General features: G+C 42.7%; 2 protein-coding genes across 2 annotated transcripts; both read right to left on the bottom strand.

The window, feature by feature from the left end:
* Positions 1 to 6,483: 6,483 nt before the first annotated feature.
* Positions 6,484 to 7,556, bottom strand: MAGEB17 (MAGE family member B17). Its single transcript, XM_014864239.3, has one exon. The coding sequence runs from the start codon at positions 7,506 to 7,508 to the stop codon at positions 6,489 to 6,491; it is 1,020 nt and encodes a 339-aa protein (XP_014719725.2). The 5' UTR covers positions 7,509 to 7,556; the 3' UTR covers positions 6,484 to 6,488.
* Positions 7,557 to 17,630: 10,074 nt separating this feature from the next.
* On the bottom strand, positions 17,631 to 67,560 carry GRPR (gastrin releasing peptide receptor). The gene is made up of 4 exons (XM_014864256.3): positions 64,001 to 67,560; positions 54,750 to 63,349; positions 27,054 to 27,405; positions 17,631 to 25,192 (listed from the first exon to the last, which is right to left on the bottom strand). The coding sequence occupies exons 2-4, from the start codon at positions 55,160 to 55,162 to the stop codon at positions 24,803 to 24,805; spliced, it is 1,155 nt and encodes a 384-aa protein (XP_014719742.1). The 5' UTR covers positions 55,163 to 63,349; positions 64,001 to 67,560; the 3' UTR covers positions 17,631 to 24,802.
* Positions 67,561 to 72,089: the final 4,529 nt, after the last annotated feature.

Below are 72,089 nucleotides of genomic sequence, written 5' to 3'. Positions count from 1 at the left end.
ATCACATAGTAAAGTTGAACACGTGCGTGCCCTATAACCCAGTAATTCCACTCCTAGATATGAAACTTGGGAAATCTCTTTCACAGGTGAACCAGGAGATATCCACAAAAATTTTCATAGCAGCACTAAACAATTCAAATATTAACCAAAGTAAAGTGGATGAAGGCACTGCGGTATATTAATAAATTAGAATGCTGTACAGCAATGAGAATGAACAGACTAGAACCACACGCTTTGACATGCGTGAATATCACAAACATAATAGAGAGCAAAGAAAACAAGTCACAGATGATTACCTACAATGTAGTTCCATTTTTATAAAGTGCAAGAACAGGCAAAACTGGACAAAGGATTAGATTGTTTGGGAATACATTCAAAGTTGGGGAAAAAATTAAGAAAACAAGTAACCCAAAATTTAGAATAGTGGTTACCTCTGGGGTAGTGTCTTAGCTCGGGCTGCTATAACGCATTACCATAGATTGGATGGCTTAAACAGCAAACATTTATTTCTCACAATTCTGGAGACTGAGGAGTCCAAGATCAAGGTGCTGGCAGATTCAATTCTTGGCAAGGGTTCTCTTCTTCACTTGTTGACAACTGTCTTCTGGTTATGTTCTCACAAGGCAGAGAGAGAGGACTAGCTCTCTTCCTCTTCTTAGAAGGACACTAATCCCGTCCTTGGGGCTCTACCCTCATGACCTAATTACCTCCCAAAGGCCCCACCTCCGAATACCATGACATTGGGGCTTCGACATATGAATTTTGGGGGGACACAATCATTCAGTCCATAGCAGGTAGGAAGGGGTATACCAGTGGGGAAAGACCACTGGGGGTTGTTGAGATATTGGCAACATTCTATTTCTTAACCTACATGTGAGTACTTAGGTGTTCGTGTAATTATTCTTTAAACACATATTTTATATGCTTTTCTGTATGCAATACAGATTTCAGAGTTAAAAAAAAAGGAGGGGCAATATCAAAATCTCTCTGGATAATCATCTCAATGCATTGATGTCCTGCAATTTCTAATTCTGTTTATTGTAAAAGAAACAAAATTAACCTTAACCCAGAAAAGAAAGACACGCCTGATTTTGTCAAGCTCCTAACTGTCTTCCCTGTTAGTGTTGTGATTAAGGGTTCTCATTCCCTGGAGAATCTAAATGCCAAAGGATACTAACGCATTTTATCCCTAACCGATTAGCCCACAAAAGAGGAGGACTGTCTTGTTCCCCAGTCTATCGCCCATGCACAAAGCCACTCTGCCTGGAGCCCACTGGCTCTCCAGTAAACGCACAGACAACAGACTGAAAGGGCCCAAGGAGCAAGTGTGGAGAGAGTTCCTTCTGCCCTAGAGGTCCTTATCGCTCCTCCCCTGCCTCCAGGTCACAGATCTGCCCATCCTTCAGAGTTCTTGCTCATAGCTCCGCCCTTCTCCAAGTTCTTCTCCCATCTCGGTTTGAAGCAGTCTTCCTCCTCTGTTCTCCTCCCAGTCTTATTCCTCAGTTTTCATTCTGCCCATTCTTGAGTATTCGTGGCTATGTTGATCAAGCCCATTTATCTCTGCCACTTTTTGGTGCACATTGAGTTGATTTAAAGAGTGATATGATGAGTGTCTCATTGGAAAAGAAAAACATTTCATAGTGTGTCTGCTTTACCTGGCCCCATACAGCTGACTTAAAGGGGACTTCATTCCAGCAAAAACTGATATAAAAATATCCATATCAGCCTGGGAGGCACGTGATCTTTCCTCATCACGGTCTCAGCACCTTTGTTAAGATCTTGTGTGTGAAACACCTACAGAAAGCACTGGTGGTTAGAGCTCTCTGAGACCCTGGGAGCGCTGTGTGACCTGATATCACACTTGCTCTGGGGACTATACATGAAAGCAAAGGTGACTCTTCTTCCACTGCAACAGTGGCCTGAGCATCCCTGAGACCTTAGGACTCATCTCAGGCCTGGCAGCATTTCTCACAGTTGTGGGGCTTACTCTTCTGACCTGGAGACATGATCTGTGGTTAGGGACAGCAGGTAGGAGTGTGGCAGGAGGGCGTGTGATGCAGGCGCCTGGAGGAGCAGGATGAGAGGGTGTGAGCCCCTTCACCAGGGCACTGCTCTAGGACTCCACAGGGCTCCTGTTCTCCTGGTCATCCTGGCCCCTGAGGACCCTGTGGAGGAAATTATGTACCTTGTGGAGGAAAATGTACCTTGGGCTGCATCCTGTCAGCCCTGCGTGGGGCTGCCTGGGGTGACAGCAGAGGCTGGTAGTGGGGATGCTCTCTTCTGGGGTGGGGGCCTCTCAGTTTAGAGTCAGCACCATCATATCAACTGTTGGCAGGGCCTGGGCCCCTCCCCTCTGCTGTGCTAAAACCCGGCCCTCGGCTTCCTGAATCCCTAAGAGGAAGAGAAGGGACATCTTAGCCCACCACCCCTTCCAGGGGGCACCCAGGGCTGACAGCTCAGACAGGGCCTTCTCTGCCCTGGGCTCCTTTGGAGTCCCTCTACTGACCTGAGTCCACCACCCTCGGAACAAAGCCCTCACCTCTCTGCCTCCCTAGAGGGGGAGTTTGGGGTGCACCACATCTGACGACTACTTCCTGGGGCTCCCAGTGCTGACATCAGGGGCTCTGGACAGCCCGTTCTTTTGGAGAGAGGTCCCCTGGTTAGCACTCGAGTCCCTCACCTGGACTCTGGTTAGGACCCAGGGCTCCTCTCTCGGCAGAATTGGGACCAACCCCTTAGATCAAGGCCCTCCCCTCCCTGAAACCCTCTGGGTAGAAGTCAGCGCACAGCTCTGTCCACCTTCCCAGGGCTGAGAGGAGGAGTGGAGCACTGGGCAGTCCCCTCGATTACGGGCAGAGTGATCTCTTCAGTCGACATTCAGGGTCCCCCTAGAAACCTGACCAGTCTTGCAACTCCACCCGTCAGTTTCCTGAGTCTGTGCCCCTCAGACCAGGGTGCTCACGTCCCAGGTTCCTGGAGGCGAATGTCAGGGTGAGCCACAGCCAGCCTTGGACATAAGGGGCCTCCCAGGGCTGACAGCAGGGGCGGGACTGTATGGAACCCCACTGATGGGTATCAAAGCCTGAGACTCCTCCCTCTACTGATCTGGGCCCATCAGACATCAGTCCTCATATGCCTGAGTCTCTAGGATGTCGGGTATGTCACATCAGGCTACCCCTGCCTCAGGCCTCCTAAGGCCGAGAGCAGGGACGGCACTCTGGGAAGTCCCCTGTCTTGGGGTGAGGTCCCCCTATTAGTACTCAAGGTCTTCACCTGGACACCAGTTAGAGCCCAAACTCCTCCCTTTGCATAACGGAGACTCCTCCCTTATTGCAAGGCCCTCCCATCTCTGTGACTCTCCGAGCAAAAATGAAGGGCTGCTGAGCTAAGGGCTCTGCCCTAGGCATTCCGGGGACCAGAACAGGCGGGGCTCTGTGCAAACCTCTTTGCTTCTGGGGGTCCCCACATATCACTCAGAGTCCTAACCTTAATTCCTGTTAGTACCTGTGTCCCCACCTCTGCAGAACTGAGGGCCACCCCCACTAGACCAAAGCCCTGCCGCCCCCCTCCCCCACGACGACCCTCCAGACAGAAATGAGGGGGCTCCTCTACCTGACAACTCTTCCCTGGGCCTCCCAGGTGCCAGCTGGGGAGATAGTTGGGAGAGATTTGTGGGACCTCCTATCTTCTGGGGTAGGTGGTTCCCTCACTGCTCATTCACTCTCCTCACCCTGACGCTGCGGTCCTGGGATGCCACCCTCAGCTGACCTGGGCTGCTCCCCTCAGATGAAGAGCCTCACCTTCCTGGAACTACCAAGTTGGAAGTCAGGGTGAGCCAAATCTAGCTACAACTGCTCCAGCCTGCCAAGGGCTGACAGCCAAGGCAGGACTCTACCAGACCCCACTGTTCTGGCTGAGTCCTCCCCTCATTCGTCATTCTGGGTCTTCACCTTGATGTTTATCAGAGGCTAGCACTCCTCCCTCTAGTGACCTGAAGTTGCCCTCCTTAGACCAAGGCTCTCTTGTTCCTGAGAACCCTGAAGGACAAGTGGAAGATCAGCCCTGCCTGGAGCCCTGTAGGTCCGAGGGCCGCTGTGGGTTAGTCAGGGTGAGCCCACCTACATCCTGAGGTGTTAATCCCCCAGCCCTCCTACGTGGGGATGCACATCTTGGCTCCTGCCTCCTAGATTAAAGGCTTCCTGGGAAATGATACATCCCTGAAGACTCTTGAGCAGTTTCCTACTGCAAACCTTGCAGATAGTATCAGTGTCACGAGCCATGTGAGATGGGGAAGCTGTAGCTCAAGGCAGCGTGCCCAGGCCAGGTGGTGGGCTATCAGAGAAAAAGCCGGTCCATCTACTCTTTCTCTTCACCAACCAGACTAGCCTCTTATGTAACTTTGGTTCTAATAGATTGACTTTCTACAAGGCAGGAGTGGAGCTGCATGATGTTGTGAGCCCCTATCTATTGAGGTGATCTTACATTGCATATATAGATGATCATACTGGCACCGAATTGGTTTTTTCTTTATTCATACTACTCACTTATTTTGATATTCTATTGCTCTGGCTATGGATTCCAAACCAGTAGTTTGTGACAGAGCTCTCTTTATTGCCTGAGGGACATCTCAGAGTAGTGAAAAGAAATGTGAATTATGACACACAGTATCTTCGTCAGGCTGGGAGGAGTGGGATAGTCTGGGCTCTAAACAAATTCCGACCCTAGGTCTAGGACTGGCCCGGCCACTTACCAGCAGTGTGAACTCAGGCCCACTAGCAGTCTATGAGCCTCAGGTTCTTCATCTGTGAAGCAGGTCTGACAAGGCCTGTCTTCTAGGACTGACTGATGTATGGATGGAATGTATATTGCAAACCCAGCACTGTGCCTGGCAAGTAGTGAGACTTTTTTAAAAAATGGCAGTTATTACTATGATTACTTTGACCGCAGACAATGCAATGTACCACACAGGGATTTTTTTTTTCAATCGAGGAGGAGTCAGAGAATATGCAATATTCTAGGACCAAAAATACCCAAATCAGCCAAAATTCTGCTTAGTAAATAAAACTAAATAATATTTCCCATTAGATAATCAGTCATTTGATGTGGGCATGAGGTCAACTCCTCCAGTAGATGCACCCTGAAGCTACTAAAGGTGTGCAAAGGACCACGGACTTCCTCCCACCCGACTGCCCTTGCACTGAACCCATCCTTATTTTCATTCATTTCACCACCACCGAAAAGCTAGACCTCGCTTAGAGTTTGCCATATTACACAGAGAAATGCCCGATTTGGGTTCCCTTCGAATGGAGTGGTCTAGGTTCCCCCTCCACTTCCCTAGCTCAAGGCAAAGTGAGCCAGCCTAGCGGTTGCTGAATATCACCCTTATTCTCAGAAACTCCCTGGACACAAATGCACAAAACACCTAGTTAGTGCACTGTGTTCACCTGCCCAGGACAGAGGACAGGGGTCCTTCCGATTCCACCCCAGGTGGGCAGGACTTCCCTCCGCTTCACCACATCCCTAAGGAAATGTTAAAAGCAATTTTCCATTGCAGGTGTAGTCTCTCCACTCTGAGACCCACCATCTGAGGGTCTGGTCCCTGCTCCCTATTTTAACAGCCTCACCTAACCCCTGGGGCAGGGTGCAGCCGAACTTAAAGTTCCCGCCCACAGAGGGACTGGAAATTTCCCAAGCTCCCAACCTGCCTGGTCTCAGGGCTTTTTCACTGGCCCGTTCCTGTCTGGAATCTCCTCCCTCCTTACCATCCTTCGGGGTTGGGAGCGTATCTCGTCCGGTTCCCTGTAGGATAGCTTCTCTCGGGCTCTCAAATGTTATTGGCAGGGGCTGGACCTTCTTTGTCTACGCACTCCCAGAACTAGCAGGAAGCCTTCCAAAGGGGAGACGCTCAATTCATGTGTGGGGGACAAATGAGACCGTGAACTACGTTCTAATTTATGACAATTTATTTTCTCCTACATTCTTGAATAAGCTAAGCAAATCCAGGTATATATCTTTTAATTTTACCAAAAGAAAGAGTAAAATGGATAAAGAAAACTAAGAATGAAGCACCTTGTACTCCCCCTCCCACTGTCTCATTATCCCAACTATTTCACTGTGGGGTTCTTTCACATTTTAAAGAAAATACCTATTCCAATGCTATGTTTTCTGGTGCTGGATCACAATAAGAGATGCAAGGATTTTCAATTTGTTTCACAAAATACAGAACTATTACTCTCAAACTTGATAAACAGCAATAGATGTGTGAGCCATGTTATTCATAAACTTAGATTCTGAATCTAAATAAACCTTTTTAACGAGAACACAATGGAAAAATAAGGGAAAAAAGGTAAATCTATAAGTTACTTATAAATAACAAGAACACAAAGAAGAGCTATACTGTGCTCTCTCCATCCCCACCTCGCCCCCCATTACTTAGAGGGTTGACAGCCCTTTGCAACTTCAAGGTGAAGACTTTGCTTCAGACTTCACTAAGGCTGGGAGGATCTGCCTGCCATGGCCCTGGAGCGGATCCTGGCACTAGCAGCAGCCCTGGCTGCAGCTCTGGCTCGAGCTCGCTCTTCCTCATCTCTCAAAGCCTCCTCGTACTGGGCCTGGAAGGAACTGGGGGCACTATGATTGACTTTGGCCCAAAACTCCAGGACTTTCATCTTACTGGTTTCATCATGGGCTCTTGGACCCCACAGGAATTCGTAGCATGGAGGATCACTGTTGGGCACCAGCCGGTACTCCAGGTACTTCTGCTCCACCAAATCTTGGGTGATGAGCTTCCTGGGCTCCCCAAAGATGAAGTGCCTCCTCCCTTCATAGACTCCTAAGAGATTCAGGAATTTCCACATCTCCTCCTCGGTGGTGCGGTTGCCATTCATGAAGATCATGCCCAGGAGAGGCAACAGGAGCCCATTCTTGGGGAAGCCCGTGGAACCACTCAGATCCCCTTCATCAGAAAGGTCTAGTTTGCTGACAAGGGCGTAACAGCGACCACTGGGGTTGACTTCCTTCAGGTCAAGGCCAAAGACCAGCTCCAAGTGCTCGGTGGTTCTCTGGAGGATTTCTGGGAAGTGCTTCTTGTACTTGTTGTTGACAATCTTCAGCATCTCTGCCTTTGTAATGGGCTCTTTAATTTTATACTTGTACAGCAGAAACTTCACCAACTCGCCTGTCTTCCTGATCAGAGGATCTTTGCACGAGCTCTCAGAGGAGGGTGGGGCCTGGGAGGAACTTGCATTTTCCTCGTGGGCCCTTTCATCAGAACTTGTGCAGAAAGTGGCTGCAGCAGAAGAGCTGGCGGTTTGGGCTCTCTGAGACTTCTGGGGAGTGCCTGCAGCAGGGGAGCTCGAGGGAGTACCCCCAGAAACAGGCAAGGAGGAAGAGGAGGACTCTTCTTCCACTGCTGCAGTGGCCTGAGCACCCCCGAAACCCTGGTCCTCAGCCCGGGCCTGGCGGCGTCTCTCACGGGCACGGAGCTTACTCTTCTGACCACGAGGCATGACCGTGGTTAGGAATAGCAGGCAAGATGTGACTGGAAGGCACGTGATGCAGGCACCTGGAGGAGGAGGATGAGAGGGTGTGAGACCCTACAACAGGGAGTGCCCTTGTGGCTTTAAGAATGCCCCTCTGTAGGTGTCCTGGAGGGCACTGCTCTAGGATGCCACAGGGCTCCTGTTCTCTTGGTTAGCCTGTCCCCTGAAGACCCTGTGGAGGAAGTCAGAGTGTGCCTTTGGCTGCCGCCTGCCAGCCCTGCCTGGGACCACTCTCCTTACATCAAGACCCTTGCTCCTTTGTTCCTCTCTTTTTTTTTTTTCTGGGTTTTTTTTTTTTTTTTGGTGAAGAAGATTGGCCCTAACATCTGTTGCCAATCTTCATCTTTTTTTTTTCCTCCCCAAAGCCCCAGTTCATAGTTATATATCACAGTTGTAAGTCCTTCTAGTTCTTCTATGTGGGATGTCACCACAGCATGGCTTGATGAGTGGTATGTAGGTCTGCACCCAGGACCTGAACCCGTGAACCCCAGGCTGCTGAAGTGGAGCATGCAAACTTAACCGCTAGCCACCAGGCCAGCCCCTCTGTTCCTTTCTAAGACAACTCCTCGCCCCCAGGGAAATGAAGAGTCACCTGGCCCTAACAGCTCTGTCCACGGCTTTCCAGGTCAATAACAGAGGTGAGACTTCATGCAGCCTCCTCTCATCTGAAGTAGCTGTCTTCCTTATTTTATTCCTCATACAGGATTTTTACCTATATTCCCAACAGGGCCTGGGACTCCTCTCTCTGCTGAACTAGGGCAGCCAGTCCTTAAACCAAGGCCCTCATCTACTGAAACCATGCAAGCTGAAGTCAGGGGGCACCTGAATCTGTCAGCTCTGCCCTGGACCTCCGTTGGGGGTTAACTGGTCCCCATATCCTCACACGAGATCTTCGTCTTGACACCTGACCGGTCCTGAGACTCCACCTGAGACGATGCCCTTCACACCAAGGTCCTTGTTTAAATGGAACCTCGGAGTTGAAAGTTCAGGGTAAGTCAGATCCTGCCAAAGCTGTCTAGGGCTTACAATGCCTGGGAACAGGAGCAAGATGCTACAGATCCCACGGTTCTCCATTGGGTCATTAGCTCAGTCCTCACTCATGATTCTGGCTTTGGCTTGGGGTAGGACTTTCAACTCTTCACTCTACTGAGTTGAGTCAACCAGGGCCCAGATCAAGGCCCTCACCTCCCTGAGTCACTAGAGGAGAAGTTGGGGCACATCACATTTGGCTATACCTGCCCAGGGCCTCCCAGAGCTAAGAGGAGGGGTAGGGTTCTGGTCCGTCCCCTTTTGGGGAGAGGTCTCCTCCTTAGCACTCAGGATCCTCACCCTGGACTCCACCCTCTACAGAATTGGGGTCAACTGCTTAGGCCAAGGCCCTCCTCTCCCCCGTGCCCTCCAAGCGAGGTTGGCCCCACACCTCTGCCAGGACTCCCAGAGCTGGAAGGAGGGGGCCGCTAAGCAGTACTCTTGGTTATGTGTCAGTCCATATTCAGGGTCTCCACCTTCACACCTGACCGGTCCTGGAACCCCACCCTCTAGTGGAGTTTGGACCCCTCAGATCAAGGTCCTCAGCTTCCGGGTTCCCTGAGGTGAAAGGGGAAGCCACATCCGTCCAAGGCTGTACGGAGCCTCGGAGGGCTCACAGCAGGGGCGGGACTGTTTGGGACCCCACTGATACGTTTCAAGCCTGGGCCTCCTCCCTCAACTGATGTGGGTGCATCAGCCTCACACCCGAGCCCTCACTTCCTGTAGTCGCTAGAGAGAAAGCCCAGGACCTGCATCTGGCTATCCCTCCTGCCTGGGGCTCCCAGTCCAGGTCGCTCCTCCCCCCCCCCCCCCGCCATTTTGGGGGAGATGTCCCCTCATTAGCACTCAGGGTCTCACGAGGACTCCAGTTAAATCTCAGGTGTCCTCCTTCAGTCGAACTGCGGAGGCCGCACTTAGACCAAGGCCCTCCCCTCCGTAGTGCCCTCCACCCACAAGTAGGCCCAAAAATTGTTTTGGGACCCGGCCCCGCGCTGATGCTAAGGCCGGACTTTGTGGGCTCCCTTAGTGACGGGCAGGGTAGTCAAGTACTTAAGTCCACATTCAAAGTCCTTACTTTGACACCTGACGAGCCCTCGGAATTACACTCTCCACCGACCAGAGGTTGCGCCCTTCAGACCCAGTCCTCAGCTTCTCAAAACTTCCAAGGCGGAAGTGAGAGTAAGCCACATCCAGCCAAGGCTGCTAGGGGTCTCCAGGGCTGTCAGCAGGGGTGGTTCAACGGAAAGCCAATGATATCAATCGGAGCCTGAGACTCTGCCCCCTACTGACTTGAGTCCGCCAATCTCACACCCTCCCTGAGTCCCTAGAAGGGAAAGTCGGGCCGTCCCACCTCTGACTGCCGTGCCTGGGAGTCCCAGGGGCTGGCCTCTGGGCGGCCTCCTCTTTTGGGGAGAGGTTGTCGTTTCAGTATTTGGGGTCCTCACCTGATCTCCAGTTAAGGTCCAAACTCCTCCCTGTGCGTAACTGGGCCTGCTCCTTCTCTACGGAGGCCCTCCCCTCCTCTTACCCTCTACGCAGAAACGAGGAGCTTCTGAGCTGAGCGCTCTGCTCGGCTTCCTGAGAACAGAGCGCTAGGAATGCGTGACTCTCTGTTGGCGGGGGTTCCCTCGTATCACTAGGTCCTCACCTTGACTCCTGTTAGTTCTTGGGTGTACTCGCTCTGCAGAATTGGGGTCCACTCCCACTAGACCAAGGCCTTCCTCTATCTGAGACCCTGCAGGCAGAAATGCGGGGGCTCCTCAACCTGCAACTCTCCCTGGACCTCCCGGGTCACAGGACGGGGGAACTTACAGTGCTTCCTCTGTTCGAGTGTGGGTAATTCCCTCATTGCTTCCTAAAATTCATCACCTTGGCACCTGACTAGTCCTGGGACTCCGTTCTTGGAGGAACTGAGGCTGCACCCCTCAGATCAAGGCCCTCACCTGCTGGGACTACAGAATTAGAAATCAGTGTGAGCCAGACCTGAGCCACAACTGTTAGAGACCTCCAACAGGGGATAGTCAAGGCAGGACTCTATGGGACCCCACTGTTCTGGCTGGGTCCTTCCCTCAGAGGCTTGTACCCCTCCCTCAACTGACCTGAGGTGGCCCTCCTTAGACCAAGGCACTTATGTTCCTGTGAACCCTGAAGGATAATTAAGGGGATGCTCACAGGCCTGCCTGGGACCCTATAGGTCTTTGAGCAGCCATAGGCTGGTCTCTGTGGGTTGACTATATTCTAGAGTGTTGGTCTCCCCATTCCTCTTACATGAGGGTCCTCATTTTGGCTCCTATCTCCTTGATTAAAGGCTTCCTGGGAAAGGCCACATCCCATCAAACTCTTAAGCAGTTTCTCCACTGTGAACCTTACAGAAAATAGTTCCTTGTCCCAGATTTATGAGATGAGGACGCTGTAGCTCAAGGCAGGAGGCCCAGGACAGGTGGTGGACTGTCAGAGATAAAGCCAGCTGATCTGTTCCTTCTCTTCACCAGCCACACTTAGCCTCCTATGTAACTTAGGTTCTAATCTGTTGACTTTCCACAGGGAAGGGACAGCGTCTCAAGATTTTGTGAGCCCCTGTTCTTTTGAGGTGATCGGACGTTGCATATGTAGATGATCATGTGGTCACTAACTATGATCTCTTTTTTTTCTTTATTCTTACTCCTCATTTATTTTGGTATTCTTATTGCGCTAGCTGTGTATTCCAATCCCGTAGTTTGTATGCAGTCTTCCTTCTTACTGCCTGAGATACATTTTGGAGTAGGGAAAAGACATGAACAAGGCTGGCGTGAGTGGGATAGTGTGGGAACAGTTTTATTTAAAATAAGGCATGCTGGGGCTGGCCCCGTGGCCGAGTGGTTAAGTTCGCGCGCTCCGCTGCAGGCGGCCCAGTGTTTCGACGGTTCGAATCCTGGGCGCGGACATGGCACTGCTCATCAGACCACGCTGAGGCAGCGTCCCACATGCCACAACTAGAGGAACCCACAACGAAGAATACACAACTATGTACCGGGGGGCTTTGGGGAGAAAAAGGAAAAAATAAAGTCTTTAAAAAAAAAATGCATTAAAATAAGGCATGCTTGGGGACTGTGCATTAGAAAGATTACTTTTGTCTCTGTATGTCTTTCACCAGCATATTTTCTACTCAAAATGAACCCCTATGCTGTGAACTGAATGTTCATACCTGCCAACACTCAAATTCATATGTTGAAACTTTAGCCCCAAAGGTGATGTTATTAGGAGGTGGGGCCTTTGGGAGGTGATTAGGTCATGAGGGTGGGGTCCTCATGAATGGGATTAGTGCCTTATAAAAGCAGCCCAATGGGCCAGCCCCAGTGGCCTAGTAGTTAAGTTCGGTGCACTCCACTTTGGCGGCCCAGGTTCGGTTCTGGGGTGCAGACCTACTCCGGTTATCTGTCAGTGGCCGTGATGTGGCAGCAGTTTACATACCAAAAAAACAAAAGAAGAGGATTGGCAGTGGATGTTAGCTCAGGGTGAATCTTCCTCAGCCAAAAAAAAAAAAAGAAAAAGCAGCCCGAGAAAACTCCCTTGTTTCTTCCACTGTGTGAGGACACGGTGAAAAGTCACCGTCTGTGAACCAGGAAGCAGGCTCTCACTAATAATCAAATCTGCTGACACCTTGATCTTCGACGTGCAGCCTCCGTAACTGTGAGAAATTTTTGTTGTTTATAAGCCACTCAGTCAATAGCGTTTTTATTATAGTAGCCGGAACAGACTAAGACACCTTGTAACAGGTTTGACCACACACAGTGATGTACATTAAGGAGCTCTTAGAAGGTGCGCTTCTCTGTGGTTACAGGCCAGGGAGCCCTGGTTCCTTTCACCCACATCTGGAGCAGGCATAATTTTGTTAATAATAGTGAATTGTGCCAACATTACTTGATGCTGCTAATCAGGGTGTTTTCCTACAGTTTGGATTTGCAAATTGGACAGCTCCCTCTTACAGACACCGACCTCTATTCAGATGCTTACACCTTATTAACCTCAAGATGCTCACTAGCCCACAGCATGGAAGAAGGAGATCCAAGTACAGCTGGAAAATCAGTCCTGGCATAGGAAAGCATTTTCACTGTTGAGGAGTGACTCTGCACTGCAAATGGCAATCATTTGTTTGAGAGCGCTATTGGGAATAAGTAAGATAAATATTAATATTTGCCTCCAAGGCAGAATTGATGAGCTCTGACTCTTCCTGCTTCACTTTGTCTGCCCACGCTGTAGGCTGTGGTTGTGAGACTGACTATACAGAGCTCCACAAAGGGAGTTCTGTGGGTTTCTCTCATCGATTCGGGCACTATAATAGACACTAGGGATGGAAAGAAGGAAGGAAAGAGAGAGAGAGAAGAAGTAGAAGAAGAAGAAGAAAAGGAAGGAAGCAAGCAAGCGAGAAAAAAAGAAAGAAAAGATTCCTGCCTCTGAAGCACTCTCTTAGTCTCATGAGGGGTCAGCAACTACGGCTGGCCAAATCTAGCCCACCACTTGTTTTTTGCAAATACAGATTTGTTAGAACACAGCCACATTCGTTCATTTACATGTTATCTATGGCTGCTTTCATACTACAATGGCAGAATTGAGTAGTGTTGATATAGACTGTATGTTCCACAATGCCTAAAATATTTACTATCTGGCCCTTTACAGAAAATGTTTGCCAATCCCTGATCTAGTGGGAGAGACCAGCATTCACACAAGTAAATGTAGTTCAAAGCAGGATATGATAAAGGCTAGGACCCGTGTAGAAAGTGCTATGCGAGCCCAGGAGAGCAAGAAGGCTCAATGAGAGAGAACATTGTTGCTGAGCTTTGAGGAATGGGTTAGATTCAGGCCATGGGATCCAAGAGGACATTTCAGTTGAGGTGATCCTCAACCTTGTCTTCTCACTGCCATCACTTGGGGAGCTTTGAAATAGGGATGCCTGGTTCTCCCCTCCCAGAGATTCTGACTCAATTGTCCTGAGTCAAGGCCTGGGCATCAGGATTTTTTAAAGCTCCCCAGGGGACTCTAAGGGCAGCCCAAGTTGAGAAGCACCAAGCCAAAGAGGTGTGAGGGAATGATTAGGAGCAAAGTGCGAATGGAAGAGATCTCTAGGTGCGCCGGGGGTGGTGCAGGGGGAGATAAGCTTGGGAAGTAGGGAGTTGACATCCAGGTCAGAGAAGTTGGATTTTGTCCTAGGAAAAGAGCCCAAGAACAGAATGTGGGCATGAGAGCAACATGATCAGAGGGGTGCATAGGAAGCATAATGTAAAAGACGTGTGAAGAATAAATAAAAATAAGAGTGCGTTAGGGACTATTTGCAAGAGTTTACGCAAAATAAGGAGCATATCTTATCTAGGGCAATGACATGTGGCTAAGCAGATTCAGGGGTGAGGGTAAGATTATAACAGCTTGGGCGTCACATGGGTACTAGCCCATCAGAATGGGCTCCACTCTCCAGTCCTGGAGCCCCCAGCTCTGGGGGCTTAACCTTTTAGTTTCTGGATCGTGGAGAAGTATGGGGTCCTGGAGGAGAAGTTAAGGCTACAGGGAGGCACCTGAGTGCTCAGACCAGCAGCTCTTTACCCATGAGTGAGAAAGTATCTTTCAACTAGATGAATATAGCCGTTGGGAGATGAGTTCTTTTTTTTTTTTTTTTTTAAGATTGGCCCTGAGCTAACGTCTATTGCCAATCTTTTTTTTCTTTTCCTTCTTCCTCCCAAAACCCCCCAGTACATAGTTGTATATTCTAGTTGTAGGTCCTTCTAGTTGTGCTATGTGGGATGCCACCTTGGCATGGCTTGATGAGTGGTGCTAGGTCCGTGCCCAGGATCCGAACCAGTGAAACCCTGGGCCGCCGAAGCGGAGTGCAAACTTAACCACTTGGCCACGGGGCTGGCCCCTGGGGAGGTGGATTCTTATACCTGAGACATTTGGGAGGAACATTTATAGACCCTGGGGACTAGGAGGATGTGGGTGATACTAAATGGGTGGAGCCAGAGATGATGGTAAGGTTTTGAGTTTCGACGATTTGGGGGATTTTTGACAGCCATTAGAGGGCAAACAGAACAGAGGAAGAGGTGAAGGATCTTGAGATAGAGTGATTTTGGTTTTGAATATAAATAACCAGTTGGCATCAAAGTGGGACTGGCCTTTACTCTTAGGCACCTGCACAATTTGGAGTGACTCCTTTTCTATGTTCACTTAAAATGTGCAAAAAGGCAGAAATTTCAAGACACCATGAGACCGAGAGAACGGTAAGGGGGTTGCTGCCCCTTTGTTCTCTTCACAAAATTCAGATAGGACCAAACTGTTTTAGCCTTTGGCTTGTGAGATGCTTTCCCTTTTCATTTGCTCAAGCCGGTCTGCACCCTCCCGCTCTAAAAGAACAGCAAAGAAGGTTTTGCTTGCAGTCAGGATTCTGCTTCTGAGAGGGCAGGTACACTGGACCTTTTAACAACCTCTTCTGACTTAGATAAAATTGGAACAACAACATCTAATCAGAAACCCAATACCTTCTTTGAGTTGGGTTTAATGGGCAGATAGCTCTCAGTCCTTTGAAAAAAACAGTAAGCAAGAAGCAGATACAGGTTTTTTTTGGACAAATGTTTTTCACAGGAACTTGGGAAGCATGACGTGTCCTACTAGTTGCTATCAGGTAAAACTAGGCTTTCTGGGCAAGGCATGACGTGAGTACAACAGACCATAGCCACTGTTGTATTTGTACACACATTTGTAAACCACAAGAAAGGAAAAATAATCAATTGTGTGGTGAGTTCCAAGATGACTGTAGGCTGATAAGGGTGAACAGTCCTGCAAGGCTGAAGTCCTGAATTCATGTTCTCCCAGTCCTTGGAGAGCAGAGATGGGGCACTGGGGGACCTTGCCACTCTGTATGGACAGAGTTTAGGTCCAACTGACTAAGGTGGTGAACACAGGCCACATCAGGAAAGGGATTCCAAGGCTCTCCACTCAAAAGTTTTGGGGAGATGTGTAGACAGCACCAGGTGGCACAGAGAAAGTATCAAGCCCAATATGGATTTACATATAGAATTACTGTGATATGGACATCACAGTAAGTGATGTTCTCCGTCAGTGGTCACAAATTTAGTATGCAAGGTGGGAAGGTGGGAAGGGACACTGGGAAACACACAGGTTAGGTGGCAAAGTTGACAAGTGATCTGGAGCAAAATGCTTGACCTCTCTGATCTCAGCTCTGGGAAGGGGAATGTGCTTTTAGAAATTCCTTTTATGATAGTGAGCACAGTTCCGTCCATGTTCAAGCGACAGGACTCCTGCTTTTGTCTCGTTTTCTTGACAAGATGTTATCCCATCTCTCTTGTATTAGAAGCCATTGTTTATCTATGAACCAGTGAACAGGAAGGTTCTCTGCCTGGTGTTTTACAGGGTAGTCCCACATGGATTCATCTTCCCTCTAGCAGAAGGGCCTGATGAACCTCTCCTCATCCACATTATCTCCAAGCCAATTAATTTTCATTTTCCCAAAGTGAAAAATGAGTAACTTGTCAAATCATGACACTTCCCTTTAACTTCCTCGCTTTTGAGATGTGGGGTTGTGTCTGGGCATTCTCTAGGATGTCTTCCAACTCCAATAATCCATGACCCTAAGAGAATATTAAATTCTAATATTACAATTAATAAAGCTTTCTTTTCTGAGATGGTAGGCAGCACACTTACAAAGAGAGAGTTCAGAATTTCTAAGAGGAAAAATCACCTGGGCTTCAGGTGGAGGCAATTAACATTGACCAACCTTAAATGTTAATCTGGATTTTTGGGCCCTGGGTGTCTCAAAGATTTTAGTCTGCCCATCTTCCTACCTAATTCCGGAAAACTAGAGATACAAGGTCTACTTTAGGCACAACTCTGAAGCATCATTTTCTGCTGTTTAAAGTGTTACACTTTCAGAGAGCATTCACAGTTTAGCTGTGGGCTATACACACCACACATCAAGGGGATGGGGTGCAGGGCAGTGGAGGTGGTGAGATATCTGGGGAGCAGAGAGCCTTCTCCCAAGATGACTCCATGGTGGTGGTTGTACACACCCACACACTCTGGGGCCCCCTTGGCATGGCTGTCACCATGTCCCTCAAGGAATTTGTTGGCTGTCTCTGATAGGCATGTCTGGTTACCTCTTCTCACCTAGGGTGTAGGGAGCTGGCACAGCTCCCATTTGTAAGCCATGGTTGTATCATTTCTTTACTTCTTTCCTGCTTTCTGATGATTAGGATTATCCCAGAAAACAAAGGCTCTCAAACTTTGGCATTCAAGCCCTAAAGAGCCCAATTTGGAATAACTGAAAATTATAAAGGTATATGCTGTTTGTTCCTGCAATTCCACATTTAGGATTCTTTCCTAAAGCAACACTTGCCCATGCATGAAATTGTATATGTTATTCATTGCAACATGGTTCATAATAGCAAAATTCTGGAAACAAACTAAATGTTCATCACTGGGGACTAGATAAATAAATTAGGAGATACTACACAGATGTAAGAAAGAACGAGGAAGAGCTTTGTACGATGATATGGAAAGATCTCCAAGATATGGTGTGTAGTGTAGCAAGCAAGGGGCAAAACAATGCATATAGTATGCTACCATTTCTGTAAAATGGCAGAGAGATGCAGGAAAACATATTTGTACTTATTTGCATATGCATAGAAAATGTCCAGTAGTATACATATATAAGAAACTAATAATCGTCACCCATTGGAGCAGAGTGGTGATAGATGCTGGGAACTGTGAGGACAGGGAACAGCGGTAGCCTAGTGACTTCTCACTGAATATCTTTCTATCATTTTAATTTTGAACTATGATAATGGCTTATTTATTCAAAACAAATACATATTTTAAAAGTTTGATAAAACAAAACTCTAGTGTTCTGAGGAATCACCTGGAGTGCTTGTTTTAAAATTTAGATTTCTAGGCCACACTCCCAGATGTTCCAAGTCAATAGGGAATTAGGGAATCTGCATTTTGCAACAAGCAGCCTGGGTGGTTCTGATGTAGATGGTCCAAAGAACCAAGGAACATTCATGCAACAGCTCTATTTTTATTGAACACTGAATACATGCATCTGTCCATTTCATAAATTATGCTTTATTATATTAAGAAATAAAACACATTTCTTATCTTCTACAACTTGACTATTCAGCTTACTACATGGGATTTGACTTAATGTCATACAGACCAAGTACAACGTGATAGAAGCATTGGAAACATTTCTTGAAAAATAAGAATACAATCACTGAGCACATTTCATAGAATTTTACATGGTCACACAGTTAAGTTTGCACATTTAAAAGGATCTGAGTCATTCATATTAATATTGCGAATTTCTTATAAATAATTCATTAGTCTAAGGAGTCTAGGCGAAGCCAAGCCATGACATTGTTTACACAAAGTACCACACCTGGAACTTGTTCTGAGTTATTTAACACAGAGCACATTTTTAATGCAATAAATATTTACAGTTAATAGTAATGAGTACAATTATAATTTACAAAATATGGGTCTAATATTTAAAACAAAACAGAAAATGACATTAAAGAAGCTTGTGCCATGTATTTTTACAACTCACCAAATTGATCATTTCAACAAATTTTATTACCCAAAACCCTGCTGACTTGGATGCAAGAAAGGCCATGTTCGAATCAGTTAAGCCCAGATCACAGAAAGCAAATTTTTTCAAGAAAATCAGTTTTAATTTCCTAATGTACATTAGCAATATTGATATACCAATATCAATAGCTAAAACTGAAGCGAAGTGATGAAAAAATTTGGATTCACAACAGGCCCAAATTATATAATCTAACGACACTGAAATCCTGAGTTATACCAAAATTTTCAAGCTTGTCTGAGAATTAATGAGGTGTTGAATGTGTGAGGTTTTACTATCCATTAAACTAAGCCTTTTAAAAGACCCGAAAATTATGTGAGCCCTTCCATGTCATTATATGGCTCTGGGAATGAATTTTCAATTTGGGGGAAAATATGGAAAATAATCTTATCTTCTAGAATGTGAGCTCAGAGAGGGCAGAGAGACAGTGGTGTCTGGGTTTATAACAGGGCACTTAGGGGTAGGCACTCAGATACCTAAGTCCATACCTGAGCGCATGACTCAGCCTCTTAGTCCAGGGGATATTTTTCTGTTAGAGGCTATTCATGTAGCCCGGGTCTCCAGGCTCTGGGAAAGCATCCACTGTCATTTCTTACTCTCGCCAGGGGGAAGTAGGGGAATGGGTGATTCCACCTCTTCCTGACACCTTTTCTCCAACTAATCCTGATTCAAAGAAGGATGCCTGGCTTGACTGTTCTTACTTGGGTCCTCTCTGTGCACCTGGCCCTTTGCCAAGGTTTGTTCTCCCCAGTTAGTCACAGAACAAGGTGGGACATTCTTCCCAAGACTTTCCGGGAATTGTGTCTCTGGAGGCAACTGAACTAAGTAGAGGACTTCCTGCCCACCTACTCTGTGGTGCATTTCAACTTCTACCTGCAGCGAGTCCTTAACTTATGTACTTAGAAACATCTTCGGTGCTCTTTGTGTATATTCTTTGACTCTATCACTAGTTCAGGTCTTTGGACAAAATCTAGAGTAGGGAACAGTATTGCCTATTAGGTACTGTGAACTTAGTTTCTTACATGGGCTAGATTTGGGAAGCAATGCTGCACAGTGGAATGGACATGGACTTAACAGAGATCCAGGTCTACGTTAACACTCTGCCATTCAACTGTGCCATGTGACCTTGGGATCAGGAAGTAATCTCCCTAAGCCTCAGCTTCATCATCTGAAGACCCTTCAAGGTACTTGTGAGGATGAAGAGCAATGTGCTTAGCACTGCATTTGGCACTCATTGGTGCTTGGTGAAGTTGAGCCCCTTCCTTCCAGCACTTCTAGAGCCACAGAACTCCATTCAGGTTTCAGACAAATATGGTTGTTTTGTGGCTTGTGTTTTTGCTCCCAAAGATCCTGCCTTTCTAATCAGCCTTCCACTTCATTGTGACGTGGAATGCTGTTCCCACTAATATGCCTCTCCTGGGCAACCAACAATGTCACTGTTCACTCCCTTGTGCCAAATTAAACAGACTCACTTTGGGGGTCACAGACTATCCTGTAAACTGGGGAAGCGATGATCAGCACTGTTCTTCAATGTCACAAAATGGGCCATGAGAATGCATGAAATCAGATTAAGTTGAATCATATGAAATCACCTCTTTGTAGGTCAAATATGGTCCAATATTGGCAGTTTCACATGTTTCAGCCTCATAGTTCCATGGGCCTTTTAATCTAAGCGTAGATGGTCACTAGTAAATGTCACTTACAAATTTCCATAGAAAAGGATGAAAAGCAGCTCGTTGGCCAGCAGAGAAGGCTTGGCAATGAGACGATGAGTATAAAAGTGCTTTATAGACCATGAACACTAGGTAAATACAAAGTATTTTTTGAACTAATCATGGACATGTACTATTTTAACCCAAGAACTCTTAAACTTTTAAAAGAATCAGAACACATTTCTAACATAAAATTTCACAAGAGAAAAGTCTGTGCTCAATGTGCTATTTGTTGATTGCTATGGATATTTTCAGCCGGAGTTAATACTTAGCCCCCCCCACCTAAAAAAGCGGTGTCTTTGAAGGCCCAAGTTATGGTAAGAGATTGCTTAATATTAAATCTCTTGTGTTTGTGTTGGGTGCAGGGTGGGAGGGGTGTTGAGGTGTGGACCAAGAGGAATGACCATCCAGATACAGAATAAAGTAGAACTTGTTAGGGCTTGGCTTTATTGAATAGCTTACACAAAGCCTGGTCCCAGGAGAGTGAATAATTCCTTTGTTTTCTGCTGTTAATCCACTTTATGAAAATTCAGCCAAAAATTAAACAAATGTACAAAATGTGCTCCATTCCTCCCAGCAACCCGGGGCTAATCTTAAGCTACTCTCTAATAATGGCTCCCTCCTGGTGTGGGCGTGAAGGGCACAAATGGCAAGAAAGTTTGCATCCCTCCCATCTCACCATGCACCATAAGTACATACTATTCATTGAACTCTCATATAGTCAGGTTCCCAGGGCGATAGTTTCTATATGGCATCGGAAAAAATGACTTAGCTACCTTTCAGTCCACAGGTTGAGGATGTCATTCAACTTGTAGTCCCTGAACAAAGCTGATTTCTATTACTAGAAGCCATTTGGTGCATGAATAGACTCTGAAACCAATAGCCAACTTTTACTTTTTGCATAAACAAAGACTTTATAACTTGTGTGCCCATGTCCTACGGACAAGTTCATTTATTTCTGTTCAATGTGCATTTTCATAACAAGCTGAGCTTGGTTTATGTGAAGCAGCCTCTAAACTGTTTATTTACCTAAGGGTTCTCCATGTTTCAAGATGAAACGAAATCGTTTGTGGGGCAAAGCGGAAAATCCAGGGCTTGTTAATGAGGCGGAAGGCCAGGTTCAATGGGGGAGTGAGGGCAACCAGAAGAACAGGGTTTAGCTATCCATATTTATAGGGAATCATCAAATCAACAACAGGGAGGAGCCTTGCCTGTGCCGAGCAGGGAGATGAGCCTGCTGTGGAAGATAGCTCCTAACAGCAGCTGCACCTTCCCCGCCCGCAGCAGCTGTTGGTGGGAAGACTGCTTTGTTTATTGCTTAATCTATCACTGTTGAGCTGCCTGCCTCAGGGAGGCTCAATTTAAGATAGATTGAAAGGTACTGTCTGTCAATTGAATAAACACAGATGGTTTTCCACAGCAAAAATTGATTTTTTTTTTCCTCGCCAAAGACATAAGCACTAAACGTGATTATCTTTGGAAGCCAGGCGTGAAATGTCTTAGCTCCAGCCCCTGCCACTCAGCCCTAGCAGAGAGGTGATCCCACGTGGGGGTCTGGGTCTCTCTCACCGTGATTTTGGGTTCTTCAGGCGGGATAAAAATTTGACTTCTCTAGAGAAGAGTCCAGTTAAGTCCAACCCAATAAGGAGGTTTGAGTCAATCCATCACCTGATTCACGAAATAGTTTTACCATTCCTAGGTCACTGGCTGGCAAAGGCCTCCTCTAACTCCTTCCTTATTTGCCTAAAGACACACAGCTAGACCTAGATTTCAATCTCTTCATTGTTCATCCAGAAGATAGGGAGAAGACCAGACACAATCCATGCCATGACATTAACTGAAGGAGACGTTAAGATGAGTCCTACTCCCAAAATGTCTTTGGAAGCAGGTAGATCAGAGATGCTTGAACAAGTCATGCTAGGTACCCAGAAAGCTATATACCTTAGCAACTAACTAGATATGGAGTCATTTATACTCTGGAGTTTTGAAGAAAGCCAAGGGTAAAATTGTGGAGCAGTGGTCCAAGAAAACAGGTGCATGGAGGTTGAAGAAGGGTGAATAGGAAGAGAACCCTTTGTATAATGAGGAGATTGAACAATATGTTTTCCTATGTCTCTTTAATTCCAAAACATAACTAATGGGACATCATTCCTACAAATTATTCCAGGGAGCCCCTGGAAGCAATAGAATGGTCTGTCTCCTTCCATTCCACTAATGTGAACATGTGGAATGGCGGTTGAAGGATTTCCCAAGAGGAGTTGTTGCAAAGGTAGCGGAAGAGGGGCAACTGCGAGCAGGTGGGCTACAGAAATGCTTTAGAGACAGAACTAGAGACAATGACGAAACTCAGAGGTTTTTAGCCATAAAAGGGACCTTAGTACCATCCTCTCATTCTAGAGATGAAAAAATGGGACTAGAGACAGGAATTTGATAGCCAAGATCCTATAGCTAGAGACAGAGGTGGGATGTCAAGTTAAAAATCTTGGTTCTTTCAGTTACACTACCTGTCTTGCTTTTCAAACTGTCCAATGTAATTATGGACTGCCAGGAAAGCAGGTATGCACAGTAAATAGGTGAACGTAGCAAAAAGAAGGGAAACCAGCTGACAAAACCGTAACCATAGATCTTTACAACTGTCTTGGTCCTAACTTCTGAAGCTCTGCAGACAGTGAGTACTTCCTCATATCAAGAGACAAAAATCTTTTAATATTTGCTATGTGAAAAAGAGAGCTGACTGTTCTATCTCACCTGCATAGAGAAAACCAGAAGTAAAATTGTCTTAAGAAGTAAGAGATACACATTAGGGCATATTTGCAGAATTTGGATTTATCTGAAAGTGGGTTAACATGTTTGTAATCTGTCAGAATTGGCCTGTCCTCAAGTCAAGAAAAACTTGATTCAGGGTTTCTAAAGTAAGAGGGTCAAATCATTTTACTCACTTAGAAAAAGAAAAAGATTTAAATCCAGTATTTTTCTGCACAAGGGCTGTTTCATAAATACTCTTCTTAAGTAGAAACAATGTATCTGTAGCTGTTTTTCAATCAGTTCTTAGAGTTAAGCCCCTGCAACTTTCTTATACATATTCAGACGAAAATACATATTACTGAAATTTTATTCATTTCCTCCCACAGACTTTAGGTGAAGCATATGTTAAATGTAAACACATTTCTATTTCCACTCAGATATGATCCCTTTTTTCTCTTATGAAACTACTGCTTCAATGTAGCAGACAAGGACAGCCGACTATAAGTAAATACATTTGGCTGAATACTTGTATACCAAAAATAAATACTATCCCTTATGCACTTACAAATGTTTGAGGAATTGATAGCATGATCAGTTTTCCCTCAGAAGGATTGCTCTTGTATGATAGAATTGCACCCTGGATGATTAAAACTGGATAACAGCCGAGAGGACCTCCATCGGGTCAGAACTCAGAGTGGGAGATAGCACTCCACAGCCACGCATGGATCTTTATATGTAGAACTCAGAGTGGGAGATGATAGCACTCCACAGCCACGCATGGATCTTTATATGTAGAACTCAGAGTGGGAGATGATAGCACTCCACAGCCACGCATGGATCTTTATATGTAGAACTCAGAGTGGGAGATAGCACTCCACAGCCACGCATGGATCTTTATATGTAGAACTCAGAGTGGGAGATAGCACTCCACAGCCACGCATGGATCTTTATATGTAGAACTCAGAGTGGGAGATAGCACTCCACAGCCACGCATGGATCTTTATATGTAGAACTCAGAGTGGGAGATAGCACTCCACAGCCACGCATGGATCTTTATATGTAGAACTCAGAGTGGGAGATAGCACTCCACAGCCACGCATGGATCTTTATATGTAGAACTCAGAGTGGGAGATAGCACTCCACAGCCACGCATGGATCTTTATATGTAGAACTCAGAGTGGGAGATAGCACTCCACAGCCACGCATGGATCTTTATATGTAGAACTCAGAGTGGGAGATAGCACTCCACAGCCACGCATGGATCTTTATATGTGTCAATGTTTGGTTGTGTTTTCGCCTTGAAATGATGTGTTGAGTGTTTCTCCTATATCCTCAGCAATGTCTTTTAAAAATAATCAACACTCAGGGATTTGTTTTAAACTGGTTTCCAGTGTTATGAATTTGGCGACTGTCCCTTATGCATGAGATTCTTTCTTAGGGGTGACTTTTCATGTCACAAGTGTAAAAAAAAAAGTTCCTTGGTTTGTGATTATAAATATTCCTGAAAGATGACTCAAATCATATTTTTAAAGCACTAGCCTCTGCTTAAAGAAATGACAAGGTGAAGTCTTTCACAAACTGGACATTCTATGTATAATTTTTCTGCTATGTAAATCTAGTTGTTCACGTACAGCCATGCATACCATGTAACGACAGACCACATCTGTGAGGGTGCTCCCATAAGGTTAGTACCATATAGCCCAGGTGTGTAGCAGGCTATACCATCTAGGTTTGTGTAAGTACACTCTATGATGTTCATACAACGACGATCTTACCTAACGACGCATTTCTCAGAACACACCCCCATTAAGTGACGCATGACTATAGTTTCCACGACTTAATTGACCACACCTGTATATCAGGGCATGATGCTTAAAATAATAATTTCCTATCTGTTCCCTTTTCTAAAAAAGGGAAAGTTTGCTCTACATCAGAAGAAGCATTCATAAGTTGAAGTGGAAAACTTAAGCCTTGATGGGCCTTTCAAACATAATAGTGATCCATTTGGGCCTCTCCCCAACCCACCTACACCACTCATGAGCGTTCCAAAGGGTCTTTGGAGGGTACAGAGACAACAACATATGTGAGGGTTCCTTACAAGCCATAAAGAAAAACCAGGGGTTCCTAGGGGGACAGGGTCAAGGGTCAGTCTAGACGTACCCCTCATGACAGATGTTTCCGTTGATGAGGCTGAAGGTGGCCACAGAGGGGTTGGTACTTTTGAAGGAGGTCATGCAGGTGGTACTTCTGCCAGTGCTATGAGACCGGGTTATTAGGCCAGGCCGGCAACAGAGGAGCTGGGTGTTGAACTGTTTTCTAAAACTCTTGCTCAGCAGGTAAAGGGCAAAAGGGTTCACACAGGAGTTGGTGAAGGCCAAGAGGCGGGCACAGATACTGGTGACGAAGTGGAGCAGGGAGGTGTCCACCTCGGAGTAGTGGTAGGAGCGGTACAGGTAGATGACGTGGTTGGGGAGCCAGCAGAAGGCAAAGAGGCCCACGAACACCAGCACTGTCTTGGCAAGGCGCTTCCGGGATTCAATCTAAGGAGAGAGTCACACACAGAGAGACAGAGGGACAGAGAGACAGTGTGGGAGGATTGCAGAGAGACAAAGATAAAGACAGGGGAAAAGAATTAGTGAAATAGATGAGCTCACAAAGCCACGGAAAAAGTTCAATAGGAGAGAGAGGACAAGAGAGAAGCAGATACATGAGGAAAAAGCAACAGAAACAGACAGAAGAAGTGGGGAGGGGAGCCAGAAACACAGAAATGAAAAAGCCAGGAAGCAGAAATCCATGAAGCAGAGTACAGTTAGAATGTGCCACGGAGAATAGATCTTTAAACAAAGTTGATTATATGCTTGAATGGACTGCACGATGAAGTTCTAGTAAGTGCCCTCTTTTTCCTCAGGAGGGCATTTGGTGAAGTTTATCAGCCATATGACTTCATGTCTTTCTTGGCTCCACAGTTAATAATTTCTTATTCCCTCTGATGCTCAAAAAAACACCCAGATTTGTTCTTCCTCATTGGCCAAACCAAAATATCTCCCTATTATTATTATTTTTTTTATCTCATGTTATTTCTGAACTATACAGGAAGTTCTTAGACAAAGCAGTTCTTAAACAAAGCAGGCTGAGCATCTCCTCTTGCTCCCAACTCCCTCTGCTACCACAAGGGGAAACGTCTTTCTCATTAAAGAATTTGGGGTACAATGGATATTCACTACGGAGAAGTCTTTAAGTAGGGAGACAGTTTCACTGAGAACTGCCACTCCCCTTCCCACAATTGAGGCAAAAAAAAGAACTTTGAGAGGTGAAGCCTCCAACTGAGTCAGTTATACCTTTAAATGGCTGGGAAGTCTTTCTGCTTTTTCATCATACATACCACATGATCCACCTTCGGACTAGAAAGCAAGAACTGAGGAGAAAGACAGAGTTCCCGGTTTCTACCATTCATACCTCAAGGATGAAATTATGGGGGACTGTGGGAGATGGGGAAGGGAGTCTAACACATATGGAGGCCATCCTGCCTTCTGGGCACTCTAAGGGTACATATGCTATCTCTTGTAATCCTCCAACAGCCTTACAACATAGGGCTTATTACTCTAAATCATGGATAAGAGCATTGAGGCTCTGAGGGGGTTAGTAAGTCATGAAGCCTGGATTTGAACTCAAATCAGTGTGAACCTGTCTTCATCAAACTACGTCTTATTCTTCAACCAGACTCATTTTCCTGCCCCCTCTGCTTTGTCCCCATGTGGTGACTCTCTTTCTATCCAAACAACATGATCAGAGTTTAAAGAAGTGATATCCCAAGGCCAGTCCTGTGGCCGAGTGGTTGGGTTCGGGTGCTCCACTTTGGCATCCCAGGGTTTCACCAGTTTGGATCCTGGGTGTGGACCTATCACTGCTCATCAAGCCATGCTGAGGTGGCGTCTCACCTAGCACAACCAGAAGGACCTACAACTAGAATATACAACTATGTACTGGGGGGCTTTGGGGAGAAGAAGAAAGAAAAAGAAAGAGGATTGGCAACAGATTAACAGGTGCCAATCTTTAAAAAAAAAAAAAGAAGTCATATCCCTATGAGCCTCAACATTTTATTTTTTAAACAAAAATGCTTTTCCAGATATTTCTCAAAAAGAAACCCATACTCCAAATCTTTCAGGTTCTCAACACCTCCCTAGCTTAGGTCTTTAATAAGAGAAGAAGATTATAAAGAACAGCTGAATTCCTGGGCTTCTGTGACTAGGAGTTTCCATTTACCATCTGGCCGCAGATCACCCACCTCCTCTAACTGCAGAATCAGGCGACCACCTAAATACTATACTCGTCAGTGAGGTGCAAAAGAAATGCAAGGGATCAAAGCCCCAAGGAGGAAATGAATCAATCCTAAGCACCCACCTGCTTCTTGATGTGTATATTCCCTTCCATGGGTAGATTGTAAGCACTCTGGACCAGATTTTTGGCAATGAAGTAGTAGTAGACAGAGATGATCGACAGTGGGATGATGTAGAAGACCAGGAAGGAAGCCATGGAGTGGATTTTGGGGTGCAGCTCATTAGAGTGTGGGTACGGGGCACAGCTAATGAAGGTCTGGTTGGTGCTTTCCTCGTGGAAGGGATGTAGATCAGAAAACACAGCCTCTGGGATGGCCAGAAGCATGGAGATGACCCAGATCAGTGCTGCTTTCAGGCAGATCTTCATCAAGGCATGAGAGGCTTGGATATCCATTGGCCGGACGATGGCTTTGTACCTGGGGGAGGAAAGAGAGAACGTTCTGTGTAAGTTGTCTAATATTATTATGGATGCCAGGGCTGGGACTAGGGTGAGGCAAGCGAGGCACCTGGGGTGCAAAATTTAAGGAAGTGCTCCCTCTCAGGTTCATGCAAGTGCTGACTCTGAACTCACACGACCCTGACAGTGAGCGCTTCCTTAAATGTTCTACTCTAAGCACCGGGCTCTCCTTATCTTAGTCCCAGCCCTGAAGGATGCCTTCCCCTTTCTCCAGCAGTAACATTCTGCCCATGTTCTCTCTTGATTTTAAGAATCTTCTCAGAAAAGCTGAAGCTTTCATTTTTCTTCTTACATCATAGAAATTAATAAGAAAGCATGTTTAAAGAAGGCACAGAGACAAGGTTGGCTTTTTTGGGGCAAAGTCTCCATTTTGAGTATTCAAATGCAGATTAGGGAATCTTAAGTCATTGAGTATTTACGTAGGCAGGCCTCTTCTCTTTTTCAAAGGGTGCAGAACAAATAGTCCACTGAAAAAGTTATCCACAGAAGCATCCCTGCAGTTGTCAAATTAATCTTTCCCCTGCCCTCCTACCCTCTTTCAGCCTCGTCTTGCACTATTTAGGTCCTTCCTAGTTTCTGTGCTATGTGTGCCCCTGTCTTGGGTCCAGTGCTTTGGGAAGCAGAAGCTGAGATGAAGTCAGCAGGACAAAAAGTTTCTTGGGGAGTAATACCTGTGAAAGGAAAAAGGGAAGGAAGCAGGACTGGGCAGAGGGAGCTGTCAGACCCTGATGCAGACCTAAGAAGGTCTACACCAGCCAAGGTGATCAACCATCCCACTTTGCCTGGCAATTTCTCATTTTTAGCACTGGAAGTCCTACATCCTGGGAAATCTCTCAGTCCCAGCAAACTGGGACAGCTGGTAACCCTACACTAGCCCAACGGGAAGCTCAGGAGCAAAGATTGCCCAGCGGAATCCTGTCTTGGGTGGAAATGGCCAGGCCCTTGTATCACCACCTTGCTTAGTCATTGGCTGGGGCCAACCAAAACAAGTGTGACCTCAGTTACTACCTGGTTCAGTCACTGGGCAGGAACTGTCCAGGAAGAGCATGACCATAGCTTGAAGGGTGAAGCGGACCCTGAAGCGGTCCACTTCAGCCAACCACAGTCCCTACAGCTGGACAGTGAGTCTTTTCCTAAGGAAGGTCTGTGAGGAGCATCTCCATGTCTGCCACAATGCCTAGCACAGTGGGCTGCACACCTATTTTGTGTGCACGTGTCTGAGAACCCACTAGAAGATGAGCCTCTGGTGGGCAAAGAGTGTGTCTTTTTCCATCTTGGCATGTGCCAGCACTGCGACTTGCACACACTCCACAAATGTTTGTCCAGTTGAACATGAGCTGCTATAGTGTGGAAGTTGATATGATTTGGGACCAACTAAATGTGAGGGTGCTCATTGCTGAAAATGCTGTGTTGAACCTGGGTTTGACCTATGATATTCTTGCATATCATGGGCCTCAGTGAAGGAGAAACACCTATTTCCACTTGTTTCCATGTTGATTAAACCTCCATTGAGTTACTACTCTTGGCTGCACCCTGACTCCTCACTCACTTTCCTCCTCCCTCCAGAGAAGGGAGAGTGAGTTATGAAGTGGTGAGTTTGGGAAAAAGAACCTGGCATGTACACTGGGCTCAAAGAGGCCTCTGGTTGTCTTACTGTTTCTGACTAGGGGAATGGCACATCTAATATAGAAGATCAGAGTGACTGCAAGTTCATTATTGCTGTGGACCTGAGTCACATTCTCCAAACAGCTTAATCAGACATGGAGCAATTGTTTTTATCATCGTCTGTCTGATTTCTTTATCTAGCTCTCTGTTCCCAGCTCAGGTAGGGAAGGGAGGACTATTATTTCTTGGACATCCCTAGCACTCCGGGACAACACTATAGTCCTGCTTCAGTGTACCTGCGTTTGCTTTTCCATTCGTAATTTGTATTAGTTCGTTTTAAACAATTATAAAAAAGAAAAAAATTTCAAAGGCAGTTCCATTTTCTTCTGGCACTTTCTCTAGGCACTAGTCATTTCAAACATTTTTATTCCAAGTTTAGAATGTAAGCAAGGAATTGGTATCTTTAATTAAAGGTACATGAACATCTTCAGGCAAAGATGTATATGACTAAAGATATCCCTAATAAATTGATTAGCGACAAAGTGGTAATTATAACTTTCATCTGCATTTTCTGGCAGATAGCAGTCCTAAGTACCATTAACTCTCCAAGAGAAAGTGATTCACTCATGCATAAGTCAGAAACCAGAGTGAATGGCTTACCTCCTCCTCTCTTGGGAATCTTGTATTCCTAAGTGCAAAATGCCATGCGAACTACTGAGTCGCTATTTCAAATTCACAGCTTTTAAAACATAAAAGATAGCATAAAAACATTTCTTTTATAGTTTTGCCAGAAAAATAATTTGAATCTAAATCTAATAACCCTCTAGATTTATGTACCAGCTTTCAGGAAATATGGGGAAAGAAGAACCTGCTAAAGGATGCCATGAAGATACAAATCCTGAATTGGAAAGTTCTACAGGAATAATGACCGCATTTTTTTCCTCAACAAATATATGGCATAAAAAAGTAGAGAGGGGGGTTGGCCCAGTGGCACAGTGGTTAAGTTTGTACGTTCTGCTTCGGCAGCCCAGGTTTCGCCAGTTCAGATCCCGGGTGTGGACATGGCACCACGTGGCAAGCCTTGCTGTGGCAGGCGTCCCACGTATAAAGTAGAGGAAGATGGGCACGGATGTTAGCTCAGGGCCCGTCTTCCTCAGCAAAAAGAAGAGGACTGGCAGCAGATGTTAGCTCAGGGCTAATCTTCCTCAAAAAAATAAATAAATAAAATTAAATTTTAAAAAAAGGAGCAGTTCCTCTTCAAAAAAAAAAAAAAAGCAGAGAGGGATGGTTACAGACTGACTGAGATGTGTAAGACATATCAATCAAGTGCAATGTATAGACTCCTTTTGGATTTTGATTCAAACCAAACAACCATAAAAAGATATTTTTGAGACTATTGAGAAAAATCAAACATAGATTTACTATTGGTGATACCAAAGGAATTATTTTTAATGTATTGGGTGTGATAATGGTATTGTGGTTCTGTGTTTATAAAAAGACTTTATTTATTAAAAACACACCCTTAGGGCTGGCCCCGTGGCCAAGTGGTTAAGTTCGCACGCTCCACTTTGGCGGCCCAGGGTTTCACCTGTTCGGATCCTGGGTGCAGACATGGTACCACTCAGCAGGCCATGCTGAGGCAGTGACCCACATGGCAGAGCCAGAAGGACCTACAACTACAATATACAACTATGTACTGGGGGGCTTCGGGAAGAATAAGAAGAAAAAAAAAGATTGGTAACAGATGTTAGCTCAGGTGTCAATCTTATTTGGAAAAAAAAACCCTTAAATATTTACCAATGAAAAAATATAATGTCTAGGATTCGCTTTAAAATATTCAAATATATTCATATATCAATTGTGCAATTAAAAAATAAGTAAAAATGCATTACAAATAATTTTCTGTTATGGAATGTTCATAAAATATCAGAGAAATTAAAGAAACCCCATTTACCAAGCTCTTGCCTTGTGCCAAGCAGAGAATAGCATCTACATTATCTCATTTGTGTTCCAGACAACTCCAACAGGTAGGTGCTACTATCCCCATTCTACAGGTGACAAATTGAAGCTCAGATAGTTTCAGAGGTGGTGGAGTCAATATTCAATTTAGGACCAACTCTTTTAAGGATACCACAGCTCTTTCAGAAGGAAGTTTTGGGTAATCCTTCCTAGAGGCAGAGAAACAAACCAGATGTTTCCAAATGTGTATGGGACATACCAAATGTTCCCTGGAAGTCTAATGATTCTATAGAGCATGGAACATATCAGCCATTTCTTCTTCCAGTAGACTGCTATGCCCAGAGCTCCCAGTGCAGAGAAGACACCACTGGGTGGTTCTTGTTTAGGAGTGACGGCTGCTTGGGCTGGAGTGGATACTCAATCTAAACCAGCCAATGAACTTTCTGGCCAGCTACTAAAGAAACTTTCTTTCTCTTAAGCATTTAAACTGAAAAATAGAGAGGATGTAGTTAGTCAATGATAGATGCTGGAAATAAAAGATTTTGATGTCGAAGAAGGGATCAGGGCAACCATATTTTAACCATGTGCAAGATAAATAAACAGAGTAGGTGGATTAAGAGAAAGAATGAGGCAGACATAAAAGAAGAAGCTAGGATGATGTGACCCCAAGTCATACAAAGGGCCCTTGGTTCCTGGCCCATGAACTACTTTTGAATGTACAAGAGATCTCCTGCTACAATCTTACGATTTTCCTGTTCCCTTTTCCCTTGAGTTAGTGTGAGTGGCTTCTGTTCTTTGTCAACAAAAGAGCCGTATCTAGAACAATTAGACATGATGGTCATTTAAAGTTATTATCACATTTATTTCCAGGATCATTTCATATAGATCATCCCCCATTTGCTGCCCTCTGAAAGAATGAGCTGTCAACTTTCGATTGTACTTAAGAGATAGACTAGTCTATGTCCTCTTTCTAAATTCTCCATCACCTTCCTACCTCTCCTTTCTTCATGCCCATTCCCAGAGTCCCCATTCATCTGAATCCTATCCTTCCAAATTCCAGCTTTTAAGTACCATCTTCATGAAGCTTTTGCTGACGAATCTAGGCCTTGATAATTCCCGTTCTTCCTCCTAAACTGTCTAATTTTATGACAGGATTATTAACTCTTCCCATTTCATGCTTACTTTCCACTATTTTGAATTGTTTGCTAGTTTTCCATGGGTGTGTCTTTTTACCTGACTTTCTCATAAGTTTCCTTAGGTCAGGAGATTATATGTTCTCTTCTCCTCTTTCTGTATCACTAAAAATGCTCCAGGTCCCTGTTCTGCATACCACTTATTTCAAAGTAGAGGCTCAGCAAATACTTGCTAATTAATTGATTAATAATATGTGACTTGCCGATGTGTCTCTTATTTCCAATTTCTCACAAATGAGAAAAAGCAGATTCACTCTTACACACTTAGTAAGAATCATTTCTTCATAGACTGACAAATTCACTCCTGATGATATGGGGTTCAAGACAATTGGTTCCCACTTCTGAAAACATCTGTGCTTCGTTTTTCTTATGCAAACATTGGAAAGGTCAAAAAACGTTCTCTGTAAGATTAATGTGTCAAAGAGATTCTTAGCAAGAGAAGTAGCTGGCTCTCACACCCAGAGTTGGAAACTTTTGCCCACAGAAGTTATGTCTTTTATTCAAATATGGGCAGTTTGTTTATTTTTAAAGATCCAGCATTTCAGCCCTTATTTGTCCATAATTACCTACTGAAGTCTGTAGGAATCGCTGAACAACAATCTTTGTGAACCTCTATCACAATCCTAATGCACACTACGTGGAGAGGATGGAGGTGAAGGGAAAACTCAGTGAACTAAATGGTCTCTAGGGTAACTGACACATTGTCAGCATTTAAATTAGAATCCTGATACCTAATAAGAATTGACAAGACTATTAAACATTGGCTTTATTTTCTCCGGAGACTAAACCAAGAATTTTTCTGAAGAAATGTGGTGCAATTATTAGCTGGCTTATAAAATGACCATAATCCAGAACAATGGAATCTTATCTCCCTTTGAGCCGTTACTCTGCAAATGGGGAACTTGCCTCTCCTTGGTGCCCATTCACCCATTATCTTTAAGTGTGTAACAGATTACAGTCATTCTTTTCTGTCCTCTCCAGGCCAAATAACTTCCACGCTCTTTTTCACCCCTTCTTAATATAATCCAGTTTCCTCTGGGCTCTAATGTGGACTTGGGAGCAGAGAGATCTGGTTCCTAATGGTGATTCTACCAACCAGCTTTATGGTCTTGGACAAATCATGAACTCTTTGCACCTCAGTATTCTCATCCCTGCACAGGAGACAATTCCTGCAACTTTCAATGTAATAACTGATTCAGACAAAACTGATAACACCATTGAGGGAGAGGTTTTACAGAAACAGGATATTCACATAGTCTCAAAGAGTCTCCCCACAGATTACTATTTAACTGCAAAGGGGGAAAATGTACCTTAATGATGGTGAGATCCAGAGGTCACATCTTTAATCACCTGGTCAAACCCAGGGCCACCTTCTCCAGTAGGCAGAGTGGGCACAAGGTCTGTGGCCCATGATTCTTTTAGGAGCTCAGGAAAATGTTTTAATTTCTTTTAAAATCAGAAGAAAAAAAGGAATATAATCCATCTTGGATTATATTTGTCTTTATAACAATACAATTATAAAATATAATTCTTAATATTTTTTATGGAGAGAGGGTCCCCTGAAAGCAAAAGTGCCAAGGGCCCATGAAATTCATAATGTGGCCCTGATCAAACTTAGCAACACAAATGGTGGGACAACCTGAGATCATATGCCTGCCGGTGCAATGCAGTGGGAAGAACACAACATTGCTATGCAGTATTCTTGCCAAAAATTTTTAACCTGAATCTAACTATGAGGAAACAATCAGATAAATCCAATTCTGACACATTCTATAAGATCACCGGCTTAGACTCATCGAAAGAGTCAACTTCATTTTTTTAGAACAATGTAGGCGAGCTACTATTCTACCTTAAAGGAAATTAAAGAGATATAACACGTCATCTTTTTTGCAATAAATACATATATCGAATCATTACGTTATATACCTTAAACTTATACAATGTTATATTGCAATTATGTCTCAATAAAACTAGAAAAAAAGATATAACAACCAAATGTAATGCATAAACCTTGATTTGATCCTAGATTTTTTAAAAAGCTATAAAATACATTTGGGGGACGATGGAGGAAATTTGATTATGGATTATATATTAGATGGTATTAAGGAACTATTGTTAACTTCATTAGGTGTGATAATGGCATTGGGGTTACATAGAAGAGTGTTCTTTTTCTTAGGAAATACACACTGAAATACTTAGGAGTGAAAGGTCAGGATATTTGCCCCTTACTTTTCAGAGTTTGGCAAAATAAAAAAACAACAACAAACAAGCATATATACAAATATTTATACAAACATGCTAAAAAGAGAGTGAGAACAAAATCTAGGGAATGTTATTGTCAACTGTGGGTGGGTATTATACAGGAGTTCATAAACAGGTTGGGGAAAAAACATACACTAAAATATATAATTTTAAAAAGATAAATAACAGTAAAATAATTTTTAAATAATGTGTCATACATTTTATTAACAGTAAACCCTTTTGTCATCAGAAAGACTTTATTATGAAAAACTTAGAATTATAATGTGATTGAATGTGTCGTATCTGATTAGTGCCTACACCAGGAACAAGGGAAGTGTCTTCTTTGTTGTATTCACATTGTTCTCTTGGGCTTGCAATTTTAGTATCATCTACACTCTGAGGTTTTGTTTTGGCAGGAATATTTTTAAGCCACTTGTCCGTTTGGGGAGGTTAGTTTAATTAGAACGAGATCAGGCACAAACACACGTCAGTCTGCAGTGCCTCGCCATAAACTGAAAGGGCAGGGAAGAGTAAGGTGCCGTCACTGAGCCTTCTAGGCGGGGAGACCCCTCTCCTGCTGCTTGAGCTGCCCAGGACAAGGGATCTCTGACACGGACTCAGTGACGGTGAGCCTCGATTTGGATACTACATACCACTAATGTTTAATTCATCCTGATTTTTAAATATAAATAGAAGTTTTGATACTTTCCTCCCTTACTTGTTAGGGAGCTGCATCACGTTGCACCTCTCCTGGAGAGTGTGAACCCCACTTTGGAGTCCATTGTCCCAGAAGACACTTTCCAGAAAATGTGATCACCTTCCTGAATTTAAAGTCCTGCCTCGGATTATGGAAGGAAGGCTCTATTTCCCAATAAAGGAATTTTTGTTCATTCCTCCAGCAGGTGGAGGAGACATATGGGGGGCAAAGACTGTAGGCAGCCAGATTTCTACATATTTACTTTCTTCAAAGGCTAACTTTGCAACTACCCTGTGGGAATTCCTTTCTTGTAACAGATTGCAGGGGAATAAGACCATTCCGCATCTGGGTTTCAATTAGATTGATTCTGTTCACCACCACCACCACCACAATAATAACAGTTAAAACTTACTGAAAACTTACCATGGATCAGACAACTATGCTGTGAGCTTTGTTTACATTATCACCTTTGATCCACAAAACAATTCTATGTGGCAGGTCCTACTATGATTGCTCTTCTACAGATAAGGAAACTGAGGCAAAGTAACTTTTCTAAGGCCATCAGTGCCAAGCACTGGAGACAGGATTTGAGCTCATGCAGGCTGTCCCGGAAGCCTACCACCAGGTCCTACTGCTTCCTATCATGATGGTCTTGTGGTTGACCAGGCAACCTGGGCTTTCTGGTATAGGGAAGGAAAAATCATTTCCCCTCTACCCTTCTAGGTTCCTGGCTGAGATCTCCCTGTAATAAGACAGATGAACAGGAGCAAAACAAACAGTTTAATAACATGTATACCTCCTATATATATGGGAGAGACCCAGGAAAACTGAGTGGCTGCCCAAAATGGCCCAAACTATCACCTTAAATAACATTGTTACCACACAAATAGGGTTCTCCTACCTGATGCTCAAAAAAAAGCCGATTATTACAGCATCAGCTTTTGGGTAAAAAAAATCAGATTTATTACTAGATCTATCTGCAAGGAAAGAGGAGGCATCAGCTTTCAGATCTGTCTCCTGATCCAGGGCTTGGGGAAAAATTTACGGGATGAAGGGCAGGGTGGTCTGAAGTGTGGAGCCAGATGACTGGAGGTGAGAAGTGAGGGAACTGATGATCTGTGCAAGCGTAGTCAAGCTTCATGGCTCTTCATAGGATGCATGTTCACAAAATGGTGGTGTCAGCATGATCTGAGGGTGCAGTTTTCAGCCCTTTCATGTCAAAAGGGTCGCTTATCCTATTGGGCATTTGTGCAGGCCCAATTGAAGGGCAGGTGGTCTCAACTGGCCTGAACTGGACAAGGGGTCTCAGTTCCTGAAAAAACACTCTTAATTACTCTGTTGATAAGATGGAGGCAGTTGAACTGGTCCTAGAGTTACACCATTCCCAGCTAAAGATAAAATAAGATGTTGGAGGTTTGGGGAGGCAGTAATGGGAGGTAACCAGGAAAAACTCAGTAAACAAGGGTAAGGTTGTTATGCAGATTTAAGTCCTGCCTTCTCCATTGATAAGAGTTTCGGGAGATTTAGAGTCATTCTACTCTTCCTGGTACAGAGAGGGAGACACCCTTACAAACGGAGATTCCCCTTATAAATGTAAATGTCTCTTACAAAAGGGCAACTTCTACTACTCAGTTTTCAGAGCTTTTCTTGTATCTGCTCTTTCTTAAAAATAATTAGCCTAAAATAATCCTTATGCCAAAGAGACACATTTTGGGGTAGCAAATTCTGCTCCCCTTCACTGGTATTGGAATTAAAGAAGAAAACCAAAGAAATTATCCGAATGTCTGTTCCCTATCTGCTCCAGCCATGGTGAAAGCAGTGTGTTTCTGGGCAGACACAAAATTCCTGTTCATCTTTGAGTCTTTTATACCAAGTCTCTTGCCTCTTTCACCCCTATATATATACCCTCAAGTTCCCTGTGGCTTGAGGCCTAGAATGAGGTCTGGGCTCTTTCATTTATTCAGAGGCCTTGGGGCCTGAAGAGGCCATCTGAGTGAGATGTTGGAGCCGAGGCAAAAAATGGCATCACGGAAGTATTCAAAACCAGAGGCTGAAACGAGGCTAGAGAAAGAGCCACTGATGTGGGGAAGATTTCAGAAGTGCAGGTACTTGTTCTGGGATAAGAGGGATGTAGAAGCTCGGGCTTAAAATGAGAAGAGAGAGGCAAGCAATTGTTGGACATCTTATGGTGCTTTGGCAGAAGGACTTGGGCCCGAAATGGGTTTCAGAGGGATGATCTAATTCCAAAACTCAGTGCTAATCCTGTGAGGGAGCCCAGCCTAGCAGGAGGGGTCTAAGCAGGATGAAGTATTACAGTTGCCAGTGGGGATGTTTAAAATGACAAAGGAAAGCAGTAACCCAGTTACATTTCAGTAGGTGTGCAAACATCCTGGCACGAGTTATTCGTAGGCCATTCCTCAAAAATGTTATGGTGGGAAGAACATATATTTATAACTTGTTAGACTTTTCCAGCAATTTATGAGCCAAAAAGTTTGAAGAATGTTTATAAATCCCATTCGCAAATTGTAGTTAGACACAGCCTGCATTTACTCTACTGTGTAGCATGGAAGATACACAGAGAATGGGGACAAAATCACAAAGACAGAAAAATCACCCCTGCTCTAGGGGGAAGGTAGAATAGACTCTGGATCATAAATTGTCTTCATAAATTGTCATTCACCCCCAAACAGACCCTGAGACAAGGATTTAAGCACAAGTAGTTTATTTGGGAGGGGATCCTAGTGTGGGGGCCTAGAATTGGCCACCCCAAGATATGTCTCTTTGGCATGAGGATTTTTTGGGGGCTGGTTACTTTTAATAAAAGCAACTCTGAGGAGTGGAGTTTGCTTGCCCTTTGTTGGCAAACATTTACGTTTGTAAGGGAAATCTCCATCTGTAAAGGTGCCTCCCTCTCTGTACCAGGAAGAAGACAGGGGATGACCTTCTCTCTAGAAACTCTTAATCAATGCCAAAGGCAAGGACTTAAATCTGCATAATAATCTTATTCCTGTTTCTGGTAACCTCCTGTAACTGACACACCCCACCTCCAACATCCTCCTTTGCCTTTAGCTGGATATGATATTTAAGGTGGGAGCTTCAGCCATTTTGGCGAGTTACTCAGCTTGCCTGAGCCACTCCCATGTATACATGTTATAAAGCTTTGTTTAATTTTCTCCTGCTATTCTGTTTCATGTGAATTTAATTTGTTCTCCTGCCAGAAGAACCCAGAGAGGGTAGAGGAAATGTCTTCCTCCCTTACACTAGGAAGCACAGGGAGGGAGTGGGGAGGTGGGAGAGGGAGGGGATGGAAGCCAATAAAGGTAACTGGAGCACAGGCCTGCTGGGGACCCCCAGAGACGGTAATGAGTACGTTCCAGAACTGTGCCACCAAGGGGTGAGGACGGTGAGATGTTTCCTACCAACTCCACTCCCTCTTTGGCTGAAAACTGTCCTGAGGTGTTAATTCTGGGGCACCCCGGCTTGCTCCAAACCTTCCACGGTCAGATGTCACCATCCATCAGAGAAACACAGGAAGCCCAGGTCTGTAAGTCACCTCCAGGGTCCACGAGGGATATCAGCAGGCCACCAACAGCACTCACTATGTAAAGTCCTCTCCCGCCAGTTTATCAAACATATACATAGAAAATGAAATATCAGAGACAATTTTAAATATATTTCAAATTATTGGGGATAAAAAGAGAATTTCTAAATTATCTCAATAAAATACTTTTTCTTTTCAAAATAAGAATTATTAAAGCTCAAAAATACCATCACAGCATATGAGTCATTGTGTCTAATTATAAAAATTTAACAGCAATCTATTTAAATTAAGCTTTTGTGAGAGGCTTTATACATGGTGAAATGGTGACCGAACTTTGTAGCTGATTGGGTCCCCGGGCCCAGAAGGTTGATCGTGGCAGTGTCAGGGAGGTACTGCTGTGTGGTAAAGGAGACCATGACAGGGAGAGAGAGGGACTGAACGGAGACTGGGAGCCTTGCATTCTATTCCCACTTCCATAACTAGCTATTTTTGCATAAGTATGCTGTCAGTTGCTTTTTATTCATTTTTTTATTTAACAAAAACTTACATAGCACTAACTATATGCCTGATACAGCTCTCAACACTTTTCAGGAAGTAACTTCTTGAATCCCCTAGGAAGCGGGTACTACTGTTGTCATCCTCTTCTTATAGATGAAGAAACTGAGGCACAGAGAAGTTAAATAACTTGCCCAAGGTCACACAGCTAGGAAGTGGCAGAGTTAGGGTTTGAACAGAGGCCTTCTGGTTCCCGAGTCGAGACCTTAAACCACGTGACTTTAATGCCTCCGTTTTCTTCATTTGTGAAATGGAACTAACGCTATCGACCTTACTTGCTATGAGGAGGACCTAAATGAAGTGTTTCAAAAACACTTTCAAAACCAGGAAGCCTCATTTAAATAAGAGGGTTGTTATTGCATTTCCTGAAAAGTAATGACTGTCCACTAGAAAACATCAACTGGTTGAGATTTTTTCAACACCCTCCCCACTCCTTTATGATCAGAAATAACAACCATGCTAATGGTACACTCACGCTTTTGACTAGGAATTCTAGCATTTTATAAAGAAGCCGATACACTATTTCATTTCATCATTACAAAAATTACAACAGTCTTATCGTATATTAAAAGTAGAGACCCTCATCCCCTTTTTACAGATCAGAAAACTGAGGCCTGCAGAGTGACTTGCCCAAAGTCACACAGTTGACAATTAAAAGAACCAGGGTCCAACTCAGACATCTTTTCACACTCAATGCCTTTGAATTTATCTCCATTATGAATAGGGGATGAATAGGTCTCTGCTAAATGCAACCTTGAAAAATTAATAAATAAAAGAAAGACAGAAAAAAGAAAATGAAAGAAAGAAAGAACAGCGTTATTGTTTAATGGGTCTGGACTTTTTTCAGTTTGGGAAGAGGAAAAAATTCCGGAGAGGGATGGTGGTGATGGTTGCACAACAATGTGGATGTACTTAGTGTTACTGAACCGTACATTTAAAAATGGTTAAAATGGTAAACTTTATGTTATGTATATTTTATCACAATAAAATTAAGAAAGAAAGAAAGACCAAAAAAAAAAAAAAAAAAAAGAAAGAGGAAAGCAGGGAAGAAGAGTTTGTAAGTTTGTCACCATGCAACTCTGGGGATATCGTAAGGACCAGTTGAAAAAGTTTGCTCTGAGTCAGCAAAGACATCATCAAAGAAGGTGGTCTAGAGGCTGTTAGTTCATTTGAATGACTTTTTCCAGTTAAAGAAAATTTAATATAGAAGTGCCAATAGCTCGTTGTAAGATTTATAGACGGTAGAGAATTCTAAAAATAAAACAAGAAGAAAAAAATCATCCCGTAGCCTAAGTATTTGCGTCTCACACAGAGGCTCGTGACCATTCTAGCCAGCAGGTGGCACTCTGCAGATGCCAGCTAGCCCCTATGGGCACCATGTCTATTTGGCTCCAAGGAGCACAGGTGGTCACTAGAGGGCAACGTCCTTGCTCTCACAGATCCTTCCTAGGATTAGCTCCAGGGCAACGCATCACGCCTAAAACAAGCAAAGCACCCCCACTCCACCGAAACTAGCACATCTAACAATCAAAAGCAGGTCTTAAACACCTACTTTTGCATGGCTCTGTACTAGGTACAAAAGAGGTCAAAAGAAGTATAAACCCTGGACACTCAGTGACATTTTCTCTCATTCTATCCTGGAAATTAAAAAGACTCATGCAACCTGGGTCACAGGACTATGAGTTCATTAAGAATTAGGTCTACGTCTTGTTCATTTTATGCCTATTTTATCTATTGAACAAATACATAATTAAAACTAAAAATTTAGAACTGTGCACCCAATCTGTCTGGCCTGTAATGCCTTACTTTCAGATAAGGAAATGGGTTCCAGATGCTCAAGATAACCCATTCCTCCCCTGCCACGCTCCTAGCCAAGTACTCCTCTCAAGCCCACTTCTCCCAAACCACTCTGGACACCATCTTGTTAGCCTTTTCCCAAGACATCTCCTGTGGCCCAAACACTTCCTATTTCTCTAACCATTTCAAGCCCAGAAGAATCCCTGGGGGTCCTGAGGAGATGATTCTCCCTGAGCACAATTGCCCTTTTCAAGAATTTTAAGGTGACTTCCTTCCGTCAACCTACGATGAAAAGACCTTAGAGGAGACAGCACCATGCACGAGGGTGAACATTAGAAGGAGGCAGTGAGAAGCCCAGTGTCTGTTTACATTTTTACACCTTTACGTGGGGGCTCTGCCCCCATGCTCACCACCCAAGGGAGCTGGAATCTGGCTAAGCCTTGGTTTAAAACTCTCTCATTTTCTTCATTTAAACAACTGTTAGTATCACAGAGGACCCAGAGCATACTGGAAAAGACACATGGCTTAAAGACATTAGATCGACTCTCAATTTTTTGATGATCCAAAAGCTAATGTGCATGACATGACAGTGCCTTGTAGCCTAAAGCATCACACAGCTGTAGGATTTGTATTTATTATATCCCTTCGGAAGTCTGTCCTGGCCAAATGGACAGGGCTCATGGATTCCCCTAGGTCCCACTCCATTTAGATAGGACACTGCTAAATGACCACCTCAGCAAGTGTGCACACACATCCATATCAGGGACAGCAAACTAAGGCCCACTAGCCAAACCTGGCCTTCTGCCTCTTTTCATATGGCCCGTGAGCTAAGAATGGTTTTTACATTTTAAATGGTTGGGGAAAAAATCAAAAGAAGAATAGTATTTCATGACATGTGGAAATTATACGAAATTCAAGTTTCAGTGTCCATAAATAAGGTTTTACTGGAACACAGCCACACGCATTTGCTGACATAATGTCTATGGCTGCTTGCAGGCTATAATGGCAGAGCTGAGTGGTTGCAACAGAAACCTTTGGGCCCACAAAGCTGAAAATATTTACTATATGGCCCTTTACAGAAAAAGTTTACCAGTCCCTAGCCTATGTGCACTAAAAGTGTGAACACGGCTAATGTTCCTGTTGTTCCCTGCCTGTCCACACCAAAGCTGCTGGGTCCTTCTTTAAATGGAGGAAAGCTCGTCTTCCATTTCACTCAGTGCTGCCAGTTAGGCTTACTAATTTGCGGTAATGAAGACAATAGGCCACTGACCTCTGCCGCTGGTCCTCCAGTATTCAACACTCATTGGTCAGGATGCATAGTCAATTTATCAGCACATTTAAGCACTAATTTAGTATCTCAGGCTCTGCTTGGCATTATGGATATAGAAGTCCCTGGCCACTAAGGATTTAAAATCTGGTTGGGGAAGCGAAATATAAAATCTGGTTGGGGAAGAAAAATATAAAGGTAAAACCTTTAAAGAACAATCGAATAATACATACGTATCTTCCCGTTTGTGAAGCCCTCTTAGAATAGAAGATGCTAGGTCAGCATATGAAGAGCTGTCATCGTGGTACAGACATATGGGTACATGTTTAATTACAAACCTGCTTTATATGTAACTATGGAGTATAAAACTTCGAAGTCATCAAGCCCCATTTCCTTAATTTGAAACAGAAACTGGTGCCACAGCTCGTTAGCTGAGAACCAAGACTAGAACTAGGTCCCTGGATCTCCCAGTCCGTTTCATTTGACTAGAGCACTTCAGATTCACAGGACCTTTTAAAGCATAAATAAAGAATGCTTAAAGCTAAATATTTACTACACTTATCTTCATCCTGTAGTGCATGTATTCCTTAAGCCATCATTTTAACCTTCAATTTCACCTCTGTTGACAATCTAGGAAAGAAAAGATGCCAAATTCTGATTTTTCTGCTCTTCTCTGATGTTTCCAATCCTTTAAAGTGGAAGGGGAAAAGAAAAGATAATAATGAAATTCTTAAAATTCTGTTTTGGTCATCATTTATTTAAAGAGAAATAAGCATCTCTCATATGTTCTCATGGAGAAACTCCTGTAATTTTGTTTTTACATAATTTTACATTGTTTTTAAATTGTGTTTAAAGTATTTCTCATAACAGAGGCCTGACCCTGGTATGAAATTGCCTGGCAATAAAAACAACAACCACCAAAAGGAAAAAAGAAACCTTGAAAAGTTTAGAATTGAACTGTACTTATTCCATTTATATGTAGACAGCATGAAGAAATAAGTGAGTCACATGGACATATTTTTGTCACAGTAAATTCTTCTCACACTGGAAATAAATTTCTTTATGTGGCTGCATTTCACATTTTCCCCTTATTTCTTTCCTATGTAACCTTTAGCTATTACCACTGGCCAATTGGTCTGAGCACATTGCAAAAAAAGAGACAGCAATAAAGAAGTGACGTTTAAAGAAATATACCTTAGGAACATTTTGGCTCTTTCCTGCTCACGAAATTTCAGCTGTTATCAATCACCGCATAACTGACTGTTGGCTCTAGCTTCTGCTTATTGGGGCTAAGAGTCCTGGCCTAGTTGAAAGATCCCAGAGGCTTTGATGTACCTATAATTCTTGGCCGGGTCCACCACTGCAGGCCTCGGCTGAGATTCCTGACTTACTCACTTTGAGGTTAGCCAGAGCTCCCTTCTCTGAATGTAAATTGCTGAGATAATTTGAGGCTCTGAATGCTGATCCCACAGGTCTGACTAGATAGTTCTGTACTCCTCTTAGAGGAACTGGGATGTGGGTAGCTTTGAGGTAGCTGATCAGGTCTTTAAGAGAGGTGGTATAGGATTTTCCACTTCTGATAATGGCAGACTAGCTCGTTGCTGACCAGCTCTCCTGAAATGAAAAGCTGGAAAATCTCTTTGAAAACATCAGAGAAATACTAAGGCAGTAAGGATTCAAGGGGCCAAAATCCTGGAGAGAAGGGAAGTGCAAAGAGATGAAGTTGTTATTCAGCATCATTTTCCCTTTAAGGCATTTACCAAATTTCAAGCAACAGCAGAGAAACTGAGCTGAGCAGAGGATTGACGAATAAATGAAAAACACTAAGAAAAGTTAATATATTGAGGTATATGAGGAAGCCATTTGGTTTAAAACTGATTCGGCCTGACCTTGTTTTTCCAGAAAGGCCTGACAGGACCTGTTGAACATGCAATTGTACATTTGCTTTAAACATGTACACTGTCCCAAGCAAAGAATACTGGTTTTAAACATAGATATGTGTGCCTCCCTCCCATATCAAAATTTCTTCAAAAATAACATTTCTTCCCAGAAACTAAGGATCAACCTGACCTACTATGTACATCTTATGACCACTGACCTGCCGCCCATTGACCTGCTGTGATCATCTGGTAACCACTGACCTACTGTGCTCGCAAAACAGCTTGTGACTGTAGTAAAAAGAGATATTCCTGTCATATTTGACATATGTTCCTTGTTCCAAGATAGTAGATAACCACACTCTACACCTCACTTCTTTGGAGTGCTTCCTTCCCTGGTGAAGGTCATCTTCCCCAGCTATAGTTCTCAGACTAGCTCATAGAATAAACTCATCCCAATTTTGATTTATAGATTGATTATTGATTATTTGTGTCAACAGGATTAAGAGAAACAATAAATGGAGTTCAGGGTCCACCAAAGAGAGGAGCCCAGGTAAACACCTTCAGCTTTCAGTTGAGATGCCCAAAGGGGTACACCCTAGTATTAGGGGTGAACCAGAAACAGACCAGTTCTCACAAAGACCAAAGCCTGGCCTCTAATCTGCTCACTCCCTGATTAGGTCAGATATACTGCCACTTCCTAACTGCCTGCAAGAAGCAAAAGCCAATCTTTTCTGGAAGATACTTAATACCATCCAGAGCCTCAAATTATTTACAGTTCATCATTTACAAGACCAGGTAGTCAAACAAAAATTGCCTCATATACCAGGAGACAAAATAAAATGGCCAAAAAACAAGAGAAGAAAATACATAATAGAAACAGAATTATAGAGGTTCCACATGTTAGAGTTACCAGAGAGAGATTTTACAATACGTTGGGACTAATTCAAGAAATTAGATGACAAGATAGAACCAAATGGAAATTCTAGAATTACAATATACTATAACCGAAATTAATTAGATGGAAGCTTCAGAAGCAGAATAGACACAGCTGAAGAGAGGATTAGTAAGCTGAAAATGGCCAGACTGATGTACGATGAGAAAAAAGGATGGAACATACAGAAAAGGGAATAAGAAATTTATGAGACAGGGTGAAATGAAATTGTGTTAAAAGTAGTTCTCAGTAGCAGAGGTGCCTGACCCTAGTATGAAATTTCCTGCCTCAATAAAAGCAAAAACAACCAAAGAGGGAAAAGTCCTTAAAAGCTTAAAGTTAACCTGTAGTTGTTCTATTTATATGTAAACAGAATAAAGGAGGAGAGGAAAAAGATAATAGGAGAGAAGCAATATTTGAAGTTGCAATGGTTGAGAACTTTCCAAAACTGGCTAAAATCTTCAAAGCACAGATTCAAGAAAAGCTATGAATCTCAAGCAGAAAAGATACAAAGAAAACCACAACCAAGTGCATGATAGTAATGCTGCTGAAAACCAAAGATAAAGAGAAAAATCTTAAAATCAGTCAAAGAGAAAAAAAATCAGTAATTTTAAGGAGCAACAATAAAAATAACATCTGACTTCACAGCAGAAGTTAGAAGACAATGAATGGCAACCTCAAATTGTGAAAGAGAAGAACTGCCAGCCTACAATGCTATGCTCAGTGAAAATATCCTCCCCCAAATTACATGAAATAAAGACATTTTCAGACAAACAAAAACAGAAAATGTATCCCCATTAGACTTACACTAAATGAAATACTGAAGGGCATTCTGTGGGCAGAAGTAAAATGATGTCAGATAGAAGTCACAGGATGAAAATGCAGGAAGGAGTGGAGAGCAACAGACAAGGTCAATACAGGAATCAACCTAAATCTAAAGGTAAATATGTGAGCTAATATAAAGTATGTAAAAACAATAAATATAATGTCCTGTGGATTTTAAAACATAGAGAGAATTAAAATACAGAATAACAATATCCAAAAAAAAAGGCAAAATGGAATGAAAATGAAGCTAAAATGTCCTATTATCGTTGCATTGTCTGAGAAATGGGAAAGTTCCAATTTACAGTAAATTCCAATAAGTCAAGGATACATGTTGTAAACTCTAGGGTGGCCCTGAAAAGAATATTAAGAACAGCTTGTATAATTAACAAATTCATGGAGTGAGGGGAATAGAATAATTAAAATATTTAATTAACTTAAAAGAAGGCAAGAAGGGAGGGAAAAAGGATTATGAAACAGGTGAGACCAATGAAAACAGAATAATAAGATGGCAATTTAAATCCAAATATACCAGCAAAATCGAGTTTATTGTAGTGTCTGTGTTTATAGGGCAGAAACCCGTAGTCAAATTACAAATAGCAAATACATTTGGGCAAGGTCACTCGTGTTATGCATACCCACAAAGTACCAACATTGATGAAGACAACTTAAAACTCATAACGTGAAGACATTCATGGCAAATAGGTTTACAGGTGTCGTCAGTTAAATGAGTATTTAAGATCACTCAACGCATAAGAAAACTTGAAATGCTGTGAAATTTTACATCCATATAGGAAAGAAACTTGAGAGTAGCTTTCTCAAATAATCCTAAACATTTATATGACATTACCAATAACGAGTTATAAAAGAAACTTTTCTAACTTCTCATTAATAGACCAATTTTAATCAACCATGCTAGAAGATCGACTTATCTAATTTCTCTATAGAAAAGGGTATCACCAAACTATTGTAATTTTAAGAGGAGACAAATGAGGATGAAGCCAAAATATTTAAGAAAATGAGTATGATAGACATGTCAGGCAGTTAATTCATTGATATTATGTTATTTTTCTGGATTTTGTGATGTTCATGGAATTTATCAACTTATTTAAATTGTAACTTACTGTGATTTCTAAATCTAATATGTGAATTCTAAATATTTTAAAACATTCACGTCTCTACCTAACTTTGTATTCACAATTTTATTGGTTTTTCCTCCAAACAGTCCACATAAAACCTAGAAAAGGCCTTGTCATCTAGGGTTGGGACCATCACTCTGTTAACATCAAAGGAAATGAACATGATTCACAGACCAGAATCCACTATTCCAGGTTCACTCAGTAGGACCCACCAGAATTCATACATTCTTTTATTCCTTCCTTCATGCATCCATCCATTCGTATTCAACAAACTCTTGTCAAGCACTTGCTACAGTTTAGGAACTGTTCTAGTGTCAGAGAATATGCTAATGAATGAGATAGCCTCCATTTTTTGGGGGCTTATATTCTAGTGGTGGAAGACAGACAGTAAACAAGTAAACAAACAAATGAACAAAATAATTCTCAAGAAAACAATACTGGGTGATATTTACCAAAGATTCAAAGAGATTTGAAGACATACATCCATACAAAAACTGTATGTGAATGTTTATGACAGTTTTATTCATAATCACCCAAAACTGAAAATAACCCTGATACCCATTAACCAAAGAATGGATAAACAAATTGTGGTATATCCACGCAAGAGAATACCACTCAGCAACGAAAAGGAACGGTCTACTGATACATGCAACAACCTGAGTTGAAAGATGCCAAACTCAAATAACCATATACTGTATGATGTCATTCATATGATATTCTGGAAAAGATCAGTGGTTGCCAGGAGCTGGGGATGGAAGAAGGGGATAAAAAAACAGGGACATAAGAGAAGTTGGGGGATGATAGAAATGTTCTATATCTTGATTGTGGTGGTGGTGATTATAGGATTATATAAGTTTGTCAAAATTCATAGAAGTGTACACCTAAAAATTTACTGAATGTAAATTATACTTCGATCAACCTGAAAAAAGAAACTAGATGATGGAATAGTGTTGGTCATTCCTTTAGATTCAGTGGGCAATGAAGGCCTCCTACAGAAGGTGATATTAATGGGTAAAATGAACCAGTAGCCTCTTAGAGTTTCCGAGGCAAATCAAGCCATTTTAAGTAGCAGCAAATATCAGATACTAATCACCCAAATTTCAAAGTTGACTGTAATAAACAAAATACTTTGTTCTATTACTGGGAGGTAGAAAAAGAGAAGTGGAAAAAAAATTTTTTTATTCGGCAAAACCTGTGTTTTAATTAAGAGAGAATTGATGCAAACCCCATACACCAGGAGGATTTACAAGTGCAAGAATGCAAATTTAGTCTATTTTCAAAGGATGTTATTGACACACACCATTCAAAAAAACCTCACCGGGGAGCCCTTTCAGGCTATGCTCTATGTTTCATGATCAAGTTTGTGCTATTTTTTGCTTCCATGCACATTAGGTTGCCAGAAATGATAATTAATCACATGAAAGTCTAACACATTAAAAGATAGTGTATGAGAGACAAGGTCAAAGTTCTTTGCTGCCCTTCTCTCCACAGCACTCCAATTGAAAGAGCCTTGCTGGGAAACCCCACTTCCATTGCCCTGCCCTCCGAGCACTCTTAGAGTCTGCCAGCAGCTGTGACGATCCATCACTGTGGCGAGACATGAGTTGAGTTCCCTTCCAGAGAGGTAGCATGTGCTTCAGAAAAATCATACTATAGAGACGTTATGGACTGGTGGCTCATGTAAAATCTTCTAACAGAGGGACTTTCTGGGAAAGATGCTTTACAAGAAATCAAATTGTCTTCTCTTATGAGAAAGGGCCAATCTCCTTGGAATCAGTGAAGCCGGGTCTCTACGACAGTAGAGGATCCTTTGGAATTACTAAGGTGATCCCCTTAGAAGGGGACCACCTTGGAGTCACTCAGGGTATCTTCCCTCAGAACTGTAGGGTTTGGGATCAGTAGGTCCCACTGTCCAGAGAAGGAAAATGGAATCAGACTCTGTGTTTTGATGGTTTCTGAAGAAAAGTTTCCTGTTCCCCTGAAGAAATTGGGACGAGGAATGAGGAGAGTAAGGTTCTAGTCTGATGCCACTCTGAATTTGTTGTGACAAGGCCAAATTCCATCTTTTGGTCTCTGTGTCAAACAACTTTGAACTTTAAGATGACTTCTATTTGTACCTGCTGGATGTTATCATTTTGTCATTGCTCCAACACCAACCAAGCTATAGTTCTTGTCCTCTTACTAGATGTAAGATGGGTCTGGGTGTTGTAGACAGCACAGACCCCACAGAGCTATGATCAGGGAAGTAGAAACCACATGTATAAAAAGGACCTAGAAATACAAGCTAGGATAGATTCAGTATTTAATGAACAATAGAGGCAAAAACATCTTGGGAAGGGGAAAAAATCAGTGAAAGCAAAAGATCAGGGAATGCTTCATAGAGGAGAAGGGACTTGAACTGTGCCTTGAAGGACTGATAGGATTTGGATAGATCGAGGGAATAGAGCCCAGCCATTAGGGAGGGGGAAATGAAGTGAGAGAGAGAAGTCAGGTGGCAAGTGTGGGAAACAATGAGAAGAGTTTAGTTGGAGCAGTGATTATTCTGGCAAGTCTTGGGATAGAAAGGTAGATAGACTGGCAGATGGAAGAGAGCCTGGCAAAAGAGAATGGAGGGATCAGACAGAAGTTCATAATGCAGACCTGGAGAGTGAACCCCACATGAATTCTTCAGAAGGTCTCAAAACCTCACCAATTCCTAAATTCCCCAATGCCTAAATTTCCCAAACCCATGACTGGTGATTGTATTGGGCTGCCTGGTTTCTTCCCTCTTCATTTTTGGGTATCTTCCAGTAGAAGATATTTTACAGACAAGAAGAGCCCATGCAGCTGGGAGGCATTTGCTATTTGCCTTTCTGAGGAATCCTGATACCCTCAATGAGAGAGAGCAGCTAACACAGATCTTGGGAAAGAGATTTGGACCCCAAGGCAAAGGGCAAACTCTCTTCTGCACTGTAGACTAGAACTTTCTGCAGTGAAGGAAATGTTCTCTATCTGCGCTGTCCAGTAAAGTCACAGCTATTGAGCACTTGACGTGTGGCTGGTGTGACTAGGGAAGTGAATTTTTAGTTTTATATAAATTTAAATAACCACATGTAGTTAGTGGCTACCAAGTTGGACAATGCAGCTCTAGATGTCAGGAAAGGCTGAATACTACATTATCTCATAAATTCCTTGCAATTAATTTTAAAAATCTGTACTTCAAGAGGTTTGCCTAAAGGTAAAAATTTCCTGTTTCTTTATGTATTCCAAATCGCAAGAGAGGAGGAAACTTATGAAGAGTTTTTCCATGGAATAGAAGAAGGATCATGGTGCAGTGGAACTGCTGTAGACATCTGTCCTTAGGATTCATTCTGCCAGCTCCATCCTAGCAGGAAAAGCACTGAATAACAATACCGAAGCAGGCACAATATAACTTGGGGATTGTATGCTGTCAACATTAAATCCAGCTTTAAACTTTATGCTTACTGGAAAAGAAAAAGCAAACTCTCCTCATGCTTTTTCTGTTGAGGGTCCAATTCAGGCCTTAAGTTCCATTTACATAATACTGAGGCACCTAGTACAGAGATGGGCTTCTAGTAGGAAAGACCAGTATGTAAAAAAACATATCCATCCATCCAACTATTTATCTACCTATCCAATCATCTATCCATCCATCCAACTATTACTTATCTATCCAATCATCTATCCATCCATCCATCCAACCATCCACCTATCCATCCATCCATCCATCTTCTCATCCACTCACCCACCTTTCCATCTATCCATCCATCCACTCATCTATTTATTCCCACAAATCTATTTATTGGCTCAAAAAGAATAGCTATTCTCTCATTTACCCAAATATGAGAGCTTAATAGAGAGAAACAGATAAGAAGCAGGTGACTGTGTGATATATTTTTAAAACTATGCTTTCAGATAAATTTCGAAAAGGGGGAAGAATAATAAGGAGAAGAAAAGTATGCATTAATTAACCATAATTTTAATTAATCAATATTTATTGATCACCCATTTGGTACAAGGAACCACGTGAGGCACTGTGGAAAATATAAAAAATCTCCACTCTCACCATTTTTATCTACTTGAAAAGTTAAAACAATGGATACAGGAGAGGCTAAAAAAAGACTGATGAGTAAAATACTTCAAAACAACAAGATGAAAGATGTCGCAAGATAATTCATGTCTCAGATAATAAGCCTCATGTTTAGAAGAAGGCTGGAAATTCGGGCTAGAATGGTCCAAATTAGGGCTTTAAAGAGGAGGCTTAAGCCAGATTCTGAATGATAGGCAAGATGACAATTAAAAATCAGAAGATTTTAAAATTTGAAGGGACCTTAGAAATAATCTAGCTCAATTCTATTATCTTACAGACGATTCGACTAAGGTCAGAGAGTTAAGTGACTTGGTCCAACTTCCTTATGTGGGTAGTAGTGGCAGAAAAAAGCCTAAAATGCCTATTCCAAGCCCATACATTCCATGGGATGGGGAGTAAAGTCTTCTAGTTAGGAAAGCAGAAAGCATTCTGGAGAGTGGGTGGGACACAGCATAAGCAAGGAAGCAGAGTCAGGAACTCGTCAGTGTAACCACTGTGTTATGAGGACATCATCGTGTCTGTGAAGGGAAGAAAGCACGGAAGGAGACAGATGGTGGGGACCAATAGTGAAGGGGCTTGAACGCAAATCTGTAATCAGTCAGCTGTGTCAAACCCAGAATTCTGGATTCTGGGACTGCCTTGCAGTCTCCTCTTGGTGGCAGCAGTATAAACTTTTCTAGAAAATGCTATTCTTTTCATATTAACAAAGACTCAAGTTCACCTGGGGAAGGGGAGAACTGCAGAAGGGAGGCTGGGAATGAGTACTGCCATTGCTGGCCAACCTACAGGGGGCAGGCTGGATGATTATCGCTACACTGGTTCACACCCCAGAAACTCTGAGTCAGTGGATTTCGGATGGGAGCTAGGAATCGGTATATTTTTAAAGCTCCCCAATGATTGCAATGACCATCCAGCTTGGAGGGTCTTCTGGTTCACCCTTTTACCAATCTATCGAATACAGACGACTACTTTGGAAAACTCTTTGATAATATTCACTAAACATATGCTCCCCATGACCCAGCAATTCTACTCCCAGGCATATACCTAAGAGAAATAAACACTTATGTTCCCCAAAAGGCATAAATAAGAATATTCAGAGTGGGTTATTATCAACCCCAAGCTGGAAACAACCCAATGTCCATCAGTATTAGAAGGGATAAATAAACTGAGGCATATTCATATAATGGAATACTACACAGCAATTAAAAAGAACAAACCATTGCTATGTGCACCAACATGGATGATTGTCACAGACATAATGATGAGCATAACAAGCATGATTTCATTTATGAGATTAAAGAACTGGCAAAAATAATCTACAGTAATTGAATTCAGGCTAGTGATTGCCTCTCTATGAGGCTCTGTATTAACTGGAAAGGGGCATAAAAGAAACTCCTGGGGTGCTAGGACTGTTCCACACCTCCATCTGGGTGGTGGTCATGTTGTTACATAGACATATGTAAAAATATATTGAACTGTACCCTTGTTCAGTTTACTGTTGATAGATTATACCTTGTTGAGAAGAAGAAATATAGATATTGTGCGTGTGTGGATATTTACATATATATTTGTCCTGCCAACCTCATGAGGTTGTTATAAGACTCCAATAGCTCTTAAAAATGAAATAAAGAGATAAGTACAGGCTTATATTATTTAACTAGCTCAATATCTATTCTTGTTGAAATTGGTTAGATGCACTGCCTATGATTCAGGTGATCCACCAGCTTTTTGAAGCCTTAGCAAAACACGCAAAGTTAGTTATATGAAAGCTGACAGTAATTTCCGAACTTGGGAAGGACACGCAGTAACTATAAACTTACCGAGAAAACACTAGAACTGCCACAGGGTGCAACCTGGCTCTTGAAAGAGCCTTTCTGCTGATGGTGAATTTGGTTTGCTTTGAAACTCCAGAGAACAGTTCCCTGCAGCTGCATCTTTACATTGCACACCCTCACTCTCCTCTCTGCCCCCTTCCCTCCTCTCCCCTCCCCAAGAAGACAGTAAACGCCATCTGTACCACTGCACTCACCAACCTGGAGACCAAAATCTCATCTTCCCATCAAGAAAATGCCCCTCATCCTGAAGTGCCCTCGGCCAGTAGTAACGAGCCACACACCTGCCTGCCTGCTCCAAAGTTTGCCTGCCCTGAATCAACACGTGAAACTGCCTGTGGTCAGTAGTGCCTGGCGGGCAAATGGTCAAGGTTAGAGCAAGCTGGAGCTGAGTGGGGGGGGGTGGGGTGGAGAAGCCCTGTCCAGCTGGTGCGATGTGCAAACCTAGTTTCTGGGCTACTCTTTTTCAATCTTTGAAGTTGTCGTGTGTGTCGAGCAGTGTACTTTAGGCAGCTAAGTATAACATGTCTACAAACACTGATAACACTATCTTTATTTGTCCATTACTCGACAAAGCCGGGTCACCTAGGGACCGTCTGTTCCTCTACCAAAGGAGAATCCAGCACGATATGTGTTAAAATGTGGCACATTTTCTTCAGAGTATAAACTTCCAAGAGCCGCTTCTATGCCTCTCCCGGGCTACGCTCTCAAATCCTTTATCTTTAACATCATAACATACAGTTGATTTTAAAATAAAAATTTATAGTCTCTGGTTTATTGTACCAGTTTTTCTTAATTTGACCATATTGTCTCTGATGTATCTGGAATCTATTCATTATTGTGTCCAACTTCTAGAGCTCAGAAGTACATAAGATACGTTCAGCAATTTGTGTGAACAACCTGCAGCTATTTCCTGACTGGTTAATTCAAGCAAGTGGTTTTTACATGATAGACGCTTCAGAAATATTCAAAGAATGAATGTGAATTTTTAAGAGTGAATAAATCTGAATTTTAAAGCATCATGTTTACTTAAGACATGCAGTTCACGAATATGTATATTTCCTGGAATCAAACATTGTACCGGACTCCCCCTCGACAAAACATCAAAGGCACTGGCTATGGAGGTACATCAATAAAGATATTCAAATTAGAAATCAACTTTGAATGGAGCTTTCCCAAGGGGAAAAAATCCAAATAATGCTTGATTTCACTTAAGAGATCCTCAGAAAAACCAGCTCACAAACTATTCAGTGACGGAAAGCCAAATACAAAATCAGCTGTGAGAAAAGTTAAGCTGTCTGAGGAAAATGAATTTCAAGGAAATGTTGCTTATTTTCTCCTCGTGGTGATCTCCGAAGACTCTGAATTGCTTCTACGAAACATTTGCCTGAGATTTAAACTCCATGAGGTGTGATTTTGTTTTCTCATCAATCAATTAACTTGGCAGGGAGGGAGAAGTTAGGAAAAAGCAATGTCAAATGGATTCGTCTCCAGGAAATGCACCTCAATCTTATGTGAGGAGATGTTTTTGCTCATTTGTCCCCTTTCATCCCCGCCATCCACTACTTCTCTTTTTTAAACCAATGTGTCAAACTCAAGAAGCAATCCCCAGAACAAAAACACGCCCGGAAGGGAATCTGAGTTTGAGTAAAACTTCCCTTTGTGCAAACAGTTCTGTCTGTCCCAACATGGTAGCTCATTTACCGAGGCACTGACCACCCTCAGAGAGAATGTAACTTTCCTCCGGTACTTACCTGTCTGCCGAGAGAGCCGTGAGTGTGAAGACAGACACCCCCACGGAGGTAAGCTGTATAAAGGGGATCAGTTTGCAGCCAATCCTGCCAAACAGCCATCTGTCTGCCAGGTACCTGCTGGCATCCACGGGAGCACACGTTACCAGGAGGAGCAAGTCTCCCAAAGCCAGACTGGAGATGAACAGATTCGGCACATTTCGCATGGACTTCACGGTACAGAAGATCTTGATCAGGGTGATGTTGCCAATGAGGCCTATCAGAATGATGACCCCATAAATTGCAGGGATGACATAGAGGATCCCTGGGTGGAACCAGTCGTCGTTCGTGGGGAGATCCACACTGTGATTGGAGACGTTGCAGTGTACAAAATGGTCCACTTCCAAGTTCAGAGGCAAACAATCATTTAGAGCCATCCTCTGGATTCCTTCCCACCTAAAAAGTGCCCTTAGATGCTGTTTCTTAACTTTTGATTTTGCAGTTGGGTGAAGATGAGAATAAAGTCTGTGCTGGGCTCTTTATCTTCTTCAATAAAAATACTCTGCGTACGTATATACTGTGCATTCAAAACTGTCACTATTTTGATGCTGGTGCTGCTCTGGCCTTCACATGACCAATGCAATACATCTCTAAATTCAATAAGGTAACAACAAAAACTCAGCCAACAAAGGGCTTAGAATGAAACCCACTCTGTAGCAACTCTTCCTACCTCCATTCTAGTCTGAGTCTCCCTGGCTGCAGTTTCCTAAGAACTTTTGGCCTGTTCTTTTCACACGGCATTTCCTGTCTTTCCTGATATTTAGAATCTGAAGGTTTAAAGTGGGTAGAAAAAAACTGCACTGAGAAAGCCTCAAATCCTATAGGCAGGATGCTTTGCACGTCACCGGCTTCACCAGCAAACGGCAGCTCGGCTGAGCTGAGGCTCTGAAGAGGAACCAGGTCTACTTATACGCAGAGAATGCCAGCCCCCTGCTGGACAATTCAATCACTGCCCAGTCGGCTGTTCTCCCCAGATGAGAATCAACCAGCAGACTGCAGTTGCTACATCTATGTGGCTTAATAGATGCCTTTGACGTCTCATTTAAGAGGCAGCACCTGCGGTAGGTATTTAATAAGTGTGGCTAGCACTCTGCAAAGGCACTGGAAATCTTTCTGATACTGTGCCCATGAATCCAGGTGGGACTCACATCCCATTTTCTCCTCTTTTCCAATATGTTAGAGTGACATGTTAAGGTTGCTATAAAACGAGGTCTGTCTCTGAATCACACGCACACTGATGCACAGGGTGTCCGTGCGTGAGCTGTCCCCACTCAGCCTTCCCACTGTCTCTTTGCACCGGGACTGCTACTGAGCGAAAACAGGCACAGGACTCATGCCTTCAACCTTCAGGAACTGACGTCTGGAAAAAAACAGAAGTAGAACGCACACATGCTCTTTCCTGTAGATTTGCCAGGCCATTCCTGTTCCCTTTACCAGGGAGAAACTAAGTCGGGAGCCGGCTGTATTCTTAACTCTCAAAGATCAGTAGTCTTTTCCAGAAAAATGGGTCTTTTGTCACTGGATCTAAAAATTATGTGAACTGGCATTTTGATGCAGTTATTGGCAATTTTTTATTGAATTCTTGCCACATTTTATAGTAAATTTCCTCTTCAGCTTTGAGTGGGAAATGAACTATAAAGGAGTTACAGCTAGAATACCAAGGAATTGGGGAGTAGAAAGAAATAATTTAGAGTTGATAGGGTGCTGGGAAAGGCTTTATTGAGGAGGTACTAGGAGATTTGAGCTTAGACCTTTAGGCAACAACGTATAAATACATTACAAGGGTGTATCTTCAAGACATATGTGGAGGCAGCTCTTCCAGGTACATCACAGGAAGCCAGTCACTAACAGGCATTGCCATGTGAAGGTTTGGTTTTTCAGGATCCATAAGGAATAAAGAAGCTTGCACTTATCACCATGCCAGGGCCCACCAAGAAAACCTTCAAGTGTGTTGTCTTGGGAATTTCCAGTGGCAGTCTACAACTCTGAGATGGCTGCCATGCTCCTTCCATAAATCCAAAGGGCTTGTGCTCCTCTCAGCCATCAGTAGAGAGTCTGACGCTGCATGCCTGGATGGGGAAGAGCTTCTCAGTGGAGACCGCTATCACCAATAATGAGTCCGTAACCACGAGCCTCGTGGTGTCGATTAGTTGCTAGTGGTATAACTAAATAATGCAGTATATGGGCTCTGTGCTGAAATCCTGGCTCCCTCATTCATTGCCTTGGCAAATTACTTTGTGTCTTAAGCTTCAAGTTCCTTGTCTGTAAAGTGGGGATAATTTGTGAAGTTAAATGAAATTATCCATGTTAGGACTTCATAGTATTTGGCATATAGTAAGTGTTCAATTAATATTAGCCGCTATTACTATACTATTATTGTTGTGATTGAGAGAGATTGTCGTTGTGACTTTACTTTGGAAAAGCCCAATAAGGTTGGAAGAGCAACTGACTTTGGGTCAATAGGCCATAGATCCTACTCATACAGGTGAATCAGCAACTCCTCCATTTACCTGAAAGACATTTCTCGAACATCTACCAGTTTCCAGACACTATGCAAGAGTCTGAGGAAAATAACAAGGAGATACTTGTTTTGTAAGACCTGTCATGATCCCAGCTACTCAAGCTCATAGTCAGAGGACCTGGTTTCAAAGAATAACACAAGAAGTGTTTTCACATAGATTCTGCAAATGCTTTTGTTTGTTCTATACTGGATTAGTAATTTTGCTTCTCGAAAATGCTGTGGTGGCTTTCTTTTCTGCTTATTTACCTTTCTTCCTCTCAATGACAATGATTGCTGCTGGCATTGTTTTTGTGGTCATTACTGGAAGGATAGCCTTGTATGAATTATGCCGAAACTCACTGGCATTCACCATGCTCAGATTAGAAGAATCAGTGAGGCATTGAACTGCCCAGGGTTATCCCGAGGATTTCAAAACAGAGGCAGCAACAGCCAGCACCTGACTATAATATTACATTAAACCTAGATATCTTTGGGCCTTTTAACCTTCTGAAAGTTCTCTGAGTTTTATTTAAATAGAAATAAACTCTGGCTTCTTAAAACAGAAAAAGTCACAGCAATTTAGACCCCATCCCCTTCCTAGGATGAAGCAACTACCTTTTCTCCAGAGAAGGTGACATTTGATCTTAACGGTTGAGTAAGTGTTTGGCAGGACCTTTTGAACAGAGAAAATAGTATGTGCCTATGATAGAGGCACAAAGGAAAGAGCATGGTGTTGGGCAGGGGACTTGTTCTATGAGTCCAGAAACGCCATCCAGAGTGGAAGAGAGGGGCTGCGGAAAGAGCAGAGTGAAATGCAGCTAGAGGCAAGTTTGGGTGAGATTGTGAGGGATTTTGTATTCTTGTTAAAAAGTTTGGTCTAGAGGGCATATTTTTGCTTCACAAAGAGGACTCCTGGCTGTTGTTTCCCTTTATTTCTTTAGACACCCCTTTGTGCTGAGTCAGCCTCACTTCTTAAATCCAACGGGGCCATTAGTGTTTCTTCCCATGTAAGTTAAGCTGATACTGATAGATATTGATTTCCCATGGCTGGTGTTAGCATCATGTGTTCCACAGCACTATAGACTCTTCTAATGGTATTTTAGGAATGAAGATATATTGAGGTTCAACACCTAACATTTTCTGAGATCAAGGATGTTTTAAAAAGCTAATTAGAGAATTCTGATGTCATTTCAAGTCATTAGCCATAATGATTCTTTCCATCCCTACCATTATGTGTCACCTTCCGGCAGATCACCAAACATACTTAGACATTTGCTTAGCTTTTTCTTTAATGGTGAGCATGAGATGCCTTTGACTTATGAAAGTGACAAGGAACAAATACAATACAAAGTCCCTCTCCTCAGAGACTCTAGTTTCCGAATAGAATTGGAGTGTGACTCAGCATCCTTTCTATATGTCGGGGCAGGGGTGTCACTTCTACTTCTATCTCAGTCAAGAGAGTCACATTTTCCATTCTTCCAGAGAAGTGGATTTTCTGCGGGACTTGAATATGAAGGGGGAAGTGGCCTGGTAGAATTTGGGAAGATGGGTGGACTTGACAGAACCAAAGAGAGCCTCCTCTCACCAGCTATGTGCATGGCACTGTGTCTTCTAGTAGCTGGCATTCCTGGCAGAGTGACAATGAACATACACAGGCAAGATAAATTAATTATAGTGTGGGCAGAATTTGTAAGTGGAACCAGACTAAAGAGAAGGGGATGCTCCGGGTCTGTTTGAGAGACAGTCTGCCTGAAACAAAGGTTTGGAGGGGAGTAATAAATGAGAAATAAAGTAGATTGGATCTGCTGGGGAAGACTTTACACATGAGGTTTCGGGTTGGATTTTAGCCTATAAGACACTGGTTCATAAAAAATCATCAAGATTGCCTGAGGTGCTTCTTAAAAATACAGATTCTGGGGGCCTACCCAGCCCTACCAAATCAGAATCTGCGGGGATGGAACTCAAGAATCAGTATTTTGGGGCCAGCCCCGTGGCCAAGTGGTTAAAGTTCTGCGCACTCTACTTCAGCGGCCCAGGTTTGCAGGTTCAGATCCCAGGCGCAGACATACTCTACTCATCAGCCATGTCATGGAGGTATTCCACACACAAAATAGAGGAAGATGGGCACAGATGATAGCTCATGGTTAATCTTCCTCAAGCAAAAAAAGAGGAAGATTGGCAATGGATATTAGCTCAGGGTGAATCTTCCTCACCAAAAAAAAAAAAAAGAATCAGTATTTTTCATGAGGTCTCCAGGGGATTCCATAACTCTACTCTGCTGGGGACCAATGATGCAAGCTGTGTATGACCCAGAGATCATGACACCATGACACTACTTGTGCTTTCCCTTCTGCAAAGGGAGAGGGTGAGCAAGGAAACACGTTTAGGAGATCGGTGCTACAGGCCCTTTCTACCCAAAGTGTGGTCCTTGAGCCAGCAGCATGGGTATCACCTGAGAGCTTGTTAGAAATACAAAATCTCAGACACCACCCAGATTCCTGAATCATAATCTGCATTTTAACAAGATCCCAAGGGATTGATGTGCACATTAAAGTCTGAGAAGGGCTGATCTAGGCGTTAATGAGATCTGGTAGAAGACGTTATGAAACCAGGACAGGAACTGGGAACAGATAGGAAACTAGAATCTCAAGTTCAAAATGGAACAAGCAACTAGACCAACTCGAAGCTGGATGAGGAATCACTGAATTGGGGCTTTTTGATATCCCTAATAATGGCTGGGAATTGTCCCAGACTGCATGGCAGGTGAACTGTCTTTGCCACAGTACAGGGGCAAGAATCCCACTACAAATGTAGGGAATACAGGCAATGGAGAAGCCCAAGATGGTGAATTATTTTATTTTAGGCTTGTGACGAGAGACTAAAGAGTAAGGCAGGAGGGAAGCCACTCTGGCGGGAAATGCCGCATCTGGTTTTCGGCATGTTGACTTCACCATATGAACAAGGGAAAGTAAGGAGGTCAGTGGAAATCAGAGCTGAAGTCTGAAGGCAGAGAGGTCAATAATTAAGAGGACTGCCTGAGAACTAGGATGCTGAATGCCAAATAGTTCAAATGTGTAGAGGAAGGCTAGCCAAGAAACAAGTGAAGTTAGGCTTTAAGGAGAAGGTCATGTGGTGAAAGTCAGTGGGTACTGAGCATGATTCCAGTATCATATTTGTGACAGCACTGTGGAGAAACTGCTGAAAAGATCCCAGCACCCCTTGCTTGAGAAGAATTAGAGATGTCAAATTTTCATGCTGTAGCAGGAACAAAAGAGACAGATGACTATATCCAGATCCTACAACTCTGGGATCATTTCAAGTTCCCTTCTCTTTTCTTAACATTCTGTGACTTTTCATAGGGTTCGGAAGCTTAGGAGAGAGATGGGGGAGTCTTTTGAAATAAAGAGTCAAGTTTCGTTTTGAGCCACAGGAAGTTGCAGAAGTAAATGTAGATGCCCAGAGAAAGCCTAGAGGGGGAGACCAAATCCTCAGCCAGACCCAAGGCTAAGAGAGCACCTGGTACAGTGGTTGTAAAATACATCCACCAGTTCTTGGCACTCTTTCCTTCTAGAAGGGGAGATTAATTTCCCTCCCCTTGGGTGTAAGTTGCACTTAGTAACTGGCTTGTAACAAATAGAATAAGGCAGCAGTGATAGGGTGCAACTTCCAAGGTTAGATGACAGGACATTGCAGCTTCCTTTGTGCATTCTCTTGGATCACTTGCTTTGAAGGAAGTCAGCCACCATGTCATGAGGACACTCAAGTGACCCTATGGACAGGTCCACATGGTGAGGAAATGAGGCCCCTTTACTATGTGAGTAAGTCATTTTGGAAGTGGACCCTCCAGCCCCAGTCAAGCCTTCAGATGACTGCAGCCCCAGCCAACATCTGGACTACAATCTCAAGAGACACTCTGAGCCAGAACCACACAGTCAAGCCATGCCCAAATTCCTGACCCACAGAGACTGTGAGTTAATAAATGTTTTTGATTTAATCCACTGTTTTATAGCAATTTGTTATGCAGCCATAGATAACACCTGGTAAGTAGAATGGATGGAGAGGAGAAGAAAAGAAAACCACCAAAAAGACAAAATAAAGCAGAAAACAAATAGCAGAAAAGGCGAGTGCTATAAACCTGAATTGAACCTTGTCAGAGGAGGTGTGAGGGAAGGGAAAGTATGGTCAAATCTAAGAAAAGTTATACAGACTGAAATCCGTTTGTTATTCAGTAACACTGAAGTTTCTTATCCATATAAAATATACGTATTTTTAAAATATTATAAGTGAACTGAACCTTCTTGCCCAGCCACTGTATACCTGGAAATGAGACCATTTATATTCCATTTCACCACTTGCTCAGTGAGCTTGGGCAAGTCAAATCAATTCAATGAACATTATTTGCCACTGAACTGTTCTGTGCCATAGATTCTACCTCCATAAAATACAGGGGCAATTTCCCCTTGCCTGTGCTCTGACAACTTGAGGCATTGGTACCACCCAGTGGCACCTAAGGCAACAGAGAGTGGCACCTTCCCTCTACTCTCAGCCATCTCTCTTTCCAGCTCTTTCCTCCTCTCTCCTGGGAGAATTCAATCCATGTGCCCCTTGACCCTCTGAAACACATCCCTGTATTATTTCTACCTCTAATAACAGATCTGATAAGACAACATGTCGTTGGGATGGGTTCCTTGTTAAACTTTTTTTTTGGCAGGGAAAGATTCACCCTGAGCTAACATCTGTTGCCAATCTTCCTCTTTTTTTTTTCTTCCCCAAGCTCCAGTACATAGTTGTATATCCCAGTTGTGAGTCATTCTAGTTCTTCTATGTGAGCTGCTGCCACAGCATGGCAACTGACAGCCAGGTGGTGTGGTTCCATGACCAGGAAGCAAACCTGGGCTGCCGAAGCAGTGAGCACCGAACTTTAACCACTCGGCCATAAGGGCTGGCTTGAAACAGTTTATTTTGAAATAACTTTAGATTTACAGAAAACTGGCAACAATAGTACAAAGAGTTCCCATATATCCTTCACCCAGTTTCCTCTATTGTTGACACCTCCAAAACTAAGAACTTAGCGAGGGTACAATATTATTATCTAAACTACAGACTTTATTCAGATTTCACCACTCTTTCTACCACTATCATTTTCTGTTCCAGGGTCCAGTCCAAGATACCACACTGCATTTAGTCATCATGATTCTTTAGTCTCCTTTTATCTGTGACAGTTTCTCAGACTTTCCTGCTTTTCATGATCTTGACCCTTTGTAGAACATCCCTCCATTTGAGTTTGTCTAATATCTTTCATTATGAGACTGGCGATATGGATTTTGGGGATTAAAACCATAGCAGTGAGGTGCTCTTCTCATCACCTCATATCAGGGGGCATGTATTAGTAGCTGCTGTAATAAATTACTATGAGTTTAGTGGCTTAAAAGAAAAGAAATGTATACTCACTATTCTGAAGCCCAGAAGTCTGAAATGAATCTTACCGGGTTAAAATCAAGGTGTTGGCAGGCCTTATTCTTTCAGGAGGCTCCAGGGAGAATTGTTCCTTGCTTCTTCCAGCTTCTGGAGGCTCCCAGCATTCCTTGGCTGCTGGCCTCATCACTCCAATCTCTATTTCTGTCATCACGTTGCCTTCTCTTCTTCTATAGTCAAATCTATCTCTGCCTCCCTCTTATAAGGACCCTTGTGATTACACTGGGCCCACCCAGATAATCCAGGATAATCTCTCCATCTCAATTGCATCTGCAAAATCGCTTTTGCCACATAAGGTTTGCCGTACAACATAGTCACATGTTCCAGGGATCAGGATCTGGCTATCACTGGGGGCCATTACTCAGCCTACTGCAGGCTACATGATATCCATATGATTTATCAGTGGTGATGCTAACTTTGGTTAAGGTGATGTCTGCCAAGATTCTCCACTGTAAAGTTGGGGGGATAGGTTCCTTTTAATTATTAGAAACACGATTGTGCTCATGCCTAAAATAATGGCATTGACATCACGTAGCCATTCAACACCACTTCACTAAGTGCCACTCGCTGCCAGACCCAGTTCCAGGCCCTGGAAACACAAAAATTAACAATCAAGGGTCCCTTCCCTCAATGATGTAGTTGCCTAACTAGGACAAAGTTTTCAATTTCTTTGAAGAAACCTAGTTTACAAACATACACAAAAGCTTTATGTTTATAAACTAACTTTTCTTTTAAACCATCTGGATGCTGCTTTGGTGACAACCTTTGATTGTATAGAGAGTTTCAGGTCATGTGAAAATGGAAACTAATTTTCTCATACTTTCTGAAGTATAATTGGACTTTCTGTGACTATTTCCCAATTTTATATGCCCTCTTGGATTTTCTTCCCAAAGGTGGAGTATTATCTCAGGGGCAAACCAATAAAAACGCCGTGAGGTTTCTCATGAGAAAGTCTGGCTTTTACTGTTTCCAGCCAGCTTTATGGAAAAGGCTGGGATGCACCTCCAGAGTCTGTGTGCTCGTGTAACTAGCGTGAATCTCCACACCTCATATTTCACCCTTTTTCTCTGGCCTGTAAAATAATACACCATGTTCTTCTCTAAGGAAGATGCTAGGAAACAGGATTACCCACAGATTTTTCTCCAGATGCCACTAAAGTACTTCAAAGTCAGAGTGGTTCCATGGGAACTCTCACTCAATATAAAAACTCTGTTATTTTTACTGCTCGAAAGAGGCTTACCTGAAATTAACTCCAAGTCATGTCTGAAATATATATCCCATACCAGGTTCTTCAAGTCAAATGCTCTCGAAATGGAACAACGGAGAGAGGGAATTTATCATTCAGATACTGCAGAATCCAAGCTTTCCCTCGCCTTACCACAATATATCAGAGGCAGAATCTTATTCAAATTGCTTACTAGCTGCCTGGCTTTGATGAAATCGCTTTTAAACTCTCTATGATTACATTTTTCTTCATATATAAAAGGGATTTAAATGGCATGAAGGTTTTCCATCTTTATCTCACAGAGTTGCTGCTAGATTCAAATGAGATAACAAATATGAAGGCATTGAAAAAAGGTATAAAGTCCTAAACAATTTTAAGTTACCATGCAGTAAATTATTGTTAATTTTCGAGGTATGATAATGATATTGTAGTTAGGTTTTTTAAAGTCTTTATCTTTTAGTGCAAGGGTCAGAAAACTTTTTCTTAAAGCACCAAATAGTAAATATTTTAGGCTTTGTGGACCATAGGGTCTCTGTCTGGGAAAACAGCCAATAGACACTAGGTAAACAAAAGGGCGTGGCTGTGTTCCAATAAACTTCATTTATAAAACAGGAGGTTGATCCACGGGCCAGAGTTTGCCAATCTGTTTCAGAGAAATTTACTGAAACACTTATGGATGAAATGATATGATAGCCAGGATTTGCTTTGAAATCATATGGAAAGTAGAGAAGTGGGTAGGGCACAAATGAAAGAAGATTGGCCCTGAGTTGACAATTGTTAAAGATAGGTGAAGGCTATGTGGGGACTCACGTTACACAGCTGTCTATTTTACATACGTTTGAAGTCCTCCACTATTAAAAGCTTGTGCAATGTCAAAAATGTAATTTACTATTAACAGGATTAATATTAATAATGTCAACCAAGTAACTACTCATGTATCTTTGAGGCCTTGGCTGAGCGGCATAAAGTGGAGCTTCCCAGAAGGGTGGTGGCATCATTCTGGCCATTCACATACACGTTTCCTCTGTTCCACATCAATGCAGAGGTCCCAGATTAAAGTACCATGAAGTGCCACATGATTTGAGTTGGGACTGATTTCAGAGCGGCCATTGGATCTCAGCCTAGGAAAATTCCTCTTAGATGCAGTGGAGAAATGGACTGAGTTGCTTTTTTACTACCCCCTCTCTCTCATCCTTCTTCATTCCTCCTCATGGCCATATTAATGTATTTTAGATTCTGTTTGTGTCCTACAGAAGCCAAAAGTGTGAGGTCAATTTTTAGTCTAAATTCTTTTTTTAAGACTAGGTATGCTAAACAGGGCTCTCTATCACGGGTGTCAGAGAAACTAGAAACAGCTTTGCCTATATCCCTATTTTCCTGTATGAATTATATAGGCTCAAATGATTGTTCTAGACCATTCTGCAAAAATTCTAGAGAGGGCCTTCTTATACTTCAACGACAGTGAAATGCTCCATTTCCCCCTGCCTGAAAGCTACTACTAGAACTCACCTTTCTGTTTCTCTTAGCCAGTTTTCTCTTCCTTTTCCTTTGAATTGCTAGAGAGTGAGTAGTACAGAATCTATGGGAAGGGATGAGGACAGAGGATATAAGACTAGAAAGAGCCAACATTGATTCTAGATGCTTTGTACATGTTCCCTCATGGAGTCCTTACAAGCACCCCATGATATAGGACTATTTAAATCTCTTTTACAGATGAGGAAATGAGGTAGAGGGAGGGGAGCAACTGGCCTGAGTTTACATGGGTAATAAATGCGTTCCAGTCACTGAGTGCTTGACCGCTAGACCGCTATGCCTCTCAGGGGACAAAGGGTAGAACTAGAGAGACAGTTATACCTCAGAGTTCTGTGGGGTGAAAGGGGCAAATAGGAGAGAGAAAAAAGGCGTACTGAGATACAAGTAAGTAAGAACTAGGGATAAGTAATTAGGGGGCTGAAAAACTAGTGGGAAAAAACACGGAGAGTCCAGCAGCTATGGTTTCTGTTTCTTCCTCGGCAATGGTAGCTTGTGTTTTTTGTTTTTTTGTTTCTTGGGGGTTTTTTGCCTCTAGGGAAATAAACAGGATGCTCAGTTCCCATCTCATGTCTACAGTCACATTTCTTTAATATCAAAGTAATTTAGGATGTAGAGAGAAGAAGAAACTCACCGGTTCCCAGCGGTGACAGGACTTAACTGTACTTCCTCTTTCAATAAACAAGATGAAACATCCTCATGGAAACATGAAGCAAATTACGCACCATTTTGCTGAAAACACTGCTAGGCTTCAAGATGACTCTTGACAACAATGAACACGCCCCTGTTTCTGATCTCCTGGGAAAGAGGCTACTGGTAGGATCAGAGCAAGGCTGGATGCACTGTTTTCCATTTCCCTCTCACACACCCTACCCCTGTTCTAATTCCACTTCTGCATCCCTTTGCCTACAGTGAGGACGCCGCCTTTCAAAATGAACAGCTAAATTGTTCTATGGGATTAGAAAGACCTTACTTCAGTCATTCAAAAATATCCATTTCTCTTCCTCCAGTTGTAAACTCTCCTTTTGATGATTATGATCGACAACAGTCTTGCTCTTCGGGTTCTGTACCATTGGAATCATTTCCCGAAGCACATTCTCTTTCCTTTTCATCAAAGGCCTGAAAGTGTGGGAACCCTGGCTTTGAGAAGAAATGGGCCAGACCCCCTAGGCTGTGAGGCTAACTTAAGGGTGACACCTCATTATGGTCGAAGCAAAGAAAGCCTGGTTGTCAAGCATCCGAAAAATAAAATAGAAAGTTAATGACTCTGAGCAGGTTGTAACAGGTGATATTTATGGGCTTGTGAAGCATTTTGTTTAAGATGCAGTGACTTCAAGCGGTCAGGGGAGCAGAACTCAATTAACAATTTTTTAAAACCTTCAAGTAAAAAAACTGTTGAGGTGAAAACAATCAGATCAGAAAAAGAATGAGGAGAGGCTTTTGTTACTAGGCAATCCGGAAGCAACACAAATTGTACTCTGGAAGAAAAATGCTTTTTACCCTTTCTCAGAAATGAGGATACACAAAAAGCAGGGCAAAAGTCTCTCCTTAGACATAGTTGCTGCTGAGCCTCACCTGGGCCTTTATGCCCCTTAAATTTTCACTCTAAGCTCCAGGCCCTTTCAAGAGTATTTGTAGGTGGGACCATGTGTAGGTCGGGGATGGGAGTTGGAACTAGCATTTGCTGAGCATTCACTATGTGACAGGCACCATTCTAAACGCTTTCTTCTCTTTGGATTTTCAACCCTATTAGGTAGGCACTATTATTAGTCCCATTTTAAAGATGAGGAAACCAAGGTCCAGAGAGATTTTATAATTCACACAAGATTACACAATTAGTCAAGGCTAAAGCCAGATTTCAAACTCAGGCAATCCATATTCTTAATACCATTCTCATTCCAGGGGATTTCTGAATAAGAATTCTTGCTATCTAGAATCAAATATATGTTAGATTTCAGAGTCCCCTTCACCTTCTTAGTTGAGAAAACTGAGACCCAGAGAGGTTAAGAGACTGTCACCATAAACTAATGCTGAATGAGGGTCGGAAACCAGGTCTCCTGTGAACTTACCGACTTCTCTTCTTCTACTTCCCATCCACGGTGCTCTCTTAGAAGACATTCCCTCGGAGGAACCATGGCATCCACGGACATGCACTTCTCAGATCTTCCTTCAAGAAGAAATGTGTTGTTCAGTTACAAGGAGTACAGCTGGCTGAGAGCCTCCAGCTGTTAAATGCCTTCGATATTCACCTTAACTTTCAAGCTGGAGCCACCCTCTTCCTCAGCAGTCCCCAGGCAAAGACCCAGTATGATGCGAACACTAGGACCTGGTCATTCCTGTCCAATGCAGGACTCTTCTAATGGGCAATCTTTTCCCCAGAGCTCCCCACTGGGTTAGGGGAGACTTTGTCAGAGCTACATCGTGGTCTGAGGCTCTCCCTAGCCAACCCTGCTTCCTTCCCCTTCCACCTTTCACAGATATTACTTCCCCAACATATCTCTTCCTCACCTAATTCTGTTTCATTGTCTGCTTTCCAGGGAGGACACACCTGGAACAGGAACCAAGCCTACTTCTTCGATACTTCTGACATTGAAAGTGGAAGAAAATAATCAAATTTAGAGGTCCATGCTTTGAACATCGTCTTTGCTCCTCTCTCTTGTCTTTCTTACTTGTGAGGTCTCTTGGTTTTAAGATACAACTTTGTGTTTTCAACAGTCTTTTCCGTTAAGGTGATTCTCAAGGTAACATGCCTCCTTACGAAATTCCTAAAACAATTAAGAATGTAATGAATTTAGCCACATAGAAGTGCTTGCTTTTCTCTAGGTAGGTTCTTTTGCTGCCCTATAATTTTTTCAACATGCTGCTTAAAATGCCCTAAACACCCTTCACCCTCTTGCCCAGCCAGCAAACTTCTCATTGTTTCATGCCAAGCTCAAATGTCACTCTTATAAAGCTTTCCTGGAGTCCCCCAGGCAGAATTGTCCCATAGCATCATCATGACTACCACCAGCACTACCATCATCATCATCATTATCACTACTGACATGGGTTGAATATTTATCAATGCCACAGCTACATCTGAATTATTTATTTGATCCTTACAACCAAACAATGTTACTTGCCTACAATGAGGTAGGTTGTATTGTTGTACCCATTTCAGAGATGAGGAGTCAGAGGCACAAAGAGGTTAAAGTCACATCTCTAAAAAGAATGGGGCTAGAGTTCCAACTCCAGAGCTCATCTCTTAAGGACTGTGGGATGAAATAGCAGCCCCTATTCTTTTCTTTTCCTAGTCTCCTCTTCTTCAGAAGTGAATGACTTGCAAATAAGTCTGACTAATACTCAACAGGTCTGGTGGGAGAAAGAGTGAGAGGGAAAGACTCTTTGTTTCTGCCATTGATAAAGTTAATTCTGCAGATTTCCCAGGGCCCTCTTATCTTCTACTCCCTGTCTTTTCCTCTCTCCTCAGTCTCCTCACCCTTCTACTCCTTGATTCCCTGAAATGTAAAGTGGAAAACTGGAATTGTTATGGTTCCTGGGTTCAAGCTGTTGATGTTGTTAGGGTCTGCAGATTGGAGAGTGGAGGACAAACCTATGCCAATCTTTCTCTGTTTAAAGCTTTTGGCATAGGAACAACGTGATTTCTTCCTAGTTCTCATTGCTGGGTGTCCATGTATGCATCCCAACATGATGAGGCGCAAAAAGCATGGGCCTGAGACATGTTAAATTGGTAATAACAGTGCAACTCTCAATACTGCCCCCCTTATATATGAGACACGCAACCTTAGGCAAGATTTACAACCTCTATGTATTTCTATTTTATCACTTATAAAATAGGAATAATAATCTCTAACTCACAAGGTAGTTGTGAGAATTAGATGATACAGTGATGCTCAATAAATAGTAGCTCCCTTTTCCAAGATCACTGCCAAATTTTGTGCCTGATATTCACAGTCAGCTCTTGAATCATATTTGCATAAAATTAGCTAATTCCCATCTCTTACGGGAAGACTTGAGTTTACTCTATAAGCACACTACCTTTACGTAACTATATAAAACATATTATATGTAATAAAAATTATATGTCATGATAAATATACTTATTCTAGACAGACAAATCACATGATTTGATAAGGAAGCTGATTGTAAATTTGACTGGGAGAGGTAAATCTTATTGGTGAGTAGGAGAAATTTTGTTCTAATTCATGATATGATGGTAAGGGATGTTAGAGTTCTAACAAGGCATGGAATGGCAAAAGGATTGTTAATTGAATGTAACCCCTGGGTAATTTATGACTATGAGGGACTAAAATGTTAGGAAAAATGGGTTTTTAACTGCTGTAACATTTACTCACACATCCACTCACTCATCCATGTACTTCTTCATCTACCCATCCATCTATTATCGACCTAACCTGCATCCATGCATCTATCTTTCTATCCATCCACCAACTTATTATCCAGACATTCATCTACCCATGCATCCATCCTTCCATTTATCCATCCATTCCACTGACCTACTCAAGATAGTAACACTGCAGTGCATATAAACACATATAGGAAATGGCCCTTACCATATGGGAACTTTCCATTTCATAGGGGAGAAAAGAAAGTAAGAGGATACGTGAGATAAATGCTCCTGAGAGTTGTATAATAAGTCTACAGATTTCCAAAGCATGAGAAATCATATCTGACGGAGGAGAAAGACAAACTTCTTCAATGGAAGAGACAGAATTTACTTTGGATTTTCAAGATTCTTGAAGAATTGGTAGGATACCATAAACAGAAGAGAGAGTGCATTTTGGGCAAAGAAGTTGGTAGAGAGGGCAAGTTGTAACTCTGGTTTAGCCAGATGATGGTAATAGAAGATTAAACCTAAAACTTAGGTTGGTGGCGGGGTGTGGATCATGGAAGGTCTGCAATAATGGTCTGAGAAATTTGGTGTTTTCTTGGTAGCCATGCGACAACATTGAGATTTTTAAGTAGTAGACTGATATAGCCAAAGTTGCATGCGCCAAATATTTTTAATTAATTTTAACTTTCAATTAGCTATTTAATAGCTGAAATAAAATAAACCAGAGGTTCCAAAACTTTCTCAGTTCACAGCGCTCTGTATCTCTGTAATTTTTTTATGGGATCCCTAGGCCAAAAGAAACACCTAACAATTCCACTTATTAAGTAAAGTCCAAATAACTTATTAAATATTTATATCCTAACAACTTAGTAGCCATTTGAGAAAATAATGCATATAAATAAAAAATATATTTTTAAAAAAATTTTATTATTAAATAACCATGATTACTTCTCAATGGGATGTGTGTACTTGCTGGGACTGTACAATTTCTCAAACCTTAGAATCAGATTGGCCACCGCTGCCCTCATTTCCTGTTCTCCATTGATTTTCACTTGGTACGTGCTTTTTACCACAGCAACTGCTGAACACTTGGCTTTGCAAAGACATCATGTTATCAAAAGTAATGTCACCAGATCTAATGTTGAAACTGTGAACTACGTCAAGCTTGTAGTTTGCATAGTGTCCAAAAGATGTTACATAGCTCTATGTTTCCCTCAAAAATTCAAAATATCCTGCTTATCCCACTCCTGGGTATATATCCAAAGGAAATGAAATCAGTATCTCAAAGAGATATCTGTACCCCCATGTTCATTGTAGTACTATTCACAATAGCTAAGCTATGGAAATAACTTAAATGTCCTTTGACAGATGAATAGATAAGGAAAATGTGGTAGATATATATATATACAATAAAATATTATTCAGCCATAAAACAAGCAAATCCTGCTGTTTGCAACAACATAATGAACAGGGGCGGGGGGGGGTATTATGCTAAGTGAGATAAGCCAGACAGAGAAAGACAAATACTGTATCGTTATCACTTATACGTGGAATCTGAAAAAAAAAAAAGGCTGATTTTATAGAAACAGAAAATAGAATGGTGGTTGCCAGGGGCTGAGGGGAAGGGGAAACGGAGAGATGTTGGTCAAAAGGTATAAACTTTCAGTTATAAGATGAATAAATTCCGAGATCTAATGTACAGCATGGTGACTATAGTTAATCATATGGTATTGTATACTTGAAATTTGCGGAGAGTAGATATTAAGAAATCTTACCACACACACACAAACATACACAATAGAGCTAACTATGTGAGGTGATGGATGTGTTAATTATCTTCATTCTGGCAATTGTTCCACAGTGTATATGCATATCAAATCATCACATTGTACACTTTAAATATATGCAATTATATTTGTCAATTATTACTCAACAAAGTTGGAAATAAACACATAGGTAAATAGATAGATAAAATATCCTGCTGCACCCTTGTGAATTTACTGCAGTGCCCCAGGGTACCTCAGTGCATGAATTGGGAATTCAGTATTAAACCATTACCACTTGCCTGGTACTGCCCTAGCCACTTTCTACATATTGATTTATTTAATCCTTACAATGGGGTAATTACTATAATTATCTTCATTTTTCAAATGATGAAACTGAGATCACAGAGCTGGAAAGTGATGAGACTGGTCTTAAACCCTATGCAGCACCTCTATT

Source organism: Equus asinus, chromosome X (assembly GCF_041296235.1).
Source record: "Equus asinus isolate D_3611 breed Donkey chromosome X, EquAss-T2T_v2, whole genome shotgun sequence".
NCBI lineage: Eukaryota > Metazoa > Chordata > Mammalia > Perissodactyla > Equidae > Equus > Equus asinus.
Note: the sequence above shows the minus strand (reverse complement) of the source record. Positions and strands in the feature narration are given on the sequence as shown.

What these genes read in the sequence shown, in the direction of transcription:
- MAGEB17 (XM_014864239.3), bottom strand. Translation starts at nt 7,508, where the DNA reads ATGCCTCGTGGTCAGAAGAGTAAGCTCCGTGCCCGTGAGAGACGCCGC.
- GRPR (XM_014864256.3), bottom strand. Translation starts at nt 55,162, where the DNA reads ATGGCTCTAAATGATTGTTTGCCTCTGAACTTGGAAGTGGACCATTTT. An exon ending in ACGGCTCTCTCGGCAGACAG is followed by an intron (nt 27,406 to 54,749) that starts GTAAGTACCGGA and finishes TTCCTCCCCCAG; the next exon opens with GTACAAAGCCATCGTCCGGC. An exon ending in ATATACACATCAAGAAGCAG is followed by an intron (nt 25,193 to 27,053) that starts GTGGGTGCTTAG and finishes CTCTCTCCTTAG; the next exon opens with ATTGAATCCCGGAAGCGCCT.